Raw genomic sequence first — 72,089 nt, forward strand, 5'->3', positions numbered from 1 at the left:
CACTTACATAGCAAACACAAATAGGGGAAATATACACTCATTTATGTATCTAAACAATGCATTACATTGCTGAATTTCTCAGCATGGTCAAAATAAAAGGGGACCCCAAAATATGGTGGATATTTTTAGCAATACTTGGGGCAGATGAGGCAAAGATTATGAACTGCATAAATATTCACATAGCATACATAAAAATATAAATTCACATATTAGCGTTTATGCTTCATGAAGCATTAGCTAATATTTTGTTTTTTTTCCATACATTTTGATGACTGACTATGTTATTCTCAAATAGAGCTCCAAATCACCTGCATGTACAATAATATAACTACTATAATACTGCCCCTATATACAAGAATATAACTACTATAATACTGCTTCTATATACAAGAATATAACTACTATAATACTGCCCCTATATACAAGAATATAACTACTATAATACTGCCCCCATATACAAGAATATAACTACTATAATACTGCCCCCTATATACAAGAATATAACTACTATAATACTGCCCCCTACATACAAGAATATAACTACTATAATACTGCTCCGATATACAAGAATATAACTACTATAATACTGCTCCCTATATACAAGAATATAACTACTATAATACTGCCCCCTATATACAAGAATATAACTACTATAATACTGCCCCTATGTACAAGAATATAACTACTATAATACTGCCCCTATATACAAGAATATAACTACTATAATACTGCCCCCTATATACAAGAATATAACTACTATAATACTGCCCCTATATACAAGAATATAACCACTATAATACTGCCCCTATATACACAAGAATATAACTACTATAATACTGCTCCTATATACAAGAATATAACTACTGTAATACTGCCCCCTATATACAAGAATATAACTACTATAATACTGCTCCTATATACAAGAATATAACTACTATAATACTGCCCCTATATACAAGAATATAACTACTACAATACTGCTCCTATATACAAGAATATAGCTACTATAATACTGCTCCTATATACAAGAATATAACTACTATAATACTGCCCCCTATATACAAGAATATAACTACTATAATACTGACCCTATATACAAGACTAACTACTATAATACTGCTCCTATATACAAGAATATAACTACTGTAATACTGCCCCCTATATACAAGAATATAACTACTATAATACTGCTCCTCTATACAAGAATATAACTACTATAATACTGCCCCTATATACAAGAATATAACTACTATAATACTGCTCCTATATACAAGAATATAACTACTATAATACTGCTACTATATACAAGACTATAACTACTATAATACTGCCCCCTATATACAAGAATATAACTACTATAATACTGACCCTATATACAAGACTATAACTACTATAATACTGCCCCTATATACAAGAATATAACTACTATAATACTGCCTCTATATACAAGAATATAACTACTATAATACAGCCCCTATATACAAGAATATAACTACTATAATACTGCCCCTATATACAAAAATATAACTACTATAATACTGCACCTATATACAAGAATATAACTACTATAATACCTCCCCTATATTCAAGAATATAACTACCATAATAATGCTCCCTATATACAAGAATATAACCACTATAATACTGCCCCCTATATACAAGAATATAACCACTATAATACTGCTCCTATTAACAAGAATATAACTTCTATAATACTGCCCCTATATACAAGAATATAACTACTATAATACTGCCCCTATATACAAGAATATAACTACTATAATACTGCTCCTATATACAAGAATATAACAACTATAATTCTATCACCTATATACAAGAATAGAACTACTATAATACTGCTCCCCTATATACAAGAATATAACTACTATAATACTGCTCCTATATACAAGAATATAAATACTAAAATACTGCCACCTATATACAAGAATATAACTACTATAATACTGCCCCTATATACAAGAATATAACTACTATAATACTGCCCCCTATATACAAGAATATAACTACTATAATACTGCTCCGATATACAAGAATATAACTACTATAATACTGCCCCTATATACAAGAATACAACTACTATGATACTGCCTCCTATATATACAAGAATATAACTACTATAATACTGCCCCTATATACAAGAATATAACTTTAATACTGCCCCTATATACAAGAATATAACTACTATAATACTGCCCCCTATATACAAGAATATAACTACTATAATACTGCTTCTATACACAAGAATATAACTACTATAATACTGCTCCTATATACAAGAATATAACTACTATAATACTGCCTCCTATATACAAGAATATAACTACTATAATACTGCCTCCTATATTCAAGAATATAACTACTATAATACTGCCCCCTATATACAAGAATATAACTACTATAATACTGCCCTATATACAAGAAAATAACTACTATAATACTACTCCTGTATACAAGAATATAACTACTATAATACTGCCCCTTATATACAAGAATATAACTACTATAATACTGCCCCTATGTACAAGAATATAACCACTATAATACTGCCCCCTATATACAAGAATATAACTACTATAGTACTGCTCCCTATATACAAGAATATAACTACTATAATACTGCTTCTATACACAAGAATATAACTACTATAATACTGATCCTATATACAAGAATATAACTACTATAATACTGCCCCCTATATACAAGAATATAACTACTATAATACTGCTTCTATACACAAGAATATAACTACTATAATACTGATCCTATATACAAGAATATAACTACTATAATACTGCCCCCTATATACAAGAATATAACTACTATAATACTGCTCCTATATACAAGAATATAACTACTATAATACTGCCTCCTATATACAAGAATATAACTACTATAATACTGCCTCCTATATTCAAGAATATAACTACTATAATACTGCCCCCTATATACAAGAATATAACTACTATAATACTGCCCTATATACAAGAATATAACTACTATAATACTGCCCCTTATATACAAGAATATAACTACTATAATACTGCCCCTATATACAAGAATATAACCACTATAATACTGCCCCCTATATACAAGAATATAACTACTATAATACTGCTCCCTATATACAAGAATATAACTACTATAATACTGCCCCCTATATACAAGAATATAACTACTATAATACTGCTCCCTATATACAAGAATATAACTACTATAATACTGCCTCCTATATACAAGAATATAACTACTGTAATACTGCTCCTATATACAAGAATATAACTACTATAATACTGCCCCTATATACAAGAATATAACTACTATAATACTGCCCCTATATACAAGAATATAACTACTATAATACTGCCCCCTATATACAAGAATATAACTACTATAATACTGCCCCTATGTACAAGAATATAACTACTATAATACTGCCCCTATATACAAGAATATAACCAAAATAATACTGCTCCCTATATACAAGAATATAACTACTATAATACTGCCCCTATATACAAGAATATAACTACTATAATACTGCCCCCTATATACAAGACTATAACTACTATAATACTGCCCCTATATACAAGAATATAACTACTATAATACTGCCCCTATATACAAGAATATAACTACTATACTACTGTCCCCTATATACAATAATATAACTACTATAATACTGCCCCCTATATACAAGAATATAACTACTATAATACTGCTCCTATATACAAGAATATAACTACTATAATACTGCTCCTATATACAAGAATATAACTACTATATTACTGCCCCCTATATACAAGACTATAACTACTATAATACTGCCCCCTATATACAAGACTATAACTACTATAATACTGCCCCTATATACAAGAATATAACTACTATAATACTGTTCCCTATATATAAGAATATAACTACTATAATACTGCCCCTATATACAAGAATATAACTGCTATAATGCTGCTTTATATAAAAGTGTAGGTGATTTTGTGGATTGTAACTGGAAATGTTCTTTAAATTTCCATATCTTATTTTTCGTCTTTAGTGTAAAGTCTTTGTGGACAGCCTGGAGGGAATTTGTTACACTTGCAATTTGCGCTACCTTCCTAATGTAATATTAAATTCAACTAATTTTTACCGTATACCCCTAGGTCTTTTAGCTGTTTACAAGCTGCTACAGAGCAGAGTTTACAGAATTGAGAAGTGTTTATGGAGACATTCTTGGCCAGAACAAACTCCTGAAAATATAAGACCAAATGTATTCAGGCTTTTGTATAATTCATCACTTATCTTGTAAGACGAAACCACCAAATCATGATTTTATTAACATTTCTGTCCCTGAGTCTCATAGCAACCAATGTCATTAGACACTGAGCATGGTTCTGAATATAAACTTACACCACCGTCATGTAATGCTAGATAAAAATTAGAATTCAATGTTCTTGGCCTTCATTTTGTATTATGAACACATTTTAGTTGACCTTTTCTCCATACAAGGAATTCTGGTGACCCGTGCTACATATATATATATATATATATATATATATATATATATATATATATATATATATATATATATATATATAGAAATTCCTCCATTAGTATATTTTCCTTCAGGTATGTGCTTGGACATTTCAGGGTCCTGTAGCAATAGCCAAATCCCCCGCTCAATAAAAATAAAAAAATAGAATAGTCAGAGACTTGTTTGCTTTATTGTTCCTCTCCATGTGGTCCGAGCTTTTATTGAGGCTTCTTTTAGCTTTGTGTCGCCTGCTGTTATCCCCCATATAGTTCCTATTACTTCCCCAATATTGTGCCTTCTGTTCTGAAGATACAGGTGAATGTGTAAGCTACACTGATGGTGGGTTTTCTTTAGTCCACTGGCTGTATGGCAGTCGCGTAGTCTAAGTTCTCTAGTGTGACCGGAGGATAGTAAAGGGGTTGTCCAGTTTAAAAAACCTATTTTCATACACCCTATTAGGGAATTCTGAGTTAATAGAGGGGGGGGGGGTCATCTGTTCAGGATCCTCATCTCTTGATCAGAGTGGAGAGCAGTTACATAGAACGTCTCTTTCTCTGGAGGACCAGTCCTGTCCTGTATTACACAGACAACCCATTGATATGAATGGACACTGTGTAATACTTCATTTATCCTGTGGTGGCACCTCAGGAAAACGTAACACTTACTGCTAGGTTTCCCCACATGTTAGAGCTGATCGCTGGTGGTCCTAGTAGGATCAGTGTGATCAGTTTATTTTCAAGGGACCTCTCTGACAAATAGAGATTTTCTTTGGCGGAGCAGTTTTTTCTGTATTTCCCTGTGTGTATACAAACGTTGAATCCAGTTCAGAATTATGACGTAAACCCAGCCTTACTACATTACTATGTTAGTGAATACTTATATCTTGTCAATCATGGCATGAATGGTAAAAATGGTGAGAGCTGCCCAGATAAGTGAGAGCAGCCCAGATAAGTGAGAGCAGCCCAGATAAGTGAGAGCAGCCCAGATAAGTGAGAGCAGCCCAGATAAGTGAGAGCAGCCCAGATAAGTGAGAGCAGCCCAGATAAGTGAGAGCAGCCCAGATAAGTGAGAGCAGCCCAGATAAGTGAGAGCAGCCCAGATAAGTGAGAGCAGCACAGATAAGTGAGAGCAGCCCAGGTAAGTGAGAGCAGCTCAGATAAGTCATCATCAAGTCATATCATAAAAAATATCTGTCTGATAATCCAGAAACCTGCTGAGCACCAATTCATCATTTCGAGCCTCAGCAGATCCCAGCTTCAGATTGATATATTATTTCTTACACGATGAAAACTGTAATAAATGTTGTTACTATGTTGCTGACTGGGTCATATCATCCGCCAATCCTGAGCTTGTCAATGGTCCAGGCACCAGCAGAACTCGAAAGAGCGATGTTTCCTCTTGTCACCGGCAAACATTTTCAGATTTTTTTTTTTCCCCGACTGGTGAATTTATGACCTCTAGATTGCCTGTAGAGTGTATTTGATTAAAAAGTACTCAGACAATATTACACCAGACAGATCTTGCTATTTTAAAAGATTACATGTACTTTGGATGTACTTTACAGACAGCTGAAAATATATTGTGGAGCACAGAATGTGATAATGATGCTCTGGGTGTTTTAGAAATAGAAAGTGATGCAGGAAAAAAAATCTTTGACATAATGATTCCTCTACTTTACCTTTTGGCCATTCAAATAGATAATGGGGCACGCTCGCTACATCTGGTGCCGGCAGTACAGAGGAGGAGATATGAAACATAAATGGCGTTCTTATACGTTCCATATTTCTATGGTGCCTGGCCATCGCTTCTGCTTGATTTTATGGTTTGTGTTTACTAATATATAATACTTGCACTAAATTCTCATACGTTCGTGGGTTATTTTACTGAATCTGGAACAAATTACATATTTATTAGTAGCAATTCTCTAATATATCTAGTAGTGAAATGTACCTGAAATTAAGCAGTAGAAACACCCAAACAAAATATAGGTATTTATAGAGCCAACATTTGCTGTTTGGGGACAGTGGAGAAGTTTATGAGATGCATGAGCACATTGTGACAACATCTCTGCTTGCTCCATTCGATAATATAGGCTTATAGGCTCCCATAAATAGTTATAGATGGATGGATGAATAGATAGATAGATAGATAGATAGATAGATAGATAGATAGATAGATAGATAGATAGATAGATAGATAGATAGATAGATAGATAGATAGATAGATAGATAGATATGAGATAGATAGATAGATAGATAGATAGATAGATATGAGATAGATAGATAGATAGATAGATAGATAGATAGATAGATAGATAGATAGATATGAGATAGATAGATAGATAGATAGATAGATAGATAGATAGATAGATAGATAGATAGATAGATAGATAGATAGATAGATAGATAGATAGATAGATAGATAGATATAGATAGATATAGATAGATAGATAGATATGAGATAGATAGATAGATAGATAGATAGATAGATAGATAGATAGATAGATAGATAGATAGATAGATAGATAGATAGATAGATATGAGATAGATAGATAGATATGAGATAGATAGATAGATAGATAGATAGATAGATAGATAGATAGATAGATAGATAGATAGATAGATAGATAGATAGATAGATATGAGATAGATAGATAGATAGATATGAGATAGATAGATAGATAGATATGAGATAGATAGATAGATAGATAGATATGAGATAGATAGATAGATAGATAGATAGATAGATAGATAGATAGATAGATAGATAGATAGATAGATAGATAGATAGATAGATAGATAGATATTAGATAGATATTAGATAGATAGATATTGGATAGATAGATAGAGAGATAGATAGATAGATAGATAGATATGAGATAGATAGATATGAGATAGATAGATATGAGATAGATAGATAGATAGATAGATAGATAGATAGATAGATAGATAGATAGATAGATAGATAGATAGATAGATAGATCACACTGCGAACACTAATGTCACCTAAGTCACTAAATATAAATAAATATGCATTACTGCTAAATCTACTTACAATAGGGAGGTTCTTAGCGCACATTTTGGCCAAATTGTGTGAGCCCACCTGCCACGACAAGGTGACCTCACTTATTAGGTGTGTCCCCACACTCAACATACACCCTATTCTGGGTCTGAACTTTCAGAATATACTTGGGGAAGGTAGTAACCAGCTTTAAACTAATCAAAATCACCCTAGGGGAGAATGGAAGGAGTGCAAGATCCAAAATGGAGCCAGTCACTACCCCCACATATATACAATACTCAAGAAAGAAAGACGATTGATAGATAGATAGATGGATAGATAGATGGATAGATAGATAGATAGATAGATAGATAGATAGATAGATAGATAGATAGATAGATAGATAGATAGATAGATAGATAGATAGATAGATAGATAGATAGATAGATAGATAGATAGATAGATAGATAGATAGATGATAGATATGAGATAGATAGATAGATAGATAGATAGATAGATAGATAGATAGATAGATAGATAGATAGATAGATAGATAGATAGATATGAGATAGATAGATAGATATGAGATAGATAGATAGATAGATAGATAGATAGATAGATAGATAGATAGATAGATAGATAGATAGATAGATAGATAGATATTAGATAGATAGATAGATATTAGATAGATAGATAGATAGATAGATAGATAGATAGATAGATAGATAGATAGATAGATAGATAGATAGATAGATGATAGATATGAGATAGATAGATAGATAGATAGATAGATAGATAGATAGATAGATAGATAGATAGATAGATAGATAGATAGATAGATAGATAGATAGATATGAGATAGATAGATAGATAGATAGATAGACAGACAGACAGACAGACAGATAGATAGATAGATAGATAGATAGATAGATAGATAGATAGATAGATAGATAGATAGATAGATAGATAGATATTAGATAGATAGATAGATATTAGATAGATAGATAGATAGATAGATATTAGATAGATAGATAGATAGATAGATAGATAGATAGATAGATAGATAGATAGATAGATAGATAGATAGATAGATAGATAGATAGATAGATAGATATGAGATAGATAGATAGATAGATAGATAGATATGAGATAGATAGATAGATAGATAGATAGATAGATAGATAGATAGATAGATAGATAGATAGATAGATAGATAGATAGATATTAGATAGATAGATAGATAGATAGATAGATAGATAGATAGATAGATAGATAGATAGATAGATAGATAGATAGATAGATAGATAGATATGAGATAGATAGATAGATAGATAGATAGATAGATAGATAGATAGATAGATAGATAGATAGATAGATAGATAGATAGATAGATAGATAGATAGATAGATAGATAGATATGAGATAGATAGATAGATAGATAGATAGATAGATAGATAGATAGATAGATAGATAGATAGATAGTATAAACAACTCTATAAATTCATGAACTAAATCTCACATAGAAATAGCGTGACCGCCCATGTGACACGTAGAATAACACATAAAGATTTATATTTTATATTCAAAGTTATTTTTGAAAAAAGTCCATAATTAAAGATGCCTGGTTAAAATTTCCGTGCATCAATGACCTAGATTCAGCTTAATAATCTATTCAGCGAGAAAAGCTTGAATTCTCCGCTGTGAAAGAATCCATAGACGCATTATATACAGGGGGCAAATTACCATATTAACTGGAATATAAAAGAACGACTATTCATGTCATAATCAGAGGGAGGAAGACTTAGAAGATTAATGTGTTGAAAACAGTTTGTTCAGGAAAATACTAAAATTACATATTTCGTTTTCTTCAAATATTTTATCTGGCTGATATTTAAAGGCACAGTAACCTAAAAAAAAATCACTGCCTCCGCCTACTTTTGAAGGAAAAAGGAGGGAAACGGTCAATGATCGAGCTAGTACCAAGTATACAGCCATTAACGTGCTGATTGAAGAACAGGGATCCATCCCTTTGTGTTAAGAACTTGCTATGGCTTTCTGTCCCTCAGTAAATAATTTTCATGTCTATGTTTTTGGAGACGAGTTTTACGGGGTGGAGAAGTAACATGATGTGAACCTTCATTATTGGCTTGCCATGAAGTTAGCATATCTAGTGTTGGGTTTGTTTAGTACCCAATCAAACCTTGGAACAGTTGACTTACTACTTCAACTCTATGAAGACATCTTATAGCTGCCCAAGGACGTTCACACTATAGTAGTTTACTATGTGACTGCTATGGGGTCCTTGGAGAGAGAAGGTATGGCCCTGGTTGGTCCCAATCCCTTTGTTATTGGGTGGTGAGAACCTGAGCGGGGCTCCGTCTTCAGAGGAACAGCAAACAAGGGATGGGAATTGGCCCAGTGGTCAAACACCAGATTATTTGTCCTGGCTGGCAAAACCCTAGATGATGACGGAGGTCTTTTTAATTTTTGCTCTGGGGTTCCCCCTCTTTTATGCTGTCCACGGTAGCGGTTTAAACTCAAGGTAATTCAATTCAATATTTTTTTTCTCAAAACCCTTGGTTTTATTATATTTACAAACTTTCAGTATAAAAAGAGAATTTCATATAAAAAATAAAGCAGCGGAACATCAATTGTCCATTTGCCTTTAGCCTTCTTTTTTTTTTTACATTTTTACTTTTTTTTTTTTTATTGCAAACATACAAATGAATCCCAGAAAAATGGTAAGACAGATAAACATATGTATACATAACAAATCCCACCCCCACCCTGCCCCCGCTCACTAGACACAAGCTTGGAAAAAAAACTGAAAACTGTTTTACCCTTTTCCTCTCCCCCGACCCTCCAACATCTCCACCTCCCGCTACAATCATCCGTCTAGGCCAAACTTCTCTCTGGCCATTTCCTCCCATGCGAACCACTGTGCCCTATACAAATTAAGTTTTTGGGTTTTAGTATACCACCATTTTTATAAATGACTACACTTATTTACATAATATATCCAATCCTTAACATTTATATTTTTGTGTGTGGGGGGGGAGGCTTGAACTATGTATATGTATAGTCATACACGCAAAAAAAAGAGGCTTGTATACCATAATCGTCTGATTCTCTGACCAAGCCTCATTAATCACGTCTCCCAAGATACAGCATGTAATTGTGGGGTCTATCACACGTTTATAGTTTTCCCCAATTATTTAAATCAGGTCGTTCCAGAATGGCTGCAACTTTGAGCACCGCCACTGCATATGTGTGATGTCCATATCCAGCATGTAGCATCTACAGAATGCAAGGTAATTCAATTCTAATTCACCTTCTGAAAATTTTGCAAATTCTGCCCTTGCTGTAATAGAAATCAGCTCCGCATGTGCTGATTTCCTGCTGAGCTTGTGCTGATACAAAGAAGCCAATCAGCAAAAGAAGAGCTACAGCGTAATTCATGGTCGAGAATAAGCACAGCAGCCTAACTCACTAAGAAGTGGATTATATCATCATAATATGAACAGTTGGCTCCAGAAATGTATTTGATTATTTTTCTAGAAGCTTTAAAAAAATGTACCATTTTACTTCGACTTCTTATTCTTATCTTAAAAGGAATGACAAGTTCTGGAAAAAAAAAAAAGTTTTCCATTTATAATATGAGGTTGTTTGGGATATTATTCCACTTGACAATCCCCAGTGTCCTTCTTGAGGCAATACTGAGATTTGATCTTCCATTGCCCTGACTTCTTGACATAAACTATATACTTACAAGACCAATTAAAAATGTGAAGGAACGTTATTGACATTTCTTCTGAAAGACGGGGAAGATTAGGTGTTTTTGTTTTCCTACAGATCTTTCCCCCATGATATATATATATATAAATATAAAGATTAAAATCCATTTTTCATATTTTGGCCTAGAAATCTTTTGTAAACAAAACTCTCTCTTGGGCTCTAATTAAAAACTAAAAAACATTTCTTTTTTCGGAGTTCTCATAGATCGGGATAAGCAGAGGCGCAGAACGTTCCACGATGTTTGCTGTTAGTTTAGGAGAGTTTGAGGAGGATAAAGATGAATTCTTTTTCCACCTGCTTACATAGAAAACAAATATTCACTATTTCAGTCTCTGTCAAGATGTAAATCTCTGCGGCCCGTAATGATTCTTATGTAAAATTTGCCATCTGACCAGATTTATTCATTTTATCTCCATTTCCAACAAAAGCCCCATAACAAATGGCAGAAGGACAGAAAACACATGTACAAAGGGCTCTTGCACACGACCGAGTGCCACTCGGGCCATTTTCCACGGCATCCGAGTGGCACCCGACAGTTTTCACGGACCCATCCACTTCAGTGGGTGAATCGGGTCTGGGAAAACGGACCCGACTCTCCGATCCATGGAAAGATAGAACATGTCCTAACTTTCCATGGATCACGGATGGGACTCGGGTGTCACACACGGTCGTGTGCAGGAGCCCTAAGTACTACATAGGTAGCCACTATAGGGCCAAATTTGTCTCACCCTTGTACACCATGTTATATATTTTTTTGTTATCTAAATAGGTCCAACATTGTGTACTGATAAATGTTATATTATATTTTTACAAAGGTCAGAGCTCCAGTTTTCTGATATAGAGCTCCAAATCCCCTGCACAGATATAATGGCAGATTTGGGTTTTCATTGGGTCCGGTAATCCAATGGGAATCCCCTGTGAGCTTCTGGTGTATGTATTTTAGGAAGGGGTCACCATCTCTTGGCGTGACCCACTTACTGCAAGTGTGCATCAGTCACTGAAGACCAGCTCCCCCTACTGAAGAACTTTACCCTCTGTAGCTCTTCCCAGCGGCGTGGTTCGGCTTGGGGACGCAAGAGGGAGCCTTTCCACTGAGTAAAAAAAAAAGAAAAAGGATGCAAGAAGATAATGAAAATGTAGAAAACACAGTTATGGTAAGCAATGCTGCAAACAGAGAATAAATGTCATCTTTTAATAACTGTACCATATTGGAATTAATTGAACCAATAAAAAAAATGCCGGAGTGCTTCTTAAAAACATCCAGCTAAAGTAACACAGATCTTTTTATAGATCCCAGGACTTTACAGACAATGTCTTCCTCATACACAATATGCATTTGCCTGTGTTCATTATGGAAGTCATTACTATACAAAGCATGTTTGACAATGTGCCCGTTACTGCATCACTGTGCGGAAAATCCCAAACAAGGGCAGTTGAGGACTGTTCTTGTACATAAAAAAAAATATGCAGGTTATGCACGCACGCACGCACGCACGCACGCACGCACGCACGCACGCACGCACGCACACACACACACACACACACACACACACACACACACACACACACACACACACGTGTATTCCAGTGCTAAAGGGATAAACAAGAAAAAGCCTGTGAGAATATAGTCCTTATGAATACATAGCAACGACCCCTATTGACAAGAATATAACTACTATAATACTGTCCCTATATACAAGAATATAACTACTATAATACTGCCACTATATACAAGAATATAACTACTATAATACTGCTCCTATATACAAGAATATAACTACTATAATACTGCCCCATATATACAAGAATATAACTACTATAATACTGCCCCTATATACAAGAATATAACTACTATAATACTCCCCCCTATATACAAGAATATAACTACTATAATACTGCTCCCTATATACAAGAATATAACTACTATAATACTGTCCCCTATATACAAGAATATAACTACTATAATACTGCCCCTATATACAAGAATATACCTACTATAATACTTCTCCCTATATACAAGAATATAACTACTATAATTCTGCCCCCTATATACAAGAATATAACTACTATAATACTGCCCCATATACAAGAATATAACTACTATAATACTGCCCCTATATACAAGAATATAACTACTATAATACTCCCCCCTATATACAAGAATATAACTACTATAATACTGCTCCCTATATACAAGAATATAACTACTATAATACTGTCCCCTATATACAAGAATATAACTACTATAATACTGCCCCTATATACAAGAATATACCTACTATAATACTTCTCCCTATATACAAGAATATAACTACTATAATTCTGCCCCCTATATACAAGAATATAACTACTATAATACTGCCCCATATACAAGAATATAACTACTATAATACTGCCCCTATATACAAGAATATAACTACTATAATACTGCCCCCTATGTACAAGAATATAACTACTATAATACTGCCCCTATATACAAGAATATAACTACTATAATACTGCTCCTATATACAAAAATATAACTACTATAATACTGCCCCCTATATACAAGAATATAACTACTATAATACTGCCCCCTATATACAAGAATATAACTACTTTAATGCATTTAATAATTAAAATGGACCATTTGGGATCACTGTGCCTTACCTTTATGTATATACAGTATATATAAAATATAATAAGAGAAAAGCAAATTACTAAAAAAAAATACAATGAAATTTTATAAAGCATATAAATAACAAAATTACAGTTCTACCATTGGATACAGAAATTGAAGTTACATATATCTTATCGAAAATACCAGATACTACTCCTAAAAGGAATATTAACCGTATAAATATTTAAGCCCCAGTCAACTACTGATAAAGAATATCTGACAATAAGACGGGGAGAGCAGCAGACAGATACAATTTGTAGTCAATTTATTTCATTTCTTTGCAGGATAGAGCTCAGCTGTGATATGAAATAGATTCACTTCAAACTGCTTTCAAGTGCTGGTCTTCGATCCATCTTTAACCGTCTATATGTTATGTATGGAATTTGGGTGGGTACTGATAAGGAGATATCAAAACTCAACAATGTGACCCAAATCGATCATATTACATACTAAATATGTCAATTAAACGAATAAATAACACTGAAAATTATATGAGCACTCAATCTGCCTATAGGGGCCTGGCCCAAATGGAAAATAATTGGGCTGTCAAGGTGATGGGTACTAACAAGCCGTCTGATCTTACCAAACATAAACTTTCAACAATTTAGCGCATATGCAGATCCCAGGTTTACATAGAAGGAAACAAAGGACCTTGTGCCCCAATGCAAAGTCTGCAACAGGGCCCTCGCCTACTATTTGCCATTGGTGTCTTCTTATGTGTCAGACAGGCTATTGGGCCATTTCACGTATGGCCCGTTAATAACTACTACCTCTGCACCAGCAATATCTACGACTCTGGAAGGAAAGAGTGTCTTCTCTTTGGAGGTCGAAAGTTGTTAGATGTCACACTGTTGGTGTTGACTGAGGTTACCCTAAGCTCTTAGGCTGAGGCTATTGGACCCATCCCACTAGTCATCGTATTGTCACTTGGTCATTGACCACCAGTGTTTACTGAGCTTATCCTGAGCTCTTTGGCTGAGGCTAGTGGACTCATCAGACCACTCATGGTGATGTCGGATGGTCATTGACCACCAGTGTTACATGAGGATAACCTTAGACAGTGCTGTTACAACACTTTGGTGGGACAAGAGCTAAGGTTTGTGCCTCCCCCCAAGAAAAACATTGTTGATTGTCTGCCAATGTCTACACATTAAATTAAACTTTAAAGAAAATTAGAGACAATTTCTTTGACACAATAATGGGATAGGTTTGGACTCACAGGTGACATCTTTGGTTGGAGTTGTTCACTTTTTTTTTTCTTCTCTATCTGGGCCAGACCAGAGTGAAGACTTCCAGTTACTACTCATCAATGCAGAGTTTGCTGCCCAGACATTTTGGCTCCTCGCTTTTCCAGTGCACTTCCCACCTTCTACCCAAAGTCCCCATCCTGCTGCTATGCCCCTGTTGCAGACGCATTTGCCCCCATTTCTGCAGCTGCAGATCACACAGTGCTCCCAAATACAAAACTTCAGAAATATCAGAGCAAATTAAGAAATCCAGCAACAGAAATATTGGTGTCAACTATAGTTCTCACAAAAATTATAGTGACCCCAAAAAAATAGTGCCAGACACATAGTCCTGCTCTAAACAATAGTGGGAGATACATAGTGACTTAAACAGTATTGGTGTCCCACACAGTCAAAGTTCCCCTCTTATGTGCCACACAAAATAAGTGCCCCCTTTACACCCACGCATTAATAGTGCCTCTTTTTGGCTCCACACAGTAATAGTGCCCCCCTTTGTTCCTCCTAGACAGTAATAATGCCCACTTGGTGGCCCACACAGTTAATAATTGTCTATTTGTAACCCCCACACAGCAATAAAGGCCCCTTTTGTGCCCCTACACATAGAAGTAATGTCCATTTTTGAGGCCGCACACATAGCAATAAAACCCCCTTTGTGTGCCCCACAGTAATAGTTATACTCCTTAAAATAAAATTAAAAAACCTAAACACCAGCGGCATCTTCTGGCCTGACCAGTGCAGGTGGTGCAATGATGTCACTGCATTGTGCTGCCTGTCTCGGGCCCAGATGCCTGTGGCCTAATTTAATAAAGAGTATGGTGGGGCTGGGAGCCAATGGCTCTCTGTTCTGCCACAGCTTTCAACGGTATCAGCATCCTGAGGACATGGATACAATTGAGACTAGAGGGCTCGGTGCAGGATCAGCGTTTGCCCTATTGTTAAAGCTGCTCTGCCCTTAACCCTAAATTCTAGTGCCAAGACCCATGTTTTATTGAGAAATAAAAATGGTCTTTACTTAGGAGGTCAAATGGTTGGAAGAGCAGCACAAGCATGTTTAAAGAAAGACTACATGGAGCAAGTGCAATAAGTAAGGTTACTATCACTATTATGGGGACACTGCAGTAACCGAAAAAAGGGCATACAAAAATATCCCACAGCATCCTCTATGCTACACATATACCGTCAATGAACTAAACTTACTGCTCAAAAAGTATTATTAGAGAATAATTATTCCAGAACTATTGTATATTAAATCACCAATTTTTTTAATAAAAAATAAAAAATTGTGGCTGGGGGCGCTGTTGCATTGAAGTCTATTGGAAATGTTTCCCAAACACTGGTAGAAAGTGGTACTACAACTGTCAAAAGTAACTAAATTGCTGTGAACTGATGTCAAATGAAATTAGTTGTTTTTTTTTAGATATTTTTAACCATCAATTAAAAAGGGGACAGGGGTTCATACTAACCTAACTTCTATGAGTCACACATAGAATTGAATAGATACAGGGCTGTCTGAAGTGTATGTGGAACTTTGGGCAACAGAGTAACAGCGAGCCCGGAGTTTACCCCACCCTTAGCTTGACAAGCGTAGAACAGGTTTACCCAAAGCCCCCCTAGCCCAGTGGGTTTGCCAGGCTCTGAATAGTTACGCAATGACAGTTTCCATTTAGCGAAGGAAACATCTGTAGTGGATAATATATTATAGATTATTTTTAAAGGCATCAGCACATTGTTTACAAATACCGCTTTTGTTTTTGAAAAGAAAATCGTTACACAGCAGGTTCACTTTAAAGAATCAATAATCTCTGTTTTAATGTAAGGGACATAAAAAATTCAATAAACTCCCTTAATAAAAAAAAAGAGGGGTGTAAAACTTCCTATGGATTTAATGAAATGCTACATGTACGCATCATATTGTTACGTGAAACGGCAATTTAGAAAATGGTAAATGGCATAGTGCAGCCTATTACAAATAATTGTATGGAAAGCAAACATCATTTATCTTGTTCTCTTTGTGTTTGAGAAGGCAACATATTTACAGCAGTGACCCAGACATTTATTAAAGGTATAATATATGCAAATACCAAGAGTCGGTGCTGCGGTGTCAGCGTGAAAATGGCAACTGTCTCTGTGCATTAAACGTCAGTGTCATAAAATCCAGCTCGCTGCTTAAGTCTCACAGCTCCCTTGTATTTGAATTGACAGGTTAATCTCATTAAAAAGCACCAAATGCACATTATCTGCGCAAACATGGAGCGTTCCAATTCGATGAACAGCCAATAAAATTTGGAATTCTAAAGAGACATTTACAAGTACGAGTGGAAGATGCATACAGGATGCAAATAGTAACTGGTCTATAGCTGGGATAATCTAGATTATGTATCTCAATTAAAGAACCATTCCAATAATCTCCCCTTAACCTTAAAGTGACCCTTGAATACCATTTTGCTAAAAAATAAAATTCTAAATAGGTTTGAACTTTTGTGTTCATTTATTTTCTTATATATCTTGATTCTTGATTATATCTTTTCCTGATACAGAGTCCCAAATTTCCTATATAAAAAATATTATGGTAGTTACCTGAAGCCACCACTAGAGGGAGCTGAGGAGCTTATTGTATACTGTTTATACATTAAATTCAATAATAACACAGTAAGCTCCCCATGCTCCCTCTAGTGGAGACTGCAGGCATTGTCTATGAAGGGGATTTGGAGTTCTGTATAAGAAAAACAGAGCTTTGACATGATGATAAATAAGCGTGAACATTCACTTTAAGGTAAATGTAACCTATTCATAAATGGCTACCATATTACTTACCGAAACAGGGCAACGACTGTCTGTGGCTCAGGGGGAAGCGGGGCATGGATGAGTGGTGTTGCTCTATGGGAAGGAAAATTTGTGAGTTTCATGATAGTCGTATGCCAACTGAAGACAACAAGAAGCGGGTTGAAGGATCCACAGTGGCAATTGCAGATCACACTAATTCAGGAGTACTCAACTGGCAGACTGCGGACCGTCAGTTGTCTGGACCCCTGCACTTAATTGTATCCACGTCCTTAGGACGCAGATACAATTGAAAAGCCTAAGCACCGCTGGCAAGGCAAAGGAACATTAGCTCCATGCCGCACTCTTCAGTGATTTTTCTTTGATGCAGGCGGCGCTATGACATCATTGTGCCGCCTATGTCATTACAAACGAGCAATCCTGGCAAGAAGAGGCCAGGCCTGAATTGCTGGAAGATAGTTTGGGAACAGGGCAGATGAGTTTGTTGATGTTTGCCACTTTCTACAAGAGGCACTGTGTGGCACTATCTACAGGGGCTCTGCGTGGCACTATCTACAGGGGGCACTGTGTGGAAACTATCTACATGTGGCACTACCTACATAGGGCACTGTGTGGCATTATCTACAAGAAGCCTGGTGTAGCACTATCTACATGGAGCACTGTGTGGCACTATCTACAAGGGGCACTGTGTGGCACTATCTACAGGGGCGCTGTGTGGCATTATCTACAATGGGCTCTGTGGCACTATCTACAGGGGGCTCTGTGTGGCACTATCTACAGGGGGCACTGTGTGTAAACTATCTACATGTGGCACTACCTACATAGGGCACTGTGTGGCATTATCAACAAGAAGCCTGGTGTGGCACTATCTACATGGAGCACTGTGTGGCACTATCTACAAGGGGCACTGTGTGGGACTATCTACAAGGGGCACTGTGTGGGACTATCTACAGGGGGCACTGTGTGGGACTATCTACAAGGGGCACTGTGTGGGACTATCTACAAGGGGCACTGTGTGGCATTATCTACAATGGGCACTGTGTGGCATTATCTACAAGGGGCACTGTGTAGCACAATCTACAGGGGCACTGTGTGGCATTATCTACAAGGGGCACTATGTGGCAATTATCTACAAGGGGCATTGTGTGGCACTGTCTACAGGCAGCAAATAAGACTCAGATTTCTGCTGTGGATCTATGGGTTGGAATTGCCTATGGCAAATCTGAACCGTGCGAACATAGCCCTACTGTTGGTGTTCAGCTAGGACCTTTCCCTGATGGTAGACCCAGGTACATGGACCTTAACTAAAAATATTTGAGCACCCCTGCACTAGGTGATCTGTTTCTGTCACGCAATGCATTCATTTTAGGCAGACTTGGACTGAGAATTATCTGAACCCCTTAAGAACCCCAATAAGAATCATTGATTTAGAAGGGGTAGCTGTAGAAATCTATATGCAGTGAGCACCCCCTAGTGGTGGCTGCGGGCAAACCAGGGTATTATCATTTCGCTGAATGATGGCAAGCTGTGGATTTAGAGCTCCATATAAGAAAAATGAAGCTCCAACCCCCACATAAAGATATAAGGTGACGTTTCTAGGTGGAGGGCTGGGGATCCTGGCTCTTGCACGGGGTCTGGCTGTCTGAATGGCCGGTCTCAGTTTGATTAGAAATGTAGCTCCCTATCATTACTGCAAACATCCTCAGACTATATTATCGGTGGCTTCTTGGTGCAGACATATCGTTAATACATTTGTAACGACAGGGTTGGCATTACACCCCCTCTTTTATGTCAGTCTTTCCCTCCGCATGGAGTTTAATTGGCTAACCCAGTGAACTCTTATTAGCAGTAATTACTGAATTCTCACTTTCAGACAATGCTTTGCCCTCTCTCCCGCTCACATAGATTTCCGAGATAAACAATGAAAATATCATTTGGTCAAGAGGATAAATGTGTGTGTTACACGTGTTACTTTCAGTCGGTATAGTTTATATTTTTCGACTTATATCATCACCCTGACCCTATAACAGATACATTGTGTCAGGTCAAGATACATGCAAATTATTTGGGGTTTATATTCATTTTATATCACTTTAGATTTCTCTAGAAATAAAATACAAATGAAAACATATGAATAGTTATAATCGCTATTGCATAAATCAGTAGTAAATGTAAACTTAAACTTTGTAATATTAGGGGAAAGTGGCATCTACCTGTCCGGCCAGCAGCTTTGTAGACATGGAGCAGCGGGTGGGGAGGAGGGGGATGCATCTGCAGTTTCTTTCTGTGAGACTGCATACTGAGGAAGGGTAGGGGGGTAAGGGACATCTCATAATGCTGAACATATCACCAGCATCACATCAGGTCAAGCTTGCCCACCCGGTAGATTTGCATTTACGGGGAGGGGGGGGGGGATAAATAAATCCATTCTTCAAGTACAGGAGGGATTGTCATTAATGCTTTCATGATACGCACGCTTAAAAAAATCTCACTACTTATAATAACTTGAATTTTTTGGTCCCTCATGGCTAAGCCTGTTGTAAGGGGGACTCCAGCATAAATGGACTAGAGCATTGACCAGCGCCCCTTATATTATAGTGCAGTCAAACTGACTCTTGTGGTTGTGCACCTGAATTGTGTTGACCCAGTGAAGCTATCGGACATTCATGTTATGTTTTTTTTTTGTGCCAATATGTTACTAACATGTTTGGTTTTTTTTATAGGTAGTGTACGTGTTTTCGAACCCCTTCCAGTACCAACGGTGGGTGACCCCTGCCAGTATGTGTGAGCAGAGATCAGAGATCGTAACCACCAAGATGTGTGCCCATCAGAAATCGCAGCGACCAAGACGTGTGCCAATATATGTAACCTCCGAGCTGGGTGCCCATTAGAGACTGTAACCGCTAAGCGAGTGCCGCTGTTTGTAACCATAACGCATTGTGCCCCAACCAAGGTAAAGTTTTGTTTCATTGAACTGTGCCACGACTGCTTCCAATACTAACCCATCCTTGTGTGGGGTACCGTATTAAAGTCAAGGGGTACACACTAAAAACTGCCCCCTCTCCACACACACAGTGACAGAGATAATGACGGAAACACTACAGTTAAAGAGGCTCTGTCACCAGATTTTGCAACCCCTATCTGCTATTGCATGTGATCAGCGCTGCAATGTAGATTACAGTAACGTTTTTATTTTTAAAAAACGAGCATTTTTGGCCAAGTTATGACCATTTTTGTAGTTATGCAAATGAGGCTTGCAAAAGTCCAAGTGGGTGTGTTTAAAAGTAAAAGTCCAAGTGGGCGTGTATTATGTGCGTACATCGGGGCGTTTTTAATACTTTTACTAGCTGGGCGTTCTGACGAGAAGTATCATCCTCTTCTCTTCAGAACGCCCAGCTTCTGCCAGTGCAGATCTGTGACGTCACTCACAGGTCCTGCATCGTGACGGCCACATCGGCACCAGAGGCTACAGTTGATTCTGCAGCAGCATCAGCGTTTGCAGGTAAGTCGATCTTGGCACAAAAACAGGAAAAAAAGTCTAATTGTAACTTTTTTTAAACTATTAAAGCAATGCTAAAGCAAGAGGTGCCGTATATTCTTAATATTCCGTATATTCATATTCAATATAATAGTAACATGATATAGTGATGAAGCTACTCATTCACTGGTATTATGCAGAACATTTGAAACCCATATTGTGCCTGAAAGCGAAGTTATTATTGCATAAATTAGCTGAAACACTAAGGTCCTGTTCACACTGAGTTTTTATACACGCTTTTGCCGCGGAAACCGCCAGTGGGAAAAAGAAGCGACATGCCCTATCTTGAGTCGTTTTTCGCCTCAATAACACTATTGAAATTAATGGGAGACGGAAAAAACGCAGCGAACGGCCAATGCATTTTTTTACGTGTTTTTTTTACGCGTTTTAAGTAAAAAAATACTCACGGTTATTCCCTTTGCCTGTTGAGCAAATAGGTAAAAAGAAAATGCGACAAAAATTGGAAAAAAAAAAAACAAAACTCTGTGTGAACAGGGCCTTACAGGAAAAAAATCATAATAAAGAATTTTTCCGGACAATTGATGGAGAAGGTGAAGGTGTATAAATTGCCATACAAGTGGACGGGACCCGCCGGATATAATTCGCCTTTTTGTAAGTAGAGCCGACATGTTCTTTCCTCTCACAAAAGGCAGGAGAAGCGGCGGAAGCAGATCCGTATTTCTGGCTGCTTTTTATCTTCGTGAAGTTTATGCAATGAAGGTGTTTTATGAGCCTGATCATTGCAGGTGGAAGAGATACATACATTAAAAACATATTTTTAGAATGGCCTTTTATGCATTTTTATTAACCTTATCAGCAGTTTATGTCCCTAGATTCTGCTTTTATGTATACTTTTACTGCTTCTTCCAATAATACATTGTATTTTCGAGCTACTAACTGCGATACGGGCAGAGCAGGGAGCGGGGATGTCCCCCCCCCCCTCCGCTTCTGTAAATAGATGTTTTTATTTCCTTTGTAATAATGGGTAAGAAGCTCGAATTGTAATTTACAGAAGTAGAACATTCGGCATAATAATGGCTGATAAGACTGGCCGTCCAATTAAAATCAAGACATCATGGATTAATGAGAGCAAACGATTGTCGCAGGCTTAGTTTTCTGCTTCGCCTCTAATGAGAGGTCTAGTAGACACATAGCTGTAAAGGGCCGGCAAAGTCTCTGCCCCACCGCTGATTTACCCCATGTATAGTTTGGGGGGAGGGGGCAGAATATATCATTTCTGTCCCCTGTCAGACGAGATTGTGTTCAGCTCAATCTGGAACCGGTCCTTAGGCTTTATAATTAATCTTGTCTACTAATTCGGTCTACATTAAGTTTAGGGGACATTGATATAGTGCTGGTGTTTACCTCTATATTCTGTATTTGCATAGAGAATATATTAGGGTCCGTCAGCTCTAGGGGTCCAAATGACTGTCAAATGCTCATGCCGATAAAAACATGTTGTAGTAGAAATGCTATAATATTGTAATATAAGTAATAATGTAATGCTATCAATGGAGTAGATAAAAGGGTTGAAAAAACGCACCAAAAACCTGACCCAACTCATTAGGAATCAATGGGATCTGCCAGGATCAGAAGAACAGAAGCCATGACGGTAACGTGGACAGAGCCTCAATTGTGAATTACCCAATAGTCTGAAATGTCAGATATACCCAAAAGTCGAAAGCCCTCGTTGGGTGATTGAAGCTTTACCTAAACCAGACAAGGAGAGAAAGGAAGAAAAAAACAAACCCTAGAAAAAAGTTTTTCTCCGATGATAACTATGATGAATATCAGTCCAACGAAAAAAATCTAATTTGGTAATTGGAGATCCATCTTATCCTACAGGTGATTTATGGACTTGATGTAGGAAGATGTTCAAGGATAGTTAGACAGCCAAGGTAGGGAAAAGCGGGCTCCAACTCAGGTTAGTCTTCTGCCCTATCCCTTAAGCAGGGGCAACCTGCACAATGCTCCCCCTCTCCACAATGACGAATAGACCTGGTGGTCATGCTGATCTACTCTTCTCCACCAAGGGAAAAGTAGGGAGAAGACAAATAAGCAATGTATCTGGCTATGATGATGTGACCATAGATGAGAAAAGCCCATTTTGACTATTTCTATGTAAGCCTCGGATGAATATAGTCCTCAAGGTCACCAGGCACTGTTTGCATGTTCCATGAAGCTCTATGAAGACCACCACTGAAGGACAGCAATCACCACTCAGCTGTAGCTGTCGCGCCATGAGGGTAGGAGATCTGTATTTACAATTGACTAAATATATAGAGCATCTTCTTATAGTGTAGATGACAATCCTCGGCCAACGTGACCTAAGAACCCACAGGTCCATATTTCCACCTCATTCAGATACTTCTACAACTTACTAGAAAAGTGTCTCATTGGTGACTCTCGACTCGACTTCAGAACATTTACCTGACAAATGATCATTATCCAACGGAGGATTTCGGCACGTGCTATTTCAGGACATGTAAGTGCTATATGATTTAATTTTAGCTGTTGCGTCGAGGTCACTAGGGTTCGAACATCCTACTTTCTGAGAATTGAGTAGGTTATTATCTGGAAGGGAAGGTCACGGATCATTGACTGGAGACAATTTCATTCAAACTGCAGTGGAAATAAAGCATCGTACGTCTTAGGTGTAATTGAAAACTATGTGGAAATTCTAAAAGTTTGACGTGGGAATTAATGCGGACCAAAATGAGAAGTTTGATTGAAATTTTTAGATTTTTTTTTTTCCATTTCTATTACTTTTAGGCATGAGAGGAAGATGTTAATGTATTTCCCGCATGTCACTGAAAGATTTATTCATTAACGTAATAGCATTTTGATTATTCTTGTCATTTCGGCTCAAATTTTTCTGTTTTTCTGAAAGGCACAAACAATTCTATTAAAAATTAAAGACGTTTCTGAATCTTCGTCTCTGAAATTATTCTTGTTTTGATAGCAATAAAGACAAAGTTATATAAAAAGAAAAGACATTTACCCATTAATGATCATGTAAACGTCAGCATTGTAAAAAAAAAAAAAACTTTTAGTAGACGACTTGACAGCAAAATAAAATCTGGATGAAAGGGGAAACTTACTAATTCCAGTTTCCCCATTTATGTACAGGAAAATTTTGGAAAATTTTATGACTAAGTAATAAAAAACTCAGTATCATAATGTGAGGAGGGGAATGTAGACAAGTAGGAGGTCACAGATAGAGAGTTACATAGTGGAAGGAGTAGGGCCTCCTGCAGCACAAAGTATTTCAGCAGAGGGTTGTGCTGATCTTGTGAGAGGCAATGACCTGGGGGGGCAATGTCATGATCTGAGGAGTGGAATGGAGACAAGTAGGAGGTCAAAGTTTGAGAGCTATATAGTGAAAGAGTAGGGTCCCTAGCAGCACAGAGTATTTAAGGACAAGTGTGTGGCTTTTTATTTTTTTCATTGTCAAGGGTAGTTACCTGTCCTCCCATGTGATGATACTTGTGAGGATAGGGCTATATGTGACGGGGCAGTGTCCTGATGTGAGGAGGGGAATGGAGGAAAGTGAAAGGCTATAGATTGAGAGTTACATATTGGAAGGAGCAGGGCCCTCCAGCAGCACAGAGTATTTTAAGAGAGGAGCGTGCTGATCTTGTGGAATGCTGAGACTTAGGCAATGTTACGATATGTAAAGAATAATGACGGGACATAGGCCGGGTAGCCAGATAGAACTAGTAGTGGTGTGGGGGTCGTATTACACAGAAGCTGAAGGGTTAAACAGCCAACTGTACTAAATGTCCCAACATATTTATATATATCTTTCTCCGTGTATTCAACATGATAAATGTACCTGTATAATTTAAGCAACCATTAAGCACTTGGATCATTGGAGAAAAATGAACAACCATCCCCTCCCCCGCTCCATATCATGACTAATGAATACCTCAGCACAGTATGGCAGGCATATATCCATGTACTAGACAGTCATTGTGTATAATAAGTGCAATAACGTATACACGCTGCATATGATATCCAATGTCAGGAAAAATTAATTTGCTCTCATGTTTATATATCGGGATGGCGGTCCATCAGATGCAATAGCAATTCTTTATGTCATGTTTCATTTCCCGATATAAGATAATGACTTGGTGCAGTTGCCTTTTAGTCGTGAGAAAATTGATACACTAAAAGAAGTTGACATAGAGGATGAATCCGCTTGTGCCACCGCAGCCATCTAATCTCACTTTTTAATTAATTATCTGTCAGATTCAGTAACTCGTCTGTAACGGTCTACATAGAATCTCAGCAAATTGGCCCTAAAATAAGACTCCAGCTTGGAATGATCTTCATCTTGACCCTGCGATTCCTATTATTGATTTTCCAGTCTTTTAGCTTTTCACGACAGAGAAGAAATAAACTCTTTGAATTGAAATAAAGTCAATTATATCCACTTTTAGGAACATTGAGATGACAGAATATGTCCCCAAAATAAAGGTTACCTGCATAGCGTTGTGTCAAGTATCTCTGGAAAAGGTCCATCAGAATGTTCAGACTCTGAAGTTGCCAATTATGTCTTATTTCTACATAGAACTCGTCAACAGCTCAGCTACAGTCGCCTCAAACACTACAAGTAGTCTGCTGATCATGTCAAATTAATTGCTACAGATATTATTATTATTATTATTATTATTACTATTACTATTTACTTTACGATAAATTAAAGTTTAAAAAAGTTTTAACATTTACATTTAGATAACTATTATTTAAAAATGACCGCATAATATCACTGGCCTCACGCATGGTACAGACTTATTTTAATAAAAGTTTTTTTTTTTAAATACATTGGTATTATGTATGTTATATTCCTGTATATAGAGAGCAGTATTATAGTAGTTATATTCTTGTATATAGAGAGCAGTATTATAGTAGTTATATTCTTGTATATAGGGGGCAGTATTATAGTAGTTATATTATTGTATATAGGGGGCAGTATTATAGTAGTTATATTCTTGTATATAGGAGCAGTATTATAGTAGTTATATTCTTGTATATAGGAGGCAGTATTATAGTAGTTATATTGTTGTATATAGGGGCAGTATTATAGTAGTTATGTTCTTGTATATAGGAGCAGTATTATAGTAGTTATATTCTTGTATATAGGGGCAGTATTATAGTAGTTATATTCTTGTATATAGGGGCAGTATTATAGTAGTTATATTCTTGTATATAGGGGACAGTATTATAGTAGTTATATTCTTGTATATAGGGGGCAGTATTATAGTAGTTATATTCTTGTATATAGGGGTCAGTATTATAGTAGTTATATTCCTGTATATAGAGAGCAGTATTATAGTAGTTATATTCTTGTATATAGGAGGCAGTATTATAGCAGTTATATTCTTGTATATAGGGGCAGTATTATAGTAGTTATATTCTTGTATATAGGAGCAGTATTATAGTAGTTATATTCTTGTATATAGGAGCAGTATTATAGTAGTTATATTCTTGTATATAGGAGCAGTATTATAGTAGTTATATTCTTGTATATAGGGAGCAGTATTATAGTAGTTATATTCTTGTATATAGGGGCAGTATTATAGTAGTTATATTCTTGTATATAGCGGCAGTATTATAGTAGTTATATTCCTGTATATAGGAGCAGTATTATAGTAGTTATATTCTTGTATATAGGAGGCAGTATTATAGTAGTTATATTCTTGTATATAGTGGCAGTATTATAGTAGTTATATTCTTGTATATAGGAGCAGTATTATAATAGTTATATTCTTGTATATAGGAGCAGTATTATAGTAGTTATATTCTTGTATATAGGGGGAAGTATTATAGTAGTTATATTCTTGTATATAGGGCAGTATTATAGTAGTTATATTCTTGTATATAGGGGGAAGTATTATAGTAGTTATATTCTTGTATATAGGGGCAGTATTATAGTAGTTATATTCTTGTATATAAGAGCAGTATTATAGTAGTTATATTCTTGTATATAGGGGGCAGTATTATAGTAGTAATATTCTTGTATATAGGGGGCAGTATTATAGTAGTTATATTCTTGTATATAGGAGCAGTATTATAGTAGTTATATTCTTGTATATAGGGGGCAGTATTATAGTAGTTATATTCTTATACATAGGGGCAGTATTATAGTAGTTATATTCTTGTATATAGGGGCAGTATTATAGTAGTTATATTCTTGTATATAGGGTCAGTATTATAGTAGTTATATTCTTGTATATAGGGGGCAGTATTATAGTAGTTATATTCTTGTATATAGGGGGCAGTATTATAGTAGTTATATTTTTGTATATAGGGGGCAGTATTATAGTAGTTATATTCTTGTATATAGGGGGCAGTATTATAGTAGTTATATTCTTGTATATAGGGGGCAGTATTATAGTAGTTATATTCTTGTATATAGGGGCAGTATTATAGTAGTTATATTCTTGTATATAGGGAGCAGTATTATAGTAGTTATATTCTTGTATATAGGGGGTAGTATTATAGTAGTTATATTCCTGTATATAGGAGCAGTATTATAGTAGTAATATTCTTGTATATAGGAGCAGTATTATTTTAGTTATATTCTTGTATATAGTGGGCCATATTATAGTAGTTATATTCTTGTATATAGGGTCAGTAATATAGTAGTTATATTCTTGTATATAGGGTCAGTAATATAGTAGTTATATTCTTGTATATAGGGGGCAGTATTATAGTAGTTATATTCTTGTATATAAGGGCAGTATTAAAGTAGTTATATTCTTGTATATAGTGGGCCGTATTATAGTAGTTATATTCTTGTATATAGGGGGCAGTATTATAGTAGTTATATTCTTGTATATAGGAGCAGTATTATAGTAGTTATATTCTTGTATATAGGGGGCAGTATTATAGTAGTTATATTCTTATATATAGGGGCAGTATTATAGTAGTTATATTCTTGTATATAGGGGGCAGTATTATAGTAGTTATATTCTTGTATATAGGGGGCAGTATTATAGTAGTTATATTCTTGTATATAGGGGGCAGTATTATAGTAGCTATATTCTTGTATATAGGGGCAGTATTATAGTAGTTATATTCTTGTATATAGGGAGCAGTATTATAGTAGTTATATTCTTGTATATAGGGGGTAGTATTATAGTAGTTATATTCCTGTATATAGAGAGCAGTATTATAGTAGTTATATTCTTGTATAAAGGGGGCAGTATTATAGTAGTTATATTCTTGTATATAGGAGCAGTATTATAGTAGTTATATTCTTGTATATATGAGGCAGTATTATAGTAGTTATATTCTTGTATATAGGGGCAGTATTATAGTAGTAATATTCTTGTATATAGGAGCAGTATTATAGTAGTTATATTCTTGTATATAGGGGGCAGTATTATAGTAGTTATATTCTTGTATATAGGGTCAGTAATATAGTAGTTATATTCTTGTATATAGGGTCAGTAATATAGTAGTTATATTCTTGTATATAGGGTCAGTAATATAGTAGTTATATTCTTGTATATAGGGGGCAGTATTATAGTAGTTATATTCTTGTATATAAGGGCAGTATTATAGTAGTTATATTCTTGTATATAGTGGGCCGTATTATAGTAGTTATATTCTTGTATATAGGGTCAGTAATATAGTAGTTATATTCTTGTATATAGGGGCCGTATTATAATAGTTATATTCTTGTATATAGGGGGCAGTATTATAGTAGTTATATTCTTGTATATAGGAGCAGTATTATAGTAGTTATATTCTTGTATATAGTGGGCCGTATTATAGTAGTTATATTCTTGTATATAGGGTCAGTAATATAGTAGTTATATTCTTGTATATAGGGGCAGTATTATAGTAGTTATATTCTTGAATATAGGGGGCAGTATTATAGTAGTTATATTCTTGTATATAGTGGGCAGTATTATAGTAGTTATATTCTTGTATATAGGGGGCAGTATTATAGTAGTTATATTCTTGTATATAAGGGCAGTATTATAGTAGTTATATTCTTGTATATAGGAGGCAGTATTATAGTAGTTATATTCTTGTATATAAGGGCAGTATTATAGTAGTTATATTCTTGTATATATGATGCAGTATTATAGTAGTTATATTCTTGTATATGGGGTCAGTAATATAGTAGTTATATTCTTGTATATAGGGGCCGTATTATAATAGTTATATTCTTGTATATAGGGGTAGTATTATAGTAGTTATATTCCTGTATATAGGAGCAGTATTATAGTAGTTATATTCTTGTATATAGGAGGCAGTATTATAGTAGTTATATTCTTGTATATAGGAGGCAGTATTATAGTAGTTATATTCTTGTATATAGGAGCAGTATTATAGTAGTTATATTCTTGTATATAGGGAGCAGTATTATAGTAGTTATATTCTTGTATATAGGGGCAGTATTATAGTAGTTATATTCTTGTATATAGGAGCAGTATTATAGTAGTTATATTCTTGTATATAGTGGGCCGTATTATAGTAGTTATATTCTTGTATATAGGGTCAGTAATATAGTAGTTATATTCTTGTATATAGGGGCAGTATTATAGTAGTTATATTCTTGTATATAGGGGGCAGTATTATAGTAGTTATATTCTTGTATATAGCGGCAGTATTATAGTAGTTATATTCTTGTATATAGGGAGCAGCATTATAGCAGTTATATTCTTGTATATAGGGGGCAGTATTATTGTCGTTATATTATTGTACATAGGGGCAGATACCCCTTGAGATTAGTTGCTGCTCCTTAACGTTATAAGACACTCATATATAGGTATTTTTGTATGAAGAAGAATTCTGCCTTCTCAATATAAGCATTTCTGTAACATATGATGTCAGAAGAAACAAGTTTTTGTTTATTGCTGTGTACGAAACTGACTTTGCTTGAAAATATGATAATTAGGTTTTTCTAAAGTGTTGCTACATCTCAGTTGCCAAAAAAAGTATACGTCTCAACTCTTCATACTTTCTTTATCTTGATCATTCACACTGTGATCGCTGTGAGCTTCGGTGCATCTGTCAAGAGTATGAGATTTTTCATAAACTCTGGGTGTTGTTCTGTGTGACAGCCTGGCTCAGTACAATTCCATTTACGTTATTATATAACTATTTGCAGTCTGCTTTGCTAAAATAAGCTCCAATAAAATGAAACTTTTGCAAAATTACCAATACAAACAAAGTAAAACTGAATGTTCTGCCTGTGAGTTCAGCATTCACGTGGGATCCTTGATATTATACAGCTTTCCTAACTTAGAAAAAACATAACGTACTTTATTCAAGCATCATATGTCCCAAAAAAAATATTAAAAAAGTTTTTGAATTAAATCTGGAATTTATAAGAGTTTAAATACCAAAAATATTGGATCTGTTGCACAAATTGATAAATCAGCAATAGGATACAGGTTTCTAGTTAACCGTTGGATGGTCTTGGTTTGAGACACTTGCTCTTTTTGAGCGGCTCTCTGTTATTGACAGGGTTGCTATGCAGGGGACACCTCTTCTGTGACATCACTATGTCCTAATAGGTCATATGGAAAGTGATTGCCTTGGTGAGATAACCAGTTAAAATGTTGTGATGCCTTTATGTATTTTGGTGAGACATTAAGAACATTGGACCTATACTGGTTCCAACCTCTTGGCTTATAGCGCTACAATAGTACGGCACCGGCCAGAGTAAGGTACAGAATTTTTTTTAAAAAATCCTAACTAAAAAAGATTAAAAAGAAAAAATATTTTACTAACACAGTGTTTTATTGTTAAAATTTTTAATTAAAAAATACATATAAGAAATATTGCCAGAACTATAAAAATTAACATGTTATTTATCCTGCATGGTGAACTTTGTAAAAAAAAAAACGAAAAAAACAATGCCAGTTTTTTGTTCACCCACCTTCCGAAAAACAGAAATAAAAAATCATTAAAAAGTTGTATGTACCCCAAACTTGAACCAACGAAAAAAAAAAAATCATCCCGCAAAAAAAATAGCTCATGAAGCAACGTTAAAGGAAAAATAAAACTGTTATGGCTCTTGGAATGCGGCAGGTCAAAAACAAATTATTTTTATTTTTTATGGTGCAAAAGTAGTAAAGCAAAAATGATTGTATACCATTGGCATCGCCGTAATCTTAACGACCCTCAAAATAAAGTGAAGGTATTATTTATAACGCACAGTAAATGCTGTAAAATGAAATCCAATGAAAAATGGTGAATTTGCAATTTTTTTTATCCCCCTCAAAAATAACGAAAGTCCTTCAATACATTTAATGTACCTTCAAATAGAGACATTTAAAACGACAATTTATTACGCAGAAAAACAAGCAGACGTCAACGGAAAAAAAAATAAAAAATTATGGCTTTGCGGCACAAACCGTGCTGTGTCCTTATGGGGTTAAAGTAGTTTGACCAACTTTTACAATGTGTGTAAATAACTTGTATGACTTGTTTGATGTATTTTAACTGATTTTTGTTTTTGGGATTTTTTTCGGACTGCTGAGAGTGGTAATTTTTTAGACCATGGTGGTGCGTATTTAAGGTGATGAATCATTTTTAGATGCAATGGAAACATCAATGTAAGATTGTAGGTTGTGACACAAAGTGGGATAAATACCATGATTATCAAAAGAGGAAATCCTTAAGCTAAAGGAAAAGGAAATTCAACAACTTTCAACAAGATCCTATGTCCTGTTCGTATTTTGCAAAGCAGCAAATAAAATCATCTGTTTTTCGATATGACACATTCCATCGTCTGCCTCATAATCGTGATTGATATACATTCATTTAATCGGAAGCTGTAGGCTATTCCTGGTCCAGTCTTGCTCACACAGCTAACAGTTTGTTACAATGTATCAGTATAAGTAAGGCTCTGTTCAGATTTGCATTTTCTGCTTTCCTTTGGATGTTACTGTATTTTAGAAGTCAAGAATCGCGCAGTCAAAAATTCTGCAACCCCTGACAGAGACCTTTTGGACTCCATTATTAGTCAATGGGATCGGTCATGATTTGTCAGTATACGTTCGAAAACGGATCTGGCATAGCTGTTATGAACAGAAGTCATGGCGCTAATGTAAGGAGCTATAAGCCTGGAATCCAGAATAGAGATATTTTTGCTGCTGTTGTGTTGAGATCACAGAGTTCAAACCATTGGCTGAAATTTTGCATAACTTTCACTAGGCAATGAATAAAGGCTATGGACACCTTTGACAGAGAAACAATTTTTACATATTGTTTAAAATTGTTACCTGGAGTTTAAAAAGTTGCACTAAGTTTCAGGCTGAAATCTTCATTCGTTCATTTATTTCCTCACCCCCTGATATTCAGTTTGCAACCTGTTCCTAGTTTAGACTTTTGTCGTGTGGACGTGTCCCTCCCAGTAATTCATGTGGATGTAAGGTCTATGAATCCAAGATGCTGACAGCTTCACTAGCTCTCATGCATCAGCACAGCTTCATCCCTGTACTGCTTTTTCCTTCTACAGCCAATGAATGATCTCTTCTCTCTTGTACTGACAGACACTGGTGCTGAGGAGTGCGTGATTTCTCCCTTCCTCCCCCTTCACAGTCTGCCTTGGATGTTACCCGGCCAGTGTGATCTATCTTCTCTCCCCCTGCAGACTTTCTATGCCTTCGCCTCCCTCTCCACACTTTGATTGGCTGTATACAACCTCCTCTCCCTGCTATCTCTTGAGCCCTGTTCACACAGAGTTTTCATAATCTGATTTTGATGCGGTAACCGCGTCGGAATCAGCAACAAAAAATGCCTAAAACCGCTTCCTTTTGATTTCATTGGGAGGCAGAGGCGTTTTTTTCCTGCGTGGTATTTAGCTGCTCGTGGGAATAAAAAGTGGCATGGTTCTGGCCTCTGACCTCCCATTGAAACCAATGAAAGGCAGAAAAAGCATTTTTCGCTGAAGAAATTTTGAGGCAGTTTTTTTCTGCCTGCAAAATATTCTGTGTGAACAGGGCCTTACAATAAGAGTAGAGAGCGGAGAGAGCAGAGAAAGCTGACACAGCCAGAAGCAGTGTGCTGTCGGATCTATGTCAGAATCAGCAGCACAGCCAGCTATGTACAGGAGTTACTCAGACTCTTTAACAGCAAAATAGTAGGAATTTTTTTTATGACGGCTATTTAAAAAGTTACTCAATTTTGCATTTAGCAAGGAAATTAACAATGAAAAAAAAAATCAGTGCAAATATGTCCTTCGCCTTTAACCTAAATTTATATAAGAATTGACAGTCACCGTAAAGGGTGCCAGCATTAATGTAACTTTAGGGGGCGCAGATGTTTTACACCCAGGTCCTGAATCCTGAGGGTGGCCAAAAGCTTCCTGTCCCTTATGAGGAGTTCAGTACTACATGATTCAGGATAATTGTGGCCACTTTTACAGATATTTCACTGGGTACCAGAAGCTTCAAGTTTCCCCTCTAGGTGTCACTCATCTAATAACTGCCCTATAAATCAAGGCATCTATAATATTTACTATTAAAGGTATTTGAGACTTTTAAATTAGCTCAAAATGTTAAAATAACAAACTTACCAATATGCTTACTTCTAGGTTTCCCCATCATTCGTTCATGGGTAGGATATGTCTTCACGGTGCACTGTGGTGGGGCAGAGGTGAGTAAATATTGATCTCCATTAAAAATGTCTGTTTCGACCATGGAAAGAATATTAGGACAGGCCATACAGATGGTTTTTCAACCCTGAACAATTATGCATACATCATGAAAGGGCGTATTTGATGGTTTGTTTCCCCTTCATAGTTCTTTTTGGCCATTAAACAATGCTAAGGGGACTGACATATCAGCCCTTCCTAGTCCTTCTGACACCTTTGAAGTAGACTCCTCAGGGGCGGGGCATATTTTTATGCACCCTCCCACCTGGTAACAAGTGGTTGAAAATGCCTCCTCTGGTAAATAGATGAAGATGTTTCAATTTAATAAGAACCTGTAGGGTCCCTTTAAATACAGGATACATTTCATTTCTTTCTCAAGGATCCTATTTATCTGTGTTTTTCCTTTTAGCAAAATAAAAATATGAAAAAAAGTCACTTGAGGTACAAAGCTTTGTCTGCAGAAGGAAAATAAAATTATAGTAATTTCATAAAATCTCATATGGGTACGCTATTTTATCTAGCGCTTGTTCATGTTTATTAAAGTATTGAATTGTTATTGTACTCTGCAAATATTCTGTTTTATAACTCAAATATGAGATGCACAGATTACAAGATAATTGCTCAATCAATCAAGGATAGTGCAGTAATAACCACTGGTGGGTCCTTCAAAGATGATGAATTGACTCAGTGCTTCTTTCAGGTGACCCTTTGACTTTTAAGTTTGTTCTGAGCATTTGGATATAATGAATTTTAAGATACTTCAATAAAGGACACTGATAATATGATGAACTATAAAGCAACATAATAAACAGGCCATTCTCAAATGAATAGTATTTATATAGGGCTGCCACCCGTGCTGGGATACACGTGGAGTTCTGGAATCGTAACAAAAAATAAAAAATTCACCCTAATCCTGAGGTTTAATTAGAATATAATTGTACAAATTAGCTTAAAGGGTTTGTCTGGTTTAGAAAACCCATTTTATATACTCTATTGGAGAATTTTGAGTTAATACTGGATGGCCCCCCATTTAGGACCCTAATTTAAAGTTAGACTGGAAAGAAACTATAACTATATAACTTTTATTCTCTATATGACTTTGGAAGGCTTATGATTCATTGAACTAGGCTCCTCGGGGGAGGGACATGCTTCATTTTGACCTCCCCATTAGGTGCCATTAGAGGAACACTAAACCTATAAATGAATGATAAAAGTAAACAGGAGATGAATTTGCCAGTATGTAGGATTTTCTACATGTTCCTGACAGTCTTGCAGAAATCCTGCAGACAAGACATCGATTAGTCTCCTACTGATCTTTTCCATTTTCATCAGGAAGAAAAAGTTGGAAGAGGGGGTGTGACTTAACCAAGTGGGTGTGTCTTAATAGTTTTGTACTACTGCAGACAAGGCAGAGGGGGTGAGGATCTTGCTGCAAGATGTCTTACAGCAAGACACAGGACAGTGGGTAGGGGGAGGGGAGACATTTCTTTATATGTTTCTCAGTTTTAATTGTAATACGGGACAATGTAATGAACAGATGTAGCCAAGTTTATCTTGACTCTGATAACTTGCTACAGCGTGATATCACACAACAAAAGCCATTAAAAAGTAATTGAAAAAGTCAAGTTAAAGTTTCTTGACGCTGTGTATTTAATGTGCTAAAAGTCAAGATAAAGATGGCTACATCTGTATCTACACAGTGGGATCAAAGGAAAGGGGAGATAAAGATAGGAAGTGTTGAGATGCTATTGGGATGACAGGATGCATGTATTTCTTTTCTCCTTAGGAGTGCACAAAAAAATATATTTTATTTGTGGGTTTTCATATATACATAGTACTGTACTGTACCTAGGGGTGCCGCCCATGCTGAGCTGCAGATAGAGGGAATACTCTATAATAAAGCCGGAACAGTTATTTCTGCCCTGATGTGCAATAAGAATAATTGTATAAATGAGCTGACGTTTTCCATGAATTAATGACATTGTGAAATGGACCTAAAGTAGCGCAGTCCTCACCTGTCACTAGTAGTTTTAGTCTCCACATAATTCTAGGACGTTAGTGAACAGTGTGCACCACATTCATTTCTGCCTGGATCAATGTGACAGGTCAAATCCCACTGCACTGGTCCAGGGTGAAGCCTTGAAATGTGCTGACAGCATGTACAGAGGCGTAACTTGAACATAGAGATAAGCGAATTTCCCAAAATTAGTTTTGGGTTCGATTCGATGAAACCGGCCATCACATACGATTCGGTCAGAAAACATTTTTTTGCGAATCGAAAGTGCCCCAATTGCCCTGAAAAGTCTTGTATGACACTCTGAGGTTTTCTAGGGCTCTATTCAACCTTTTTCAGGCTCTCTAACACCAAGACAGCATTAGTAATGTCACGTGGCAGCAATACATATGGCTACAGGTAAATAGATGGCAGCCGGTGGTAAGAAACAGCCTGTTTTAAGACAAACTGCACTGTTTAATTTTTTATGCTTTTTAAAATTAAAGAATGGTCTATCCCTTTTTGAGGAGTAGCAACAGGTTTTGTGTTATTAAAAACAAAATATTATATATATATATTATTCACCACCTCTATTCAAACTATTTATTTAAAAAATTTGTCACTTGGACACATATTGATGTATAACCGCATGACGCAGAATAATAAACCCATTTTTGTTGGCACTATTATTAGCAATTAGATAAATGCAAAACAATTTGTGATGTCACTTCCGTGACTTTACATATCAGCATCAGTCTTTAAATTTACATTTATTTGAAAAGAAAGTCACTTGGACTGAAATATAACGGTGCTGTACGAATGCATGAATACTCCAGAGTTGTACTCACTATTCTGCTGGTGCAGTCACTGTGTACATACATTACATTACTTATCCTGTACTGATCCTGAGTTATATCCTGTATTATACTCCAGAGCTGCACTCACTATTCTGCTGGTGCAGTCACTGTGTACATACATTACATTACTTATCCTGTACTGATCCTGAGTTACACCCTGTATTATACTCCAGAGCTGCACTCACTATTCTGCTGGTGAAGTCACTGTGTACATACATTACATTACTTATCCTGTACTGATCCTGAGTTACATCCTGTATTATACTCCAGAGCTGCACTCACTATTCTGCTGGTGCAGTCACTGTGTACATACATTACATTACTTATCCTGTACTGATCCTGAGTTATATCCTGTATTATACCCCAGAGCTGCACTCACTATTCTGCTGGTGAAGTCACTGTGTACATACATTACATTACTTCTCCTGTACTGATCCTGAGTTACATCCTGTATTATACTCCAGAGCTGCACTCACTATTCTGCTGGTGGAGTCACTGCGAACATACATGACATTACGTATGCTGTACTGATCCTGAGTTACATCCTGTATAATACTTCAGAGCTTCACTCATAATTCTGCTGGTCATTATTGGTAACAGTCTACAAGCTTGTGTGCAGTAGACTCAAGCAAGAGCTACACTCCAATGTGTTATTTATTTACAGCAAAAGAGAAAATGGAAACTCATTTTCTTTTTCTTTACTTTTTTTTTGCAGCTCACTTTTACAGATTTACTTTATGGACTGGGACAGAATCAACAGAGACAACTCATCTTTATTAGAGTGCAGGTTCAGTAAAGTTACCTCATTAATATTACAGACTGGGGTCAGCAGAGTCATCGTACGTACTATCATTAGAAGGTAGGGTGAGCCAAGTAATTACATTATAAATAGATGATGGAGACAGCAGAATCAGCTCAATGGCATTAGAAGACTGAGCCAGTAGAGTCATTTGCAAATAGTCTACAACTCTTATGCAGATCTATGTGTGTTCATGGGATCCGACTACAAACAAACTGTGTAGTCTGACCTTGCAGTAATACTCCCTTACAACTGTCTTACAACTGTCTCCTACTTTTTGCTAATACAACAAGTGGATGTTTACGAAGAAGAAGGGAACAGATGGAAGTAAAGATGCCATAAAGCATACACACGCTGCTGAACTATCGATGCAGAGAATACACAGGGAGGAAGTGTGTGTCTTAAATATCTTCTACATTAAAAAACATAGTGTCACGATCCTGGGGTAAGTAAATCCACTAGACCGCTCTGCCTTAGCGGTGTGGTAGCTGGCCAACAACCGTCTATGCAAAGTCTATATTATGAGAGTACCTGTAGGAGTCCAGACAGACACGAAGTGTAGCAAACGCTTTGGCACAGATGGAGCTTGGCGTGGCAGATGATACCAAGCGTGGCAGATGACACAAGGCGTGGCTGATGATACCAGACGTGGCAGATGACACCAGATGTGGCGGATGACACGAAATGTGGCAGATGACAACACTATATGCAACTCAGGAACAAGCAGAGTTACGGAATACAGGTAGAAGGGTACGGGAACACTGAGAGCAGGAAAACAACTAAGGGACCATTGGCAAGACTAACATGGGAATACAACAACAATGCTCAGCTAAGGAGTGGGAGGGGAGAGCCCTTTTTATAGTCCAGGATGATCTGGGGATTGGTTAGGGAACTTTTAGTACGCACACGCTGGCCCTTTAAGACCGGGGATGAGCGCTCCCACCTTAGAAAACAGTCCAGAGCAGGACGGCCGTGCAAGCTGGCGTCTCAGAGGAGGGAGATGCTGGCAAGAAGCCAGGGGTCTGCGGTAGCGGTGAAGGTGAAGAACGGTGGCGGTCCGCGACCACAGCCGTTACACATAGTAAACACATTATTTCTCTTCTACACATTTACATCTAATGAATATAACTAAAATTAAATTAATGAGACCTTCTCTTTAAAAATAATTGCCCCTGGTATCTGCCGTAGGAAACATAACGCTATGTGGGCGCATATACATGTTAATAAGTGCCTGTCGTTGTGCTCCGCAGTACTAATTATTTACTGGTTTCACATTTTAGCTTAAACAAGTCTTTCCATAATTTCTATTCTTTAATTAAAGCCCCAAAGTAAGTTCTGGTATAATTTAACCTGTATAATTGCGGTATATTTTTCGTGCTATCACCTCTATGTTGTTATTGTCAGGAGCGCCCGGATAAATTACACTTTTGTTTACTACTTCTGCTCTAGTACATCTTAATCCCATTCTGGAGTTGATTTACAGCGCTCCCTCTTCTCTTCCCTCTTCTCCGTTTTTCTTTCTTTTTCGCTGTTCTTTTTTTTTTTTTTTTACCTTTTGCTCAGGAAATGATTTTCGACTTAGCAGAGCAGCATCTCTGACATTCATTGGAAAATCAATATTTGTTTTCTGAGGCAAAGAGACTTGTTGGAAACACTATAAATGCCCAAACCATCTAAGCACCTTCGAGTTTAACGCTCAGCAGATAACCATGTTAATGTTTTTCTCTTGTTGGCGCAGATATAAATGAGATGACATATTCATTAGCTCGTCTGATAGCTGCAATATTTCTGCTGATTGGCACAGCGACGGACGCACCACCCGTGCTGCCGGTGCAGCTGCACAGGGGCCTGGAGGGGAAAGGGCTTCTTTCTGCCACTGTATGACTGGTACAGGAACTGGCATTTGAGGACGGACAATGCTGCACCACCAGATGGGGCGGAGCTCTATATTGTCACATGGATGTGGCTTAGCGGTATCGGGGTGTGGCCGCGTAATCTCAGGGTATGGTTTTACCCTCAAGGAGATGTCTCTTACTTGCCTCCAAGCCTCTACCAGAGGTTGTCAGGGATCATTACCATGTATATTGTTTGCAAAAATATTATCCTCACATATATGTATGTATATATCAGTATATTACACAAAGAACTGGAATCTAATAAGATGGAGAATGTATCAGGGGCACGCCTATGGAGACACCGCCCCTGGAATGCAAGAGGGATGTACAGAAGAACTTACAGTTGAGGAGCCAATGGGGCTTAAGCACGTCCCACCTTCCTACAGAGAAGATTTTCTTTTGTGTTCTTTGTTCAAATAAAGTTAGTTCACTTCCTGCTTGATTGAGGGAAAGATGTCTACCAACATTTGTCTGTGTGGTGTACTTTTTTCCATGAATGCATTCAGCTTTCAATTTACAGAGGTGGTTATTCGGTGTGAGATAACAGGGAAAAGAGGACGTTTTACCCTGACAATGTCAGAACTGGTAAAATGAAATCTTGTGCGTTTAGGGGACAGTGTAGTGTGACAGTGTGTGAGTGGCAACTGTTTGGCTTGTCCAGCATGTAAGCGGCATATGTCCAGTGTGTGAGGGGCACATGAGCGGCATGAGTCCAGTCTGTGATTGGTGCATGAACTGCATTAGTCCATGAGTAAGTTGCACATTTGCGGCATGTGTTCAATGTGTCAGTTGTGTGTAAATTGCATTTGTCCGGCATGTGAGTGGTAAATCATGGGGGCCCGCACACACTTCTAACACTAGGGCCCTCTACTGTCAGTTTAGAACAAGAAAGGTTTAAGAATAATAGTGTAATAGGACAAAGCACTTGTAAGGAGGGTAAACCTATATTCCAGGGGTGTAACTAGGAAAGACTGGGCCCATAGCAAATTTAAGACTGAGCCCCCCTCCCCTGGATGCCACACACAGTCCCCCTTGTAGCTATTACTCCCTTGTAGATAGTGCACCCTCTGTAGATTGTGCCATACAGCCCCCGCTGTAGATTGTGCCATACAGCCCCCCCTGTAGATTGTGCCATACAGCCCCCTTGTAGATAGTGCCATACAGCACCCTGTATATAGTGCCCCCACCTCCTCCTTGTAGATAGCACCCCTTCTCCTTGTATATAGTGCCATACTGTCCCCCCTGTAGATAGCACCCCACCTCCCCTTTGTAAATAGTGACATGCAGCCCCCTGTAGATAGCGCCCCCATCTCCCCCTTGTAGATCGTGCCATTCAGCCCCCCTGTAGATAGCATCCCCACCTCCCCCTTGTAGATAGTGCCCCCCACCTCCCCCTTGTAGATAGTGCCCCCCCACCTCCCCCTTGTAGATAGCAGCCCCAAGCAAATTAGTCACCTAGACCACAGTTCCCGCAACAAACGGAGCTGCTCCACAGCATCCACAATGCCGGTGTGATCCGGTGACGTTATCACGCTGGCCTGCACAGGGATATATAAGGCCTGTAGCCTAGTAAATGGCAGAGCAGGGAGCTACCTCCCTGCTCTGCCATTGTGTACAATTGTATCTGCATCCTAAGGACGTAGATACTATTGAATGTAGCGTTGCTACCGCTGTACCGACAATAACGGCTAGTAGCGGTGCAAACACAGCGAAAACGTTAATAGATTGACCTGCGGTGCCAAATTTAAATCTACAGCATAAATTTATGCTGCATTTTCATTGCTTTCCTTTTGCGGGTTTTCAAGTGCATAGAATTCAAGTGCCGGTGGGGGGCACGGGCCCCTTCATGCCGCAGGTGCCGTAGAAACGCTATGGCTGCTACAGCGGTAGTTACGCACTGATTCCTCCCTTATGTAAAAGTCTATAGTAACAACTTGTGTGTACAATGCATTCGGGAGGTCTGCAGACCTTTTTTTCACATTTTGTTATGTTGAGGCCTTGTGCTAAAATAAAATAAAAATTCAAGTTTCTCCCCATCATTTTGCACTTAAAGAGGCTCTGTCACCAGATTTTGCAGCCCCTATCTGCTATTGCAGCAGATAGGCGCTGCAATGTAGATTACAGTAACGTTTTTATTTTTAAAAAACGAGCATTTTTGGCCAAGTTATGACCATTTTCGTATTTATGCAAATGAGGCTTGCAAAAGTACAAGTGGGCGTGTTTAAAAGTAAAAGTCCAAGTGGGCGTGTATTATGTGCGTACATCGGAGCGTTTTTAATACTTTTACTAGCTGGGCGTTGTGTATAGAAGTATCATCCACTTCTCTTCACAACGCCCAGCTTCTGGCAGTGCAGCACTGTGACGTCACTCACAGGTCCTGCATCGTATCGGCACCAGAGGCTACACTTGATTCTGCAGCAGCATCAGCATTTGCAGGTAAGTAGCTACATCGACTTACCTGCAAACGCCGATGCTGCTGCAGAATCATCTGTAGCCTCTGGTGCCGACACGATGCAGGACCTGTGAGTGACGTCACAGTGCTGCACTGCCAGAAGCTGGGCGTTGTGAAGAGAAGTGGATGACACTTCTATACACAACGCCCAGCTAGTAAAAGTAGTAAACACGCCCCGATGTACACACATAATACACGCCCAGTTGTACTTTTACTTTTCAACACGCCCAGTTGTACTTTTGCAAGCCTCATTTGCATAAATACGAAAATGGTCATAACTTGGCCAAAAATGCTCGTTTTTAAAAAATAAAAACGTTACTGTAATCTACATTGCAGCGCCTATCTGCTGCAATAGCAGATAGGGGTTGCAAAATCTGGTGACAGAGCCTCTTTAATACCCCATAAAAGTGAAAACAGAATGTTAGTTCTTTGCTAATTTATTGAAAAGGAAAAACAAAAGTATTGCATTGACAGAAGTATTCAGACCCTTTACTCAGAACTTGGTTAAAGTACCTTTGGCAATGATAACGGCCCCCCAGTCTTCTTGGGTTTGATGCCTAAAGGTTTACACTTCTGAATTTAGGGATTTTCTGCCATTCTTCTCTGTAGATCCTCCCAAGCTCTGTCAGGTTGGATAGGAACCGTCGGTGGGTTTAAGTCAGGGCTCTGGATTTTTTTGTACCCTTCTCCATATCTGTGCCTCCACACAATCCTGTCTCTGAGCTCTACGGGTGGTTCTTTGCTCCTCATGGCTTGGTTTTTGCTCTGATACGCATCGTCAGCTGTGAGACCTTATATAGACAGGGGTGTGTCTTTCCAAATCATTGTCCAATAAAATAAATTTACCACCAGTGGACTTTAATCAAGGTGTAGAAACATTTCAAAGACGATGTAGAGAAATGGGAGGCCTTAGATCCAAATTTCCAGTGTCATAGCAAAGGGTCTGAATACTTATGTCCCCGCAAAATTTTAGTTTTTCATTTTGAATAGATTTTCAAAAATGTCTAAAATTCTGTTTGTACTTTATGGGGTATTGAGTGCAGAATGATGGGGACAAACTTGCATTTTTATTTTAGCACAAAGCCTCAACATAACAAAATGGGAAAAAAATGAAAGGGTCTGAAGACTTTCTGAATCCACTGTCTGCCATGTCATACTGTGCCCAACCCTGAGTCCTATGCCAGAGGGATCAGTTCCTTAATTGGGGTCCTGACTAAGAGGAAACCTCAGCGGAGTCAGGACGGATGCTGCTCGTACAGAGGGGCCTTTCAGATATTAAAGAGGCTCTGTCACCAGATTTTGAAACCCCTATCTCCTATTGCTGCAGATCGGCGCTGCAATGTAGATTACAGTAACGTTTTTTTTTTTTTTAAAAACAAGCATTTTTGGCCAAGTTATGACCATTTTTATATTTATGCAAATGAGGCTTTCTAAAGTACATCTGGGCGTGTTTAAAGTTAGAGGCTCTGTCACCAGATTTTGCAACCCCTATCTGCTATTGCAGCAGATAGGCGCTGCAATGTAGATTACAGTGACGTTTTTATTTTTTTTAAACAAGCATTTTTGGCCAAGTTATGACCATTTTTGTATATATGCAAATGAGGCTTGCAAAAGTACAACTGGGTATGTTTAAAAGTACAAGTGGGCGTGTATTATGTGCGTACATCGGGGCGTTTTTACTTCTTTTACTAGCTGGGCGTTGTGAATAGAAGTGTATGATGGTGACGAATCAGCACCATCCACTTCTCTTCGTTAATACCCAGCTTCTGGCAGTGCACAGACACACAGCGTGTCCTCGCAAGATCACGATGTGTCGTCACTTCCTGGCCCAGGTCCTGCATCGTGTCGGATGAGCGAGGACACGCTGTGTGTCTGTGCACTGCCAGAAGCTGGGTGGTAACGAAGAGAAGTGGATGATGCTGATTCGTCAGCATCATACACTTCTATTCACAACGCCCAGCTAGTAAAACAAGTAAAAACGCCCAGATGTTACACACAATACACGCCCAGATGTACACACACAATACACGCCCAGTTGGACATAACTTTAAACACGCCCAGTTGTACTTAAGAAAGGCTCATTTGCATAAATATAAAAATGGTCATAACTTGGCCAAAAATGCTCGTTTTTGAAAAAAACAAAACGTTACTGTAATCTACATTGCAGCGCCGATCTGCAGCAATAGGAGATAGGGGTTTGAAAATCTGGTGACAGAGCCTCTTTAAGTGGTTTCTAACTAAGTTCCTGCGAGACGCAATTGAGAAGATGGGAGGTGATGGCGTAGCAAGAGGACAACAATGTGAACAGTATGCTGCAGTGTGAGTGTCGGACAAAACATGTTTGCCTGTGTCATGAAGTTACAGTCCGGTGTGTGTACTGCATATGTGGGGTATCTATGACAATATGTGTGTGAGGAGCAGTAATAGTATAGAGCAGTCATAGTAAAGAGCAGTAATAGTATAGAGCAGTAATAGTACAGAGCAGTAATAGTACAGAGCAGTAATAGTACAGAGCAGTAATAGTATAGAGCAGTAATAGTACAGAGCAGTAATAGTACAGAGCAGTAATAGTACAGAGCAGTAATAGTATAGAGCAGTAATAGTATAGAGCAGTAATAGTATAGAGCAGTAATAGTACAGAGCAGTAATAGTAAAGAGCAGTAATAGTACAGAGCAGTAATAGTATAGAGCAGTAATAGTATAGAGCAGTCATAGTAAAGAGCAGTAATAGTACAGAGCAGTAATAGTATAGAGCAGTAATAGTGTAGAGCAGTAATAGTATAGAGCAGTAATAGTATAGAGCAGTAATAGTATAGAGCAGTAATAGTATAGAGCAGTAATAGTATAGAGCAGTCATAGTAAAGAGCAGTAATAGTACAGAGCAGTAATAGTACAGAGCAGTAATAGTACAGAGCAGTAATAGTATAGAGCAGTAATAGTATAGAGCAGTCATAGTATAGAGTAGTAATAGTATAGAGCAGTAATAGTATAGAGCAGTAATAGTACAGAGCAGTAATAGTATAGAGCAGTCATAGTATAGAGCAGTAATAGTATAGAGCAGTAATAGTACAGAGCAGTAATAGTATAGAGCAGTAATAGTATAGAGCAGTCATAGTATAGAGCAGTAATAGTACAGAGCAGTAATAGTATAGAGCAGTAATAGTATAGAGCAGTCATAGTATAGAGCAGTAATAGTATAGAGCAGTAATAGTATAGAGCAGTAATAGTATAGAGCAGTAATAGTATAGAGCAGTAATAGTATAGAGCAGTAATAGTATAGAGCAGTAATAGTATAGAGCAGTAATAGTACAGAGCAGTAATAGTATAGAGTAGTAATAGTATAGAGCAGTAATAGTATAGAGCAGTCATAGTATAGAGCAGTAATAGTAAAGAGCAGTAATAGTATAGAGCAGTAATAGTACAGAGCAGTAATAGTACAGAGCAGTAATAGTATAGAGCAGTAATAGTATAGAGCAGTAATAGTATAGAGCAGTAATAGTACAGAGCAGTAATAGTACAGAGCAGTAATAGTATAGAGCAGTAATAGTATAGAGCAGTAATAGTACAGAGCAGTAATAGTATAGAGCAGTAATAGTACAGAGCAGTAATAGTATAGAGTAGTAATAGTATAGAGCAGTAATAGTATAGAGCAGTAATAGTATAGAGCAGTAATAGTATAGAGCAGTAATAGTACAGAGCAGTAATAGTATAGAGTAGTAATAGTATAGAGCAGTAATAGTATAGAGCAGTCATAGTATAGAGCAGTAATAGTAAAGAGCAGTAATAGTATAGAGCAGTAATAGTATAGAGCAGTAATAGTATAGAGCAGTAATAGTATAGAGCAGTAATAGTACAGAGCAGTAATAGTATAGAGCAGTAATAGTATAGAGCAGTAATAGTACAGAGCAGTAATAGTATAGAGTAGTAATAGTATAGAGCAGTATAGAGCAGTAATAGTATAGAGCAGTAATAGTACAGAGCAGTAATAGTATAGAGCAGTAATAGTATAGAGCAGTAATAGTATAGAGCAGTAATAGTACAGAGCAGTAATAGTATAGAGTAGTAATAGTATAGAGCAGTAATAGTATAGAGCAGTAATAGTATAGAGCAGTAATAGTATAGAGCAGTAATAGTACAGAGCAGTAATAGTATAGAGCAGTAATAGTATAGAGCAGTAATAGTATAGAGCAGTAATAGTACAGAGCAGTAATAGTATAGAGCAGTCATAGTAAAGAGCAGTAATAGTGTAGAGCAGTAATAGTATAGAGCAGTAATAGTATAGAGCAGTAATAGTATAGAGCAGTAATAGTATAGAGCAGTAATAGTACAGAGCAGTAATAGTACAGAGCAGTAATAGTATAGAGTAGTAATAGTATAGAGCAGTAATAGTATAGAGCAGTAATAGTATAGAGCAGTAATAGTATAGAGCAGTAATAGTACAGAGCAGTAATAGTACAGAGCAGTAATAGTATAGAGCAGTAATAGTATAGAGCAGTAATAGTATAGAGCAGTAATAGTACAGAGCAGTAATAGTATAGAGTAGTAATAGTATAGAGCAGTAATAGTATAGAGCAGTAATAGTATAGAGCAGTAATAGTATAGAGCAGTAATAGTACAGAGCAGTAATAGTACAGAGCAGTAATAGTACAGAGCAGTAATAGTACAGAGCAGTAATAGTACAGAGCAGTAATAGTACAGAGCAGTAATAGTACAGAGCAGTAATAGTACAGAGCAGTAATAGTACAGAGCAGTAATAGTACAGAGCAGTAATAGTATAGAGTAATGCTTTGCTTTCACATTTTATATATTTGCATTTATTTTAAGTCTTAATATTCAATTATATGAAGATATATAAAAATATGCAACAAATGTTCTACAGGAGACAAAACTTATGTTGCAGAAATGCTATTGGTTTCCTTGCCCTCAGCGAATGTGATCATTAAGAAGTTATTGCCTTCCTAGGGCAATAAATCAAAAGTAGCAATTCCTCTGTTGCCTCAGCAGTTTCTTGCACCCATGCGTTGTGGTGATCCAGACGGATTCACACTGACGGATGAGCTGGGACACGATGTGTGGACGTGGAATAATGAAAGCTGCCAGAAATATGAAATATACTGGATGCGGACGGGAGTCTTTATATATCCATTTGTTATTTGAACATTTTTTGGCTATGATGCCGCCTCTCCCAATAATTTAAATGTATCTTCACTTTGTGTCAAATTTGGATAATACTGAAGCAAATTCTCTAAATTCCCCTTTTCCAATATACTATAATTATTAATAATTTTCTCACTTGCATCCAGACCAACATAAAAGGGGTCACATAAAGATTTATCAAACTATATCACAAATAAACACATCTACATTTACAGTAGCTAAAATTAAAGTGTTACATTGTTGCAATTCCTATACAGTGTGTCATTTACATGGACAGTGTATGCTAAATGCCTGTATTTTAACCAAGTGGGATGCCGTCTCAAAGCAGAACCATCTTGAACAAAAAATATATTAATATTGTGAGAAAAAAGTTCTAGAATCCCTGAGAGCCAGGACCCCAGGGCCTCGATCAGAACTCTAAAGCAGCCAGCATTAGCCACATATAAGAAGGAAGCTGGCACCCGTGGCTTTCTACTAAGTCGTCTGTAAAAGTTAAAGCGGCTGTACAGGATTACAAAAATATGTGTAAAGGATCTGCCAGGCACAGCTTCTGTGTCAACGCCCATGGGTAATCAGTCTGCACCTGCTTCTATGTCTGTGAGACTGACTCCATCTTCCACCACTCAGGATGGCAGGCTTAGGAGTGGGAGAGCCTATCACAGCCTGGCCAGACGGAGCTAGCTCCCGCCCTCTGTCTATTTATACCTGCCTTTCCTGTTCCTCCTTTGCTTGTGATTCTTCTGTTTGGTTTCCTGGCCCTGCTGCAGCTTCTGTACTATTTGTCCCTGCTCCATACTGACCCCGGCTTACTGACTACTCTCCAGCTCTGCGTTTGGTACCTCGTACACTCCTGGTTTGACTCGGCTCGTTCACCACTCTTGTTGCTCACGGTGTTGCCGTGGGCAACTGCCCCATTTCCCTTAGCTTCTGTGTACCCTTGTCTGTTTGTCTGTCGTGCACTTATTGAGCGTAGGAACCGTCGCCCAGTTGTACCCCGTCGCCTAGGGCGGGTCGTTGCAAGTAGGCAGGGACTGAGTGGCGGGTAGATTAGGGCTCACTTGTCTGTTTCCCTACCCCCAACATTACAATATGGCTGCTTTTAGAAACAGCACCTCACCTGCTCACAGGTTGTGTGTGGTATTGCAGCTACGCCCCAATTACTTCAACGGAGATGAGCTGTAATACGAGACACAACCCATTGACCGATGTGGCGCTGTTTGGGGAAGAATGCAGCCATGTTTTTCTATTTCTATACAGCCCCTTTAAGGAAACGGTTTCTGTAAATCACATACATAGAGAGTACCTTGTGTCCTTCTAGCAGGGGTGTAGATTACAAGGCACGGAGGTGTGTGTGTCTAATGTGCTGAGTGGTAAAGTGGGTGACAAAGAGAACCTGACGGACCTGAGAGACAGTTCAGAAATAGGGGTCAAGACTGAATATTTTCCTAGGGAGAAAGAACATTGGACCACACCTCTGCCTCTTATAGGCAGTGACTGCTGCGGGATCAGGGAACCCCTTTCACCCAATAGGTGAGGGTTCCAGCGATGGGACCCCTACATCTCAGATATTTATAGCATATACTGGGGATACACTATAATGCCTGTAGTCGGAATGCCTCTTTAATTATAGAGACACTGTCATAGGTCTAGAGTGTAATACTTAATGTAACCTATAGGTGGACCCAAGAGCTAAAAGAAACTATATCAAATGTTTTGTTGTGGAATTCTCTTAGATCTTTAGTAAGAGACTGTAACGTGACTTGCTCGTTACCTAGGGAGCAATGTATCACAATGCCCAGTGCCCAAGAGATGGCACCACATGGTGGCAGTGTGTGATATAGGAAGATAATGCAAGTGTTCCATACCAGTGTTTGTCTTGGTTTCTTCTTATTTGAATCTCCAGTATCGTTTTAAGTACATCACAGAGTAATATTTTCTTTCTTTCCTTCTTCTTTATAATTCAGAATACCACATTTTAAACTATAATGCACCAGAGGGAGCAATTAAGTGTCTGGACGACTCATAAAAACAATAAGAATATAGTATCTCAGCAGAATCACAGTCAAAGAATAAAATACCACAGTAATACACATCCTGCTGGTAATTCTGCCATGAGGTAAGGGAAGAGGGATTGAATATTGTTTACATAGAGGAGGTTGACTAATATTTGTCGTGCAGTTTATTGTAATTGTTTAAAGAGGAATCATTAGTGGGAAAAAATGTTTAAATGGGGAGAAGGTAGAGGGATTCCGAATGTAAAAAACTATTATAATCTCATTCATGGGTTCCCTAGGCAACAACCTTTTACTATTTTTAGTGTCTATAGCTCCTTAACAATTTCTCCATGGAATTGTATCACACATTGCAAGCTTAGATACATCAGTTCATAACAGTCGTCAAGAAAATATCTAATATTGAAATTCAAGAAAATTCCATGATGTAGTATTATAAAAAAAAAGAGGTTGTCACGGCCACACCCCTGTTACTACTAGTAAGAAATAGCAATAAGGATCATTCCACCTTAAACAATGATCGTTGCCTAATAAAGGGGTTGTATGGTTTATAAAACCCATTTTCACATGCACTTTAAAAAAATTCTGTGTTAATAAAGGTGGGCACTATGCCCAGGACCCTCATCTATTAGCTTGATTGGATGACAGGTACAAAAGCGTTGCTCTGGAGGACCCGAGGTGTCCGTGTATTATATGAATAGCCCATTGATTTCAATGGTAACTGTGTAATGCTTTATTTCTCCTGCGGTGGCGCTGCAGGGGAATTGAACAATTGCTGCCTGGTTTTCATACAGATTACGGCTGATCACTGGGGGACAGCCTGTGATAACCTTATCATCTGAGGACACTTCTAATGAAAAGGGATTACAAAGTTATATTCTCATTATACTTTATCTTGATTTCTCTTGGGCATCCACCATTGCAAAAAGTTTAAATAGAGATATTTTAATTTAATTAAATAATTAATTTATACATTTTAAGTGAAGATAGTCTTGGAAATAAAGCCAGCTATACAGTTATTAGCAAAATCATACATATAGTAGGCAGACCATGAGGCTGGCTAGAGGGGGCCCATTCCAGATTGGTCTTGTTCCCCTTTTAATAGGAGATGAGGACCTGCCCAGACATATAGTCTCCACAGGTGGAAGACCAACAGTGAAAAATGTACTTTAGTCTTGAAAGTGGGACGGGGGCACTAGGACCTCCTGTCCTGGGTGGTTAGGAGTGTGTTGGTGTCAAGAAGCAGCTGAAAGGGACCTAAATTTTATCGTTGTTCGGTTTTTTTCCCAATGTAAGCTGATCATTATTAGCCAAAATTACCCAATTAAAATACCTATCGGATAAACATGCTTATTATTCAGGTAGGAAATGGGTCTTATCTCCGGGGAGAAAGAATTGGAACTGCCATTAAAAATCAATTTTCCCGTGAGAACTTCCTTTGGCTGAGCTTTTGACAGACACGAGAAAGATTTACTGTTGGTGGATCCAGTTGAAAACAGCAGGATCCACCAACAGAAATGTAATATATGTGTTGAGATTTTTATATAGAGCAAAAAACTAAGCCATTGGATGGAAATTCTGTAAAATTTTACCAGACAAGGTGACGGCCTTCGATAAATAGGTTCCACAGAAAAAAACTAGATCTAAGGCGAGTTTAATAATTTTGCTGCTAAATGTGTCGTCAATGTTGAATTTCTAATTGTGAGCGAAACTGAAATCTCTTTTCTCTGAGGCTTGAACTTGTTTTAATGACAAACCCCCTGATAAATCATGTAAAAATATATGCAATTCTACTTTAACACTTTGTCAGCAGATTACTAATGACCAAAAGTACTGTTAGGGCCTTCAGCGTTCCCTCAGCTTCTCTTCCTGCTGATAATTAACATACTAATAAAAGAAGCTTAAGATCACGCATTATATCTCACAGTCGGGCTGTGAAAAATTGTACCATTTTTTCAAATAAGAAAACCTTCATACGTCTAGAAAACTTATTTGGAATATCCTTTAATTTAGTCATGAAATATTAATCATTTGACTGTCAAAGATAAAAAAAAAAAATCTTGGATTAATGACTGGATACATTTTAAAGGGTAATTCAGTTAAAATCAACATGTCGAGTCACTTTGTAAATACTTTTTTTTAACTGTTTTTGGATGGATTTTGAGTTATTTTATGCTGATTTCTCTATTATTAGATATAGCGGTTTTCAAATTGATGCTGGTCGCCCTTGGAAACAGACAGCAGTTTAACTCCGCCTGCTGTCAGATATGTGATATAACAGCTGGGCTATAATTGTGTAACGGACCTCTGAGCTCCCACAATGCACTGCTTTCTGATAATAGGAAACCCGTTGCATGGAGAACATTGTGGTGCATTTTTTCAAACTGAATTTCCGCTGTGGAAAAAAGCGTTCATTCTTACCCCCTCCGTCTTCTCTGTGCGTGGTCCGGCCTCCTATGATGACGTTGCAGGCCATGTGATGCTGCAGTCTGTGATTGGCTGCAGTGGTCACATCAGATGAAACATCATCCCAGGATGCCGGGCTGCAGGAAGAAGGAGAGCGTTCCGGGTAAGTATATATTTTTTTCCAGAGTTGCGATTATTTTTGCGGCGCAGGATTTGCATCCCTATTGAATTCAGTGGGGAAAACCCACAACAGAATATCAACAAAAACGCAGCAGAAATTGACATGCTGCCGAATTAAATTCCGCACCGCAGGTCAATTTATTAGCGTCAATTATGTTTTCCGCACCGTGGGCATAAGATTTTCTAAATCTCATCCACTTTGCTGCTAGTGGAAATGCTGCGGAATTTCCGACCAAAATTCCGCACCGTTTACGCTACATGGGAATCCGGTCTAAAGGAACGCAGTAGAGCCTAAAGGATAATGTCCACACGTAGCGTAAACACTGCAGATTTTTCGCACTGGATTTTTAGCAACGGATTTCATTGCGGAAAATCCACAGTATAATACAGTAGCAGCAGAGGGGAGGGGATTTGAGGTAAATAACCTGCCGAAAAATGTTCATAAATTGACCTGCGGTGCGGGTTTTGTTAATCTGCAGCATGTCAATTTATGCTTTGGAATTGCTGCTTTTTTGTTGCGGGTTTACCCCATTGAATTCAATGAGAAGGTAAAACCTGCAACAAATAGCAGATGTTGCGATTTTTGCAGTGGAAAAGCTGTGATTCTGCCACAAAACTCAGAAAAAAAAGCTTATACTCACCCCGTTCTCTATACTTCTCCATCCAGCCCGGCCTCCTGGGATGACGTTTTATCCCATGTGACTACTGCAGCCAATCACAAGCTGCAGCTGTCATATGAAACTTCATCCCAGGAGGCCGGGCTGCACGGATGCGTCACCAAAACTACGAAGACCAGTAAAAGCTTTATTTTTTTGTAACCGCTGTTTTCTGCAGCGGACATTCCGCCCGAAAAACTGCATTACAATTTGGTGTGTTTTTTCGGCTGGAATTCCCTGCAGGTCCCAGGGCGGCTACACTATGTACTTTTACGCAGCGTATCTGCCCGTTGTGAACATGGCCTTATTCTAAGGATTGGCAGAAGTTCGCTCCAGAAGTCAGATCCCCACTGATAAGAAAGTGATAAATATCCTAGTGATATGCCATCACTTTATGTGACGGAAACCCCCTTTAACTCTTAGGGTCATTTGTAAAACAGTTTATATTGTATTTGTGTTAGATTTTGAATGTTGCCCTTTATTACATAAGTGTCTCAAAGCCGGAACTGAGGGAAGTCATTCATACATTTACCTGCCAATAGTCCAGTTTTTTGGGGGGACTATCCCGTGAACCGGATCACCAAATGGGTGCAGTTTATACTAATTTGCATTAAAATAAATGTTTCTGGCAGTTTTGAGACATTCCCACGGCAGGAGCCAGAAAGTTATTGCATCGGTAACCACTTGTTAGACACTTTTCTCTTTCTCATGCCAACTCTTGGCTACACCGGTATTTTGTGCCAAAAATGGTGCATGCCGCTAATAAATCTGCCATATTTTCTGACTCCTCCTGGCTGTGCCCTTTTTTCTAGACACTTTAAAACGGTCAAGGAAGATGCTCGAAGCGTCTAAAGCGCATAAAATTGGCGCACACCATGTATGACACTTTTTTGGTGCAATTTGCGTCACTATTTCTGCATGGGGGAGTAGTCCAAGCGATTGTGTAATCCATCTGAGGGGGGGGGTGAACCTCGGGGGAGGTGCTTCCTATCAAGGTCATACACCAGGAAGGGATGTACCATATACAATTTTCCATGGGGTCCTTTTTGCTCACTTTTTGGTGTAGCAATTAAATGGAAACAGTTGTTGACACCGTGACTGTGATTCTTCTACTCAACGTTCATGTTGTCCTACATTTCGATGTAACTTTGGTTTATTGAATTAACACTGTATCCCACATAGTTATCCATAAACCCGGAAACACAACATTTTCAGGACATATTTAACGCCTACATTAATTTCAAATGATCCAACTTTTTTTTTTCTTTGTTAAGTCACCAAAATATTTACTTCTGTCTTTGTGTTGTTGAATGATTATTACCCAGGGAGACATTTTTAATCAAATTGTCAGCAGGTACAGACACAGATGGTTTTCCTTTGTATATTAAACTCTCCACTGTACAATGGCTGCCAAACAATAGCGAATGTATCACTTTTATTATCAAACGCTTATTGTTGTCTCAGAGAGTTCACACAGATGGCAACGAGTGTGAACAGTGTCGCTTTTCAATAGAAGAAAGGAAAAATTGTACCGCAGGAAAAAAATATGGACTCTCTTCACTACTGTACACTATATGGCCAAAAGTATGTGGACACTATATTATTGAGTCCAGATGTTCCAGCTATATCCATCACAAGCAAGCACACAGGAGGGAATTCATCAACCTTTCTGGCATAGAAAAGGCCCAAAAGTCACAATTTGTAATTTGCAAGGACAATTGTGAATTTTGGGCATTTTATGCAGCCCTCGCCACCCTTCGAAAAAGACGTTCAGCTTACCCAAAGAGTGTTTGGCCACCATTGCCTAACACGTTTATTATAATTTACACCAGAAAACAGAAATATAGCTTTTATTCGATCCCCTCAGGCTTCCAGGGCAGAGAGAGACCTTTTGGGCCGCTTAGGACCCAGGTCTGACCGCAACCTCTTAACCCTTATAGAAATGCCCCTTCATAGTTACATAGTGTAATGCCAGTGGCGAGCCCCACATCTGTCAGCGGTCCCTGCTGCCGGGTCTCGTGCCTCTCCCAGCGCTGTCCGTCTTCTGCGGCTCACGGCCGCCAGATAAAGTGCCAGTGCGCGTGAAAAGCCAAAAGTTACCCAATCAATCCTGCTGTGTCCCAGGACTATATAAGGCACCTTCTTCACCTCCCAAGTGCCTGTGCAATGTTGTTTCTAACCTTGTGTTAGGCTGCAAAGGTTCCGTAGCCTGTTCCTGTATCCAATGACCATGACGACTTCAGTTTCCGTGTCCGCTGTCCGTGTCAAGTCCAGTGTCCGTGACGACTTCATTATTCGTGTCCGATGTCCATGTCAAGTCCAGTGTCCGTGACGACTTCAGAATCCGTGTTTGGTGTCCGTTACAATCTAGTATCTGCGTCCAGTGTCTGAGACCAGTTCTGCCAGTTTCTGTTAATCCAGCTTCCAGCACCAGCCTGCCATTCAGGTACCACTGATCAATGACTGTTCATTATTTGTCTGACCAGTTGCTACTCCGTTACGGCGGAGTGGCCCAGTGGGTTCACAACCCCAGTGGACGTTACACATATTTGATAAGGTTGAAAAAAGACACAGGTCCATGAAGGCCAACCTATAACCCTACCGTGTTAATCCAGGGGAAGGCAAAACCCCCATGAGGTTGATGCCAGTTGTCTCATTAGGGGAAAAATTCTTCCCGACTCCAAATATGTCAATCACAATAAATCCCCGGATCAACATCCCATCTCCAGAATCTAGTACTCGTAACCTGTAATATTATATTTTTCAAGACAGGCACCAAGGTCCTTCTTGAACTAGCTAGGGCATGTCTAAATCCGCATTTTTTTTCAGCATGTTTTTTGTGAAAACCACTGCTTATGACGGATCAGTTTATGATCCTATTAATTTTATGGGACACACTGCTGCTCAATTAAATCAGTAATCAAGAAACAAGCTGCCAAAAAACAAACAAAAAACTTTTGTGTGAATATGTCCCAAAACTCATTGGTGCACATTTAGCACTAGTGTAATTATGGAGTTATGCAGCTGTCAATCGAAACTGCACCAATTTTATCAGGCAAGGTCTCTAGTCTTAAAAAGGCTGCAAGAACGTGGAACTTGGTGCAACAATGTATTGGTGTACATTGGAAAAAAAAAAAGTTCAGGATATAAATAGTACCGTGAGACTGTAAAGGAACTGCCAGACACAGCTTCTGTGTCGACGCCCGTGGTTACTCACTCTGCACCCGCTCCTAAGTCTGGTCGAGTGACCCCTTCTTCCACCAATCAGCCTGGGAGGCTGAGGAGTGGGAGAGCCTATCACAGCCTGGCCAGACGGAGTTAGCTCCCGCCCTCTGTCTATTTATACCCTCACTTCCTGCTCCTCCTTTGCCTGTGATTCTTTCAGTCTGTTTCCTGGCTCTGCTGCTGCTGCTTACTACTTGTCTTCTGCTTCATATTGACCCTGGCTTGACTGACTATTCTCCTGCTCTGCGTTTTGTACCACATCCACTCCTGGTTTGACTCGGCTCGTTCACTATTCTCCTGCTCTGCGTTTTGTACCTCGTCCACTCCTGGTTTGACTCGGCTCGTTCACTATTCTTGTTGCTCACGGGGTTGCCGTGGGCAACAGCCCCATTTCCCTTAGCTTCTGTGTACCATTGTCTGTTTGTCTGTCGTGCACTTAGTGAGCATAGGGACCGTCGCCCAGTTGTACGCCGTCGCTTAGGACGGGCCGTTGCAAGTAGGCAGGGACTGAGTGGCGTGTAGATTAGGGCTCACCTGTCTGTCTTCCTACCCCGCCATTACAGAGACTGTATCATATACATATGTATTATGTAAATAAATTTTCAGATGTTAAAAAAATCTCATGAATGTGCCTTATTTGGTAATCATACTACTTGCTTTGGGTATTATTTTTGGAATTCCCTAATACCCCTTCATTGCCAACTAATATCTCGCTGGCTTTAGCAGCAGCTGATTGGCATCAATATTAGTACATTTACAGCAGATCCTCTTCAAATATGAACACCTCCAGTTTCTTTCCACCTGAGTTATAACTACAATGTTTATTTTGAGTACTCAGATACTTAAGTTTACTTTATCTCATGCCAAAATGATAGTAGAAAAAAAATGATGGAACGAAAAATATAGAAAAATACAGAATAAATTGGAAACAAAGTTGAAGATTTCACATATCTATACATTTGCATATGAAGTATTCTACAAGTTTCAAAGTTGTGTATAAATAATACCACTACTATGTATATAATTTGTCTTCATGATAGACAGATTCAGCTGTATCTTGCCTTTACAATATATTATCTTCAAAATATCAAACCTTTTATTTTTTTATACCAGCCATTATGCAAACCAATTGTTGAAATTGTCTTTCATTTCTAAGAAGTGTCAGCTTGATCTGCAATGTGAAATTGCAGATACTTTATGTCGCTTAACTTAATGGAGGTAATATCTATAATGGTTACCTCGATCATTTTCTCGCATTGTGCCACCTCCAAAGCTAAATTATGATTCATTTGAACTTATTTTAAAATCTTGTACAATTAATAACATTAGTAGTACATGATGATGAAAAAATAGACCAAATTTTTTTTTCGAAAAGCTCAATCGTGGTAAGAATGACAAATTTACTATATGTTACAAATAGTATATAATGATGTTTTAACTATTGTCTTGAGCTTAGTGTTCATACATTTTTTGGTATAAAATCCCCGCCCCTCATGCCCTGTATTAGACAAAACACAATGGGGTAGATTTACTATTTCTGTTTTAGTTTGTGTTTGCTAATTTAGTGTCGAGCTGCTGTCAATTTTCCTTGATTTATTATTTTGGCGCACTGAGGTCTATAAATTTGGTGCATTTAGCAGGGAGAAAATGATCAGATTTAGTTTAGACCAACTGTGTGTTGGTATGAAACGTGCCAATTATTTGTGCCACAATCTTACAGAGCAATTTCATAAAAGTGTCTGACTCTAAAACTTTTTTTTTATATGCCCACTTTCAAATTTTAAAAACCGAAGTGTCGAGCGTTTGACACGCAATGGAATCAAATCCCCCAAATAAATGGTGGACAACAATTTAAAAAATTATCCAAAAAATCATAATACATCTACTCCAGGGTATCATCTTTGCGTACTGTTCCTTTAAATAAGCTAAGAAATGTTTAATATTTTTCTAAATTATGGAAATATATATTCTAGATGTTATAAAATATATTAAAATACAATAACTATCTATGTAGCATACAATTGCAAGAATTATATTTGTTTCCATTTTTATAATAAAATAGAAAAACAATAAATAAAACAATGACAATCTGAAATAGAAATACTAATAATAATAATAATAATAATAATCTGAAATAAAAATAAAAACATAATAATAAAACACAATAATCTGAAATAATAATTATAAAAAAATAACCTGAAATAATAAGAATAATATAAAATAATAGAAATATTAATAATAAAAATAGTAATAATACTAATAATAATAATATAAATTAATAATTTCTCTACAGAATACATTCCTAGAATAGATATTAAAAAAAATGTGGTTGTATGGGTTTTTGTAAGCAGCTGTTTGCCATGTAGTGAATCAAGAAACAATAGCATTTCTTTGCAGAGAGTCCCGGCTTCTAATCATAAAACATTTGAATCAGCATTCTTTAGCAAGAGAAAGCAAACATTTTGCCAGATAGCTCAATTTTGTTCTGGTTTATAGCGTTCTTCGCTCTAACATCTAATACCCCCTCAGATGCAGAAAATTGTACTGCTCTATCACTGTCCATGTGATTTATAAAGGTTTTTAACTGAAGAACAAAGTCACTAAATGAACATCCATGAACCTTCTGCGATTCCCCCTCTCAGCAATACACAACCAGAGATAATAGAGTCATGATAAGAACTTAGAGATCAGCGGTATACGGAGAATGACCAAGATTCCCAATCCATCGTTTATGAACCAATATATTATCTGTCTATATTTCTATATCTATTATCTGTCTATAGTTATATACAGTATCTATTATTTGTCTATATTTATATACAGTATCTATTATTTGTCTATATTTATATACAGTATCTATTATCTGTCTATATTTATATGTCTATTATCTGTGTAAATGTATCTGTCTATTGATGTGTGTGTCTGAGTTGAGGTCTTGTCTACTATTACTTAGTAATAAGGGAAAAAGACAATGTGCACAGATTTTATACGTCGGCACAAGTGGTTCCGCACAGTTCCATATTACGGACCTGTAGCACTACCTGTTGCTAACACTGCTGTACTATCAACCCACTGTATGGTAAAGGGTGGGACAAATATCCAATAAATAATAATAATAATACATAACTATATAAATAAATAATGATACATAAAAAATATAATAAATTAAATGTAAAAATAATTTGATTAGATAATTAGATTACTTTTTTTTACCATTTTCAATTGTTAACTCATTTTATTTTTATTTTTTTTTCAGAATTCTTTGTTTTAGATTTGCTGCCAGAGGCGCAACATGGAGCTCTCATCCACCAAGGTGAATCTGTAACAGGGGTCCCTACGTACCATGTGCTATTTACAATAACAGTGTCTACTCATGTGCCCAAGGGGCATTTGGTCCACTAAGACACCAGGTCCCAAGTGCAACTGCTACCGTTGCACTCTTTATAGCTACGGCTGCCGCAAATGGTGACACCCAATCTGGAGGATATGGCAGGACCGTGTAACACATAGCCTACCTCATTTAAATGGGCTCCATGTAATGCTACTGCTTGGACAACCCCTTTAAGGTTATCCTGTAAACCTACCCTTCTCCTATATAAACAGCTCTTAATAAGGTCAATATTCTGTCAAGAATAACAGAGACATATACCAGACCTGGAGGTTAAAGCCATAATCTTATGGTAATACCTATGGACAGATCACCAACCTCCATGACACCTACCGACCATTAGTCTTCTTTAATCCTGAAGTTTCGATGTCACATTATTTTTTTTTATTGCATTAGGACTCTTTCAGGTGACTCTGTTAAAACATGTACATTTTGTCAATCCTTCCAACGTACTTTCAGAATAGAATATGTTGACCTTACCTGTCACCTTGAAGACATTATCAGATTTTTCAGTCAATTATTTGAACATTTTTTAGCGTTCCCTTAAATAATTCCTATGAAACCGCTGAGAAAAGTTACCAAATTTGTCTGTTAAGAATAACGAGATTCCCGACTTCGCTCTACATGACCTGAGAGTCCCAGCGAGAGTCATTCATTTTTTTAAGTCCCCTAATGGAAACGACCATAAGAATGAACAGCAGCCTTTTATTAGTCTAATAGAACGTGAACTTATCATGATGAATATTTCAACACATGTAAAAATGCAATTATATTCGGGAAAGCCAAATCTGAATTCTCTGTAGGACAAATTTCTTAAGAAGAATCCATGACAAGGAACTATAACAAAACTTCTTCGTCTTTCTCCAGGCTCCTGCACCTGGCTGTATTATACCTCTGAGTAATACAAAATATGGCACTTATGGAAGTCTATAGGGCCATATTGTACCTCCGTATACCTCCAATTTCATATGGAAGCATAGATCATACGGTAAAATCCGTCATGGATGTTTTTGTAAAATCCGTTCCAGGAATCCGTGGATTGGCCACCACATCCACATGTGGATTAGTCCCATTGCAATTTAATGGTAATTTTCCGTGGCTTTTCAGTGCAGAATCTGCACCAATAATAAGAATACTGTAGGTTTCATGATCCGTTGTGCGTTTTCACTCTGGGCGGATATTTTCCTGAGCGTGTGAATGACCATACTGACGTTTTTTCAACCAATGTTGCATCAGATGATGTATAATAAAGGTATAAGGAAGCATTGCTCCTAGATTAGATTATCTCAGTAACACGTACGGAGACGCCATACACGGCACAAACACAAAAATGAAGTGTTGAAAAAATGTATCCAATGATAGGATCTAACTAGCGGAAATCTTTTGCATTATCCATAAAAAATTGTAGACGTCATTTAACATTTTCCTTGAATAAGCAATTTTATAATAGGAAGACCTCATGATACGACCGCGTTGTATGGATTCGTAATACAAAACCAGTAGCCTGCTTTGTGGCCATATCGCGCTTTCATATGTTTTGGATTTTGTAAGAAGGCACAGGATGTTCTCATGGATTCTGTATTGCTTGTCGTATTATGAGGTATTCTTACCTAAAAACATTGGGTAGATTGAATATTACTGGCGCTCCCTTATTATTACTGCGCCAATCTGTCCCCCATGGGAACATGCACCAGATTCGGCACCAGGGAGCAAGCCCTGTTCATGAATCAAAGATAGTGGAAAACGCCAAGTGGGACGTGACTTTTTTGACACTTTCTGGAAAGAAAAGTTTTGGAAATCTATAAAAAATGGCCCACACTTATCAAAGTGGCGCAATTATAGCCAATATCTATGTTAAAGCTAGACTATTTTACTGACAAATATTACAACAAATGTATGACCCTCTTTGGTAAAGTCATCCCCATTAACTTTCACACTGGCTAAAATTACGCCCCATTGTCTACGCTCGGATCTGTGTGGAGTAGAGATGAGACTTTTTATAAAGTTGCATTTAATAACTATGTCTAAATCCTGGCCAAGTAGTAAGTCGCGCCTATTTTGCACTTCACTTTTACAAACTAACATGTATTGGGCAAATAGCACTAAATTGTAGCGCAAATGGTTAATCAATATGTCGAATAGTACATAAGACACTGTTTTTAAGTAAAATGCACCAATGTGAGATAATAAGTTGTCCGAATGCCATGTTTATCATTGTGTTTATGTCAGAAACTGGTGTAAATTGATAAATCTGCCCCATTGCTGCCAGGTGAGAATGCCGTACCTATTGGAAGCACCACATGGCGGCACATGGAATGCCTATGGGTTCATCATTTGCACCCCTAGGCGCTCAGTTTGCTAGAAAGTCCCGTATGCATGAGCCCTAAGCGGCGGTAGAAAATTTATATTAACAAACTGGTAATAAATATCAAGAATATAAAAATTGTTCACACTGGAAATTGGTTAATTTGGGCAAGACCTTTATTTTGAAATGATGATCCACATTTTGCTAAAAATATAGAATTTTTAAATTTTATTTTATAATTATTTTTTATTTTTATTTTTTCTGTTTAGCTTTTATTAGAGAATGATTCAAATGGGAAACTTCACTGAGAAGACCTATAAAAAAAAAACTCTTCAAGAGGGAAGCTCCTCTTAAATAAGCTGAAAATTTAAAATCTGTTACCAAAAATCTGGACTGGATCAGGAGTGGTCTTCTCGGAGAATTGGAGAGGTCGCTATATTTACGTGTGTGATGAGATGTATATAATGCTGTTTTCTTTTCAATCATTTTTTGAATTTTTGAAACAATTTTTTTTTATTTTACCCATTGATATTTATATGTTTTTTTTTCTGTTTCTCTTCAATGTTTTTTTATATACATCATTCAAAATTACACAGGAAGTCCTGCCGCCTGTTATATACCCCGGTGACTTCTATTATATTTATGTCATTTATGCAACATTGATAAATGCAGAAGGGAATTTAGGTGTATCCTATAAATCCCAATAAACCCTCGTGTAATTATATTCCCTTCCGTGTTTCTGTTTTCATACAATAAGCTAATCAGTGAATTACCCTGTTTGTTTTCATGGGAACACAGTGCAAAGAATACAAATGCCATGAATCAGGCATGTCTTTAATCTGGAAAACAAAGGCATGTAATTGTCTGCTTGGTTGAATGATATTCTGGTTATTGGTTGCCTCATTTGCATATTAAAGTGGCGCAGAAACCGTATAAAATTGAAATTTCGTGCAGGCTGAACCTTGGTAAAAAACCAACCAGTGATATTTGTATTATAAAACTTATAATTGTAAATTGCAATTTATGATCCATCAACATTTGTTGGGCTATAATTTTGTTGAGCGCAAGTCACGGTAAAGTTATGGGATTACTGCAAGTCATGAACTCAATTTATTATGTAGCTCCAGCCTCAATTGTACAAAGTTTTGATATTTCATCATCATTTTTTCAAATTTTTCCAATTTTTAAGTAATTATATATTACTGCTACATTATGATTTTGACAAAAATAGAGTTAGTTCTATCTCTACCATTGTATCTACATTAGCATGGTACTTCCTACATTGGACTGCTGCAAGCAAAAGACTCCTTAAAGGGTTACTATCATATGTCTTCTGTCTCTAACCCGAAGTTTGAAGAAGCGGCAGGAGATACGGGTGGCACGTTGGGTGGTGCAGTTGCCAAGGCAACCCTATGATGCCTCTTCGGAACAGGTCTTATTCTTATTAAAAGAAGTTGTGAAGAAGAGACTTTGCCTTGGCAACTGTACCACCCAACACGTCGGCCACGTCTCTATCTCTCAGTTCACAATTTGGGCAGGAAATGCTAAAAATATAAAATGGTAGTGACCCCATTTTTTTCTAATATCTTATCTTCCTTTACTTGCATGTGTTAGCTCTCATAAAAAATGTCTTACATAGGGAAAGGTAATGTCACTGTAACGCTCCAAGTTACTCAGATACTTAGAAAAAGATGAATAAAAATCAATGTTAAAAAAAAAAAAAGAAAAAAAAAAGAATCCAAAAAGATTGCATAATTCATCCACACCCTTGACTTTGGTTTTGGTGTTGATACGCTGCTTCCCCGGGACTTGTGCATTAGGTGGCTCTCTGGGCATTAGTTACCTGGATAACGTTACCAGGGACCAACCAGAGGAACACTCACCAGGCTAAGTGGTTGCCTTTGGCAATGAGAAAAGTGTAGCTGTACAGGAGTCATCAACAGCAGACTTAGGAAGTACCAAATTGGGAGATAGAATCGTTATGGGGGAAAGACAAAAAAAACAGTAATAACGGGCAGTACGGGATCAGAACCGTAAGATGGTGACAAAGACAGAAACCCACAGCATCCACCTGGCAAAAATATTGTGTTTATTGACACAACCCCAATAAAGTCATGAAACGTTTGGAGTCACACAGGGGTCTTTTTTCAAGCATGCTCCTATCTGAGTTGAAACGTTGCTTGAGTTTATTTGGGTTGTGTCAATAAACACCATTTTTTTGCCACATGGATCCTGTCCAAATTTTTTGGGTGGTAGATGTAAGCATCCGAAATCTGGGGGTTTTTGAGAAGATGTTGAATTTTTTGCATCCTTTTGAATTGTCCGGGTGAGTGATGCAGGCAACCAGCACCATTCAAAGACGGAAATCCTGGCAAAAGTTGGCGACAAACAATCAAGCAAAACACCAAAAGCAAGATCATTACAAAACTGGGTCAGAACTAAATTTTAAGAGGCATGCTCGGAAAAGGGACAAACTGCTATAACTTGACTCATTCTGATTGACCAGGTGGGCAAGTCTTACTGTTCATGGTCACCTTGCATTTTGGCCAGCCCCACTTTCTGAGCATAAAGTCCAAACAGTGGGGGCCAGTCTTAGGGCGGGTTCACACATGGCGGAATTGCACTTAAATTCCGCTGCGGACACTCCGCAGCGTTAATCCGCAGCGGAGCCGTTTCTACATTGACTTTCACTTTAATTTAGCAGTGTTCGTTTACACGATGCGTACAATTCCGCTGCGGAGCATAGGCTGCGGAGCGGAATTTGGTGTCCGCAGCATGCTCTGTCTGTTGCGGAGCAGTGGCGGACTCATGGCGGAATTTCTCCATTGACTTCAATGGAGATTCAAAGTTCCGCAATGAAGTCCGCAGCTGTCATGCACATGTCATGTGTGCTGCGGATGCGTCTTGCTTTTTTTACTTGACATTTCTTCATTCTGGCTGGACCTATGTATTTCTAGGTCTACAGCCAGACTGAGGAAGTCAATGGGGCTCCCGTAATGACGGGAGCGTTGCTAGGAGACGTCAGTAAATAGTCACTGTCCAGGGTGCTGAAAGAGTTAAGCGATCGGCAGTAACTGTTTCTGCACCCGGGACAGTGACTACCGATCCCAATATACATGTATCTGTAAAAAAAAATGAAGTTCGTACTTACCGAGAACTCCCTGCGTCTGTCTCCAGTCCGGCCTCCCAGGATGACGTTTCAGTGTAAGTGACGGCTGCAGCCAATCACAGGCCAAGCACAGGCTGCAGCGGTCACATGGACTGGCGCGTCATCCAGGGAGGTCGGGCTGGATGCCGAAGGAGGGACGCGTCATAAAGACAACGGGCGGTAAGTATGAATTTCTTTTACTTTCACTAGGGAAAGTGCTGTCCCTTCTCTCTATCCTGCACTGATAGGGAGAAGGGAAGCACTTTTCCCGCAGTCCGCAGCAGCTAGTCCGCATCAATTTTCTGCACATTTTGTGCAGATCCGCAGCCGTAATCCGCAACCCGGATTAGGTGCGGCATTGATGCGGACAGTTGCGGAGGAATTCCGCCATGTGTGGTCATGCCCTTATAGGTCATCCTATAGGCCAGGTAAGTTTCTCCTAGTCACTTGTTAATACTTCTGTTTTTGGAATAAATGAAAGGAAGGGGGTTGGTGGATACTAGAATGAACTTCCATGGATGCCAGTACATCTACATTTTTGGACCATGAGCTGTGATAAAGGAATTTTATATAGTAAATCCTACATCATACAGCCTACGAAATAAAACTTTTTGAACTCTGAAGTTCCATGGCTTTTTTGGGAGCTCTTACATCATGAAGCCTTTTACATGGGAAAGAAACAATTTAGTAGATTCAGATATAACCAAACTTCAGAGTAATCCCAAAGTTTTGCCTCTATGTGGTTAATGCCCTTAGGGACAATAACTGTTTAGTCCTGTTGCTTATATAGCGCTAACATATTCGTCATCACGGTACAGAGATCACATCAGTCCCTTTCCCCAATGGGGCTCACAATCTAATATCCCTATATTTTAGACACATACACTTGGGACAATTTTACAAGGGACCAATTAAGCTCAGTATGTTTTTTTGGGGGAGGAAACTGGAGAACCTGAAGGAAACCCACACATCATGACATCATGAATCCATGATCTGGTGTTACAAGACAACCACTGAGTCACCGAGCTGCCCAATCCGGTCCAAAATGGGCCATTCGGCTCAATCCAGCACACAAAAACAAGTTTGCATCTTATCTGACCTCTCTGCTCTACAAAATGATTGCACACCGAATGATTTTGAAGCAAACGGCAAACACTACGGAATTATTTCTACGCGGAATATATTTTCTATTCGAAGGAAATAAAAAAATGTGAGGGAGAGCATTATTTTCACCCAACCATGAAATTAACATTTAATTAAGCCAAAATGGATTCTGAATTTCATTTTCTTCCTATTAACAGAATAGGGTGCTTCATTATTCTTGTATGCTTCTACAAAAGAGGAGTAGAACCAGGTTCATAAATCCTCCTATAAGGGCATAATTATTTAGTTTCCCAACTCAATATGACCATTTCTCAAATAGATAATTCTTGAAGCATGAATTGATGGGCTCACACTTATCATAGCAATTAGAATTTGGTGCCAACTCGTATACTCTGCCAAAATGGATCTTTAAGTCTACACGAGAAGAACAGGTTTATAGCATTATGGTATGTCTTCATTATTTAATAGAATTTAATTACATTAATCCTTGCATACAGTGTAATAGGCTATCTAACTGCTGTCATTTTTTAGGAATGTTACCTAAAGACCAATAATTTAAGAGGAACCAGTGAGTAACATATAAATGTTCTGGTATCTATTATTCCTATACAGATCATTGGGGGGATTTATCAATACCAGAGAACTATATGAATGGCGTAGTGGCCTCCCCCCGAGTGCAGCATGCAACAGGTTCCTCAACAGGGTGCACAACCTGTTGACGTATCTGCTCATATCTTAAAACAACGACAGGTTGGATCTGGTGTTGTATGACGGCACTTTTGTAGTTGGAAAGTTTCCCAAAAATTTTTATAAATCTGAAGAAACTTTCCAATTTTCCTCATAGATTCGAACTACTTGGAAAAAACAAATTCTTATTTGCTTTATAAGTATGGTGCAAATACCTGGATAAATCTGTCCCAATTTTTTTTTATTGGTGTCATTTTTTTATTTTGGGTGGGGGTCTCAGTTTGTAACTTTTTCAAATTTCATTATTGGATAAAAGAAAAAACCTCCGTAGTTCATATAACATATATGAGCTAAAGTCCATTTAGATAAGCACACAATAATCCAAAAATCCCTTAGTCAATCCAGAATTGCCACAAAATCAAGAGTCAAAGAGGGCAGTTCAATATTTTGATGTTTCAGAGACAGAAGTCTTCAACAGGACTGAGGCATGGTTGAAGGTTTAAGAGAATTTCATCTGTCCAGGTAAATTAGGAACTACTCAAACATATGCAAGACACTTTTTTTGTGCACTTACTTTTTAAACAACCTGTTAATTCTCTAGTATACCTGAAATAGACCAACTTTGTAATTTACTTACTGTTAAAGTTTAGTTGTTTTATCCGTGCAAAATTTGTGTGAAGTTACTGCCACTAGGTGTCTCCCTCTTGTCATGCAACGTTCCTCCCTGGTTACAGAGCAGAAGAGAAGGACTGCAGAAGATGGGGGGGGGGGTGTCACTTCATTGCCTGCCAATAAAAGTCTATGGAGAGGGGAGGGGGAGCAGAAGGAGGGAGCAGAGAGAGAAAAATACAGACAAGTTGCCCATATAAGTTTATGGAGAGAGGAGGAGGGAACAGGAAGAGGAAGCACAGAGAAAGTGAGTGAGCAACAGACACTCTGCCGCTACAAGTCTATGGAGAGGGGAGCAGAATCAGACTTCGAAAGACACAGGCTGCTGGTAAGCTTTCTATGTCACCCCAGTGCTGGATTCTCAGCTACACTGCTCTGTACTGCTGTATAATGTCCTCCACGCTATTACAGCTTCTATACATATGTGATAGAGATAGGAGATCAGGATTCTCCTCTTTTATGTGTGTAGTGTATAGAAGTCACAAAAGCAATTAGGCTTCATCCACTAGTTCATAGACAACTGAGAATTAGAGATACAGCGTGCAGTGGAGATTCTTTAAAAAAGCGTACATAAATACTGTTCTACTAATAATGAGCTAATCTTGGAGGTTCCTACTGCATCCCCCCCCCCCAAAAAAAAATAATAATTTGAGAATTAGCAGTCAATCAATGGGATGTCCGTGAAATTCTGGGATGAGCCGGGTCCTCCAGAGATCTTTGTAGCGGTTCTCCACTTTCCACTGTGGGTGATGCCCTTCTATTACATCCATATGCCCTGATAGGTGTAAAGCAGACAATCCCTTAAATATTGTATATGTCTAATCATTACAGTTATGTATTAGACCAATGAATATACACATAACACAGGTTCCCAAGCATAAAGGGTTATTTTTTTTCCCTCTTAAGGAAAGAATGAATGACTATTTTTAATTTTCGTCAGTACATAATGTACCACAGGTCCTATACAATGCAATCCCAGGAGAAATAATGCAATGATTGAAGCTCTACACAGTAAGGTCGACGCCACTTACCCTCATTACTGTTTCTTCTATCTTTATGAGCCTGCATTACAAGACCTGGGGAATGCTTATATAGGCGTCTTTAATACGTCCACGTCTATACGAGCTCTTAAATGCCTTTGTTCAGAATAAAATTAGATTTCCAGAGAAAGAGAGAACTCTGCGAAACAGCTTTCAAGGTACAATGTCCAAGACTCTGATGGTGCTTGAAGAACTTTGATAAAAGTGAGTGATTTCAATTGTGTGTAGTACAATACTTTGGAATTGAATGGTCGGAATTGTAGTAGTACTTGAAGATGTTTTGGAATTATGTCTAGAAGGTTTCGTCTTTTATGACGGAAGAATTCCATTAACATTTTTGTAATTTCGATCTATTTGTAGCTTTGGGGAAGATGGAATATTGTGCATTTCAGGAAAAACGTCTGCCGAGTAAGAGGTTTATCTAAGAATAAGATGTACATGGGAGTCATCAGAAACATTTTAAGCAAGTATTTGCCAGCCCCGAGGCTAAGAATAGACTGCGGGGTAAAAGAGAGTGTCTGGCATTAATGTGAGAGTCCTTCAGTCCATCGTCCTTGGTATTTTAAAGGGTTCTTTTGAATTTCATAAATATGGCTCCAATAACATTGCACCTATGGCTGCGGTTCCCAACCATGCTTCCCTGGCACTTTTGGGTTCCCCAGAACACAGTGTAGCAGCAAGACCCGTCACTTATACAGTAGGGATAACAAACTGCTTAACCTACGAAGGTGCTTGGCAAAACCGGCAACAGGTCTAAGCCAAAATATAGTGCTAGCGTATAGTGTAATATAGTGTAAAATTCTACCTTCCCCTACAACAAGCTTCTTTTAAGTAGAAATGGGAGTAGGGCTTACCTAGAATGAGCGCAGAATAACTGACTTAGGGTCAGTTCACACGTAGCGTAAATACTGCGGATTTTCCGCAACGGATTTCATTGTGGAAAATCGGCAGCATAATACAGTAGCAGCAGAATGGATGAGATTTGAACAAATGATAAGTGGAGAAAATGCTCAGAAATGGACCTGCGGTGCGGAGTTTTATTCCGCAGAATGTCAATTGTATTTGCGTAAACTCTGCTTATTTGTTGCCGGTTTTCCCAATTGAATTCAATGGGGAGGTAAAACCCGCAACAAATAGCAGATGTTGCTTTTTTCCCCGGTGGAATCACAGCGATTTCTGTTTCTTCGTCCAAGCCGGCCTCCTGGGATGATGTTTCATCTCATGTGACTGCTGCAGCCAATCACAGGCTGCAACCACAGGCTGCAGCAATACACAAGGAATGCCTACCGGCACCAAAAGCCCTGTTTTTCAACTGTAAATTGAATTAAAATACAAATTTTATTAAGCTATTAAAGCAAAGAACAAACTACATAAAGGTTAAAAGGATTCATGTCCGTAGCTGACTGAAATCAGCATGGTGCAAATGTAACAAGTGGATGGTGGAAATGCAGAGTGTCAGCGGCTGCTGAGCGCTGCACCCAACTCCACAGATATAGGGTAGAAAGTCAGCAGGACCATGTGTTAAAATTAAAAGAAAAGCCCCCCCCCCCCCCGACATGTTTCGCTACCGAAGTAGCGTCTTCAGGGGTATCGGGGCTAATGACACCGGCTGAAAAACTGCACCACAATTTTGTGTATTACACATTCCTGCTGTATTACATATAGTATATACAATGCTGTAATACAGTGACCTTAAAGAGGCTCTGTCACCGCATTATAAGTGGCCTATCTTGTACATGATGTGATCGGCGCTGTAATGTAGATAACAGTAGTGTTTTTTATTTAGAAAAATGATCATTTTTGACGGAGTTATGACCTATATTAGCTTTATGCTAATGTGTTTCTTAATGGACAACTGGGCGTGTTTTACTTTTTGACCAAGTGGGCGTTGTGGAGAGGAGTGTATGACGCTGACCAATCAGTGACCAATCAATGACCAATCAGCATCATACACTTCTCTCCAGTCATTTACACAGCACATAGTGATCTAGCTAGATCACTATGTGCAGCCACATACACACACATTAACGTTACACAAGTGGTTCCTGGTTCATGAAAAGAATGTCAGAACCAAGTCTAGCATTTACACAGGCAGTGCAGTAGTAGAGCACAGTGTAATAATGCAATTGTATAAGTCATTCAGGATATTTGGAAAGCTGGAGGTGGTCAAGTATCACAAATAACATCCATTTCCCTGCGGGGCTCACACTGAATAGTTATAAAATGCCTCCTCAATGCTCAAGGTTTACAAGGAAAGTGGTTGAAGCTTAATAAGTACTGGACCAGATGCATCGCCTCAAGAGCCATTACAGAACTGTAATCACAGATTGGAAACATCTTAAAAAGATCAAGAAATGGCAATAAAGAGCAACAGTAAAGTGGGAATCGCAAAAGCGCAAGAAAGTAACAGACGGAGGAGAGTTTATGGAGGCAAAAGCCCACGAGTTGAAAAATGTCACATATACAAATGCAATTCTAGATTTTACAATTTATTAATGACATTTTAAGAGTTGACCCCCCTGAAATGAATAAAAATGTATCAAAATTATAAAAAACTACTGCAATAAATCTAAGTCCTGGAGTCGTTCTCTTCTGCCAAAAATTCTGTTCTGCCACTTACCTGTTTTAGACTCCAGAACAGAAAATCTATCCAATTATTAAGTGATACGATCCAGGTTGTCATAAGACTGTATAAGCAGGTAGATTCTGGAGTTTGGAAAAGCTGGGTGACAACCCATGTGGGAGATGTAATGGCGGCCATATTGTGTTTTACCTAAGAAATTGATAAGTGGATGATTGGAATATTTACAGGTCTTGTTCCATTGACCAATCCTTGTCCATAGTGCATATGGATGTCAGAGAGGGGTCTCCAGCTCAGGACTCCCCCCTGTTAAGTAGGGCGGAGAGCACGTTCTCAACAGCTCATAACAACAATGTTCGGATGTAGCCATCCTTATCTTGACTCTGATAACTTGTTGCAGCGTGATATCACACAACAAAAGCCATGGAAGCTTATTTTAATGGCTTTAAAAATCAAGATAAAGATGGCTACATCTGTATTATATGGTTGGCCATTATAATTAATCAATACCACATTTATCCTGTAGTGGCCACTGCAGGAAAAATTTGCAGCCACTCAAAACTTCCTCAGCAGTATCCGCACCACGTGGTATCTGCTCGTGGACTCATGGTGATTAGTAGAGGCGTAACTTGAAGCTTCTGTAACAAGACCCCAACCTACCATGTTACATCTCCACCTACCATGTAACATTTATAAGACTGTTTTCTTATTAAATGGCAGGAGGACCGTTAGACCCCCTTAGGCACCAAGGCACTGCTACGTATGCTCCCCCTATAGCGCCACCTCTGGTGATCAGCTTATCACCAGTACTTCCTCGTTCCGAAATGAAGCAAAAAAAATTAAATATAATTAATATTAACAAATATAATACTAAATATTTATATTTCTTTTTAAATATTTATTTCTTATTTGATGTTATTATTAAGGATATATTGCCAGCCTCAGTCATTACTGAACACAACTGAAGCCTAAATACAGGATCCATCAGAAGGATCAATGTATATTAGAAGACCCTGTCGAAATGAAATCCGCCCTTTATTAATGTTTGATATTGCTTGTGACATCTTCATAGAACTTAATGTAGCCGTATATAAAGGTAGCAGTTCATTAAATGAACATTACTTGCTACAAATAGATCACCTGTCAGGCAGGTTGTATAGCTGCGGAATGATAGCGCACAGTTAATGCGTCCCCGGAGACTCACCTATAACGTGTTGTGCCTCAAGCTGTTCTACTGCACAGGGTAGATATATACTGAGGTAAACAGCTCGCTCCATGTTTATAGGGACTGCAGTTTTATTTTGTTGTTTTTTTTAGAATATTATAGTGAAGGATTTTCAGTGT

At 37.9% G+C, this 72,089-nt stretch overlaps 1 long non-coding RNA gene across 1 annotated transcript; it reads left to right on the forward strand.

The window, feature by feature from the left end:
* Positions 1–31,156: 31,156 nt before the first annotated feature.
* On the forward strand, positions 31,157–38,235 carry LOC142665257 (uncharacterized). The gene is made up of 4 exons (XR_012851453.1): positions 31,157–31,258; positions 34,132–34,193; positions 37,757–37,900; positions 38,134–38,235. It is a non-coding gene; the product is annotated as an uncharacterized LOC142665257 (long non-coding RNA).
* Positions 38,236–72,089: the final 33,854 nt, after the last annotated feature.

Source organism: Rhinoderma darwinii, chromosome 12 (assembly GCF_050947455.1).
Source record: "Rhinoderma darwinii isolate aRhiDar2 chromosome 12, aRhiDar2.hap1, whole genome shotgun sequence".
Classification (NCBI taxonomy): Eukaryota; Metazoa; Chordata; class Amphibia; order Anura; family Rhinodermatidae; genus Rhinoderma; species Rhinoderma darwinii.